The sequence below is a fragment of the Artemia sp. Qi Xiang Cuo genome, chromosome 17 (genome assembly GCF_049724085.1).
Source record: "Artemia sp. Qi Xiang Cuo chromosome 17, ASM4972408v1, whole genome shotgun sequence".
Lineage (NCBI taxonomy): Eukaryota > Metazoa > Arthropoda > Branchiopoda > Anostraca > Artemiidae > Artemia > Artemia sp. Qi Xiang Cuo.
Window position 1 is genome coordinate 11,107,052 of NC_142810.1, and position 72,089 is coordinate 11,179,140.

Below are 72,089 nucleotides of genomic sequence, written 5' to 3' on the forward strand. Positions count from 1 at the left end.
CATCTAGGAAAGTGATATTTGACCGAGCCTAACAGTTTATCTCTGAATCTAAAACGGAAAAGCTTGTGTTGAATAATACTATATCTAAGTCAATAATCCTTTTTTGCCGTATATATCCAGCAATTTATATAATTTTTTTGTGATCCTGCTGTAGCAGAGTAGATTGACTTCCGCTTGACAATATGGGACTCGGGGATCTGTACCCGCCGCGGTGGCTTCAGCAACAGGCTCATTCCTTTTTCCCATGTAAAAAAAAAAAACCTCAACTCAAATGGTTCGACGTCCTGTTTGCCAGTATTGGTTCTAGAGAATCTTTTTTTCATATGATTTTAGTAATATTCTATAATAGCCGTCCAAGATCACAGTATACTTAGTACAAAAAAAAGTTCAGAGCGATCGTAGTTTAAAGTTATTTTTACGGAAAATGCATCATCGGGTTCAAAAACAAAGAGAACAAAGAGTAGAATTTCACTTGCTTTGTTTTAATGTGTGAAGTTTTAAACCAGTAAAAAGAACAAAAACTTTTTGAGTCATAAATTTAGATTCGCACGGGTAAAGGTCATCTGTTTTTTTTATGTTTTTTGGGGGGCGGGGAGAGGTGATAACTTGAAAAATTGTGTGATTATTTTGCTTCTTTCTCATACTGCCCGAAACTGATCTTCTTGCATTGATTTTCTGTCATTTGTTTCCTTCAACCAATATACTTGAATTCACATACGCCTTAAATAGCGATAAAATAGATGCACTTACAGCCAATATTTTACTAAATCCAATTTTTTCCTCACTTGGCGGAAAATACTCGGGGGAGAATGCCCCCGATACTTGGCATGTTTGAGTAAAATCACATGGTACGGTGCTATAACTGACATTTAGAATAAATAGTTCGTCGTGTTAATTTTAATATTAAAAATGATTTTTCCTATATAGTTAATTTATGTCTATTGTTAATTTTTCTCTTGTTAAATTTTCTCTTTAAGTGACCAAAGTAATTGGAGGGCAACTTGGCTCCCTCCCAAGCTCATTTTTTTCCAGTCACCCAATCAAAATTTTGAGATTGCCATTTTGTTCAGCATAGTCGAAAGTGTAATAAACATTTCTTTGAGGAAGACTTAATCCCCCACAGTTCCCAAGGGAAGGGCTGCAAGTTAGGAACTTTGCAATTTGTTTACATATAGTTTTGGTTAATGGGAAGTATACAGACTTTTCCGGTGGTTTTTTTTTGTGGTGGGGTGCCTCTGGGGAGGGGGGTTACGGGGGAGGATCTTTTCAGAGAGGATGTTTCCTTGGGGGAAGGGACATTTCTATGAAGGGGGCACCGGATGTCCCAGCATTATTTAAAAAACGATCAGAAATTAAATAAAAAAAAACAGAAATTATTAAACTTAAAACAAACATAAATTATTACGTATATAAGGGGGTTTGCCAACTAGTCAATACCTCGCTCTTTACGCTATATTTTTTTAGTGCTTTCAAAAGAGCTATCTATTCTAATTAACCGACCTTTGGGATTCAGGGGTTTGTGATTCGAACAAAATTTGAACTTTAGCGTAAAGAGCGAGGTATTGACTTGGGGTAAAACTCCCTAATATACGTAATTGAAACATACAAATATAGAAGTTCATTACGTAAGTTAATTCGTAAATTACGTCAGAACAAAACTTCGAGAAAGCCATTTAGCCAAAACAATTAAAATTAATATGTAAATTTCAGTGTAATTATTCATGTATGGTGAGCCAAATTCAAAGCTGAATTAATTCATAAACGTTCAGAAATTAAATAAAAAAAACAGTTTTTTTTAAACTGAAAGTAAGGAGTGAAATTAAAACTTAAATCGAACAGAAATTATTTCGTATAGGAATGGGGTTGTCCCCTCCTCAATGTCTCGGTCTTTGCGCTAAAGTTTGACTCTGTTACACAACTTCATTTTTTTTTTTTTAAATGAAAAAATTATGATAAAGAGCGAGGCGTTGAGGAGGGGACAGCCCCTTTCATATACGGAATAATTTGTCATCGTTTTAAATTTTAATGTCAACCTTACTTTCAGTTAAAAAACATAATAGCGACGAAGACCACACTGCCTTTCCATCAAATGTTCTTCGTACTTTTGTTGTTTGTTAAAAAACATGTTTTTTTATTTAATTTATATACTGAAGTTGTATTTTTTTTGGCACTCGTTTGTCCACCATGCTTTGGGAATATGTCTAGGGAAGGTTTTCCTTGGTGTTGTCCTGGGGATAGCATGATTAGCTGTATTTATTAGTAAAGATGCCAAAACTTCAGCATGCGTGTCAGCTGTTGCGTTTGAAATGCATGAATTATGGGTGAAACTTGTAATTTCATCATTTAGCTTATTTTGGAACATAGGCCAATTTGCTTTGGTGTTGATATATTTGAAGGTTTGTGATAGGGTTTCAGCAGGTTCGTTTAGGGAGCAAACTGTGGCAAAGTGGTCAGTACATAGACTATCAATTTTATTTACATAAATTTTATTCAAAATACTTAAAGACACAATTTCTAGGTCAATTGTAGAGAAACTGCCACTTTTGGGGTTGAAATATGTATTCAGGTTTGGAGGGGTAGCAACAGCTAATTCATTATTATTTGAAGTCATATGCTCAATGAACTTACCGGCTTTATTTGCTGGTTTATTCCGCCACAAAAGGCTGTGGGCATTAAAATCTCCACAAATAATAAAATTTTTCGTTATTGTCATTTTGAAATTCATGGTATTATATTTGATAGGCCATTAACTTGAAAAAAGAGCTAAACAGCTGGAAAAGTGAAGTCAAGCTGGAAGAAAAATTGATGGAAGAAATTCAAGGAGCCGTAGGCCAGGTCAGTCGCGTTTATATTTAAATAGTATTTTAATGAAGTTGCTTCTCCGCTATATTAAAATAATTTTATTATAATTTAAATTTACACTATTTAAAATAATTTTCCCAAATAAATTTTATCCTATGAGTTTTATTGACTTTTAAAATAGATAGGCTATCATAATTTTGTATTTTTTTCTACCAGAAGAAAGTACACGGATGCGTGTTTTTTTTTTTCCGAAGGGTGACCGTATTGATCCTGTAGTCCTAAAGTATCGTAAGAGGGCTCATTTGAACTAAAATTAAAAGTTCTTGTGTCCTTTTTAAGTGACCAAAATAATTGGAGGGCAACTTGGCCCCCTCCCAAGCTCATTTTTTTTCCAGTCACCCAATCAAAAATTTTGAGATAGCCATTTTGTTCAACATAGTCGAAAGTCTAATAAATATTTCTTTGAGGAAGACTTAATCCCCCACAGGTCCCAAGGTAAGGGCTGAAAGTTAGTAATTTTGCACATTGTTTACATTTAGTTTTAGTTAATGGGACGTATACAAACATTTCAGGAGGTATTTTTTTCGGGGGGGGGTGCCTCCGGGGAGGGGGGTTACAGGAGAGGATCTTTTCATGGAGGATGTTTTCTTGGGGGAAGGGACATTTCTATGAAGGGAGCGCCAGATGTCCCAGCCTTATTTAAAAAACGATCAGAAATTAAATAAAAAAAACCCAGAAATTATTAAAATTAAAACAAACATAAATTATTACCGATAGACGGGTGTTCGCCAACTAGTCAATGCCTCGCTCTACTCCATATTTTTTTTTGAGCTTTAAAAATATATATATATTCTAATTAGCTGACCTTTTGGATTCTGGGCTCTGTGATTCTAAACAAATTTGAAATTTAGCGTAACGAGCGAGTTATTGACTAGGGGCAAAACTCCCTAATATACGTAACTGAAACATACAAATATAGAAGTTCATTACGTACGTTAATTCGTAAATTACGTCAGAACAAAACTTCGAGAAAGCCATTTAGCCAAAACAAGTAAAATTAATATGTAAATTTCAGTGGAATTGTTCATGTATGGTGAGCCGAATTCAAAGCTGCATCAATTCAAAATCGTTCAGAAATTAAATAAAAAAAAACAGTTTTTTTAAACTAAAAGTAAGGAGTGACATTAAAACTTAAATCGAACAGAAATTATTTCGTATATGAAAGGGGTTGTCCCCTCCTCAATCTCTCGCTCTTTGCGCTAAAGTTTGACTCTGTTACACAACTTTATTTTTTAAAACAATAAAAAAAACTATGGTAAAGAGCGAGGCGTTGAGGAGGGGACAGTCCCTTTCATATACGGAATAATTTCTCTTCGTTTTAAATTTTAATGTCGATCCTTACTTTCAGTTGAAAAACATGTTTTTTTATTTAATTTATATACAGAAGTTTAGCCAATAGCTTTTTTTTAAATGCCGAGAAATTTTTTCTCGAAGGATGAGGTGCTGAGGAGGGGACAACCATGGGCATAGGGAGGGGGAGGGGGGCAGCTGCCCCCCCCCCCTAGACCTTCAAATTTACATTAAGGAGCGACCCGACTCAATTGTAACCGAAACTCTAAAAACCGGATTTTTATACCAACAAATATATCAAAAGAATTGGCTCACTATCCTAATATTTAAGTTTCATTAAGTTCAGTTTTACCAATCCGAAGCTAAGAGCCTGAGGAAATTTGATTGATTTTCGAAAAAAGGAAGAAGGTCATAGAATTTTAATGAAAATCACACCATCGAATTCATTGTATCAAAGAACCTTACTTTAGAGGTTTCAAGCTCATATCAGCAAAAATATGGAATTTTGTAATTTTTGCCATAAGAAAGATCACGGATTCGTGTTTATTTGTTTTCTTTGTGTTTCTGTTGTTTGATTATTTTTGCATGGGTGATCGTATCGCTCCAGTTGACCTAAAACGTCGAGAGAGGGTTGATTCTAAAGGAAATGAAAAGTTTCAGTATCCTTTTTCAGTGACCAAAAAAATTAGAGGGCAACTAGGCCCCCTTCCACGCCCCTTTTTTTTACCAAAATCGTCCGATCAAAACTTTTAGATAGATTTTTTCTTCAGCATTGTTGAAAGGCCCAAGTTTGACTCTGCTACAGAACTTTATTTTTTAAAACAATAAAAAAAATTATGGTAAAGAGCGAGGCGTTGAGGAGGGGACAGCCCCTTTCATATACGGAATAATTTCTCTTCGTTTTAAATTTTAATTTCGATCCTTACTTTCAGTTAAAAAACATGTTTTTTTTTATTTAATTTATATACAGAAGTTGATGTACAGAAGATTTCTTGAAGGATGAGGTGCTGAGGAGGGGACAACCCCCCTCATATACGTAATACTTTCGGTTTGTTTTAAGTTTGAATATTGCTCCTTACCTTTAGTTTAAAAAAACTTGTTTTTTTGTTTAATTTATATGCAGAAGTTAAGCCAATATAGCAGTGCCCGTATTATAGCGAATAAAATTATGTATTCCATTTATTTTCAGCAGTTAGAGCCAAAATCCTGAGAGGACAAGTGGGAGGATTTATAGGGAGGCGATTGCGTGTTGGTGCTCTAAAACTTACTATATTCGAATTCGTTATAATACGCTATAAAAAGCATTATAATATTCTTAAAAGACTCATTCTATTCAATAGTTGCAGGGAGATAATGGTGTATGATAAAAAATTACCTTAACTTTCTTGGTAGTATATTTCAACTATAAATCAAGGTCGCCAGAAGTAAAGTCTCTAGGGGGGGGGCACAGAAACCCGAGAAATAGGTAAAGTTTATATCTTTGGATTTTGAGTTGTAATCAAATAGTTCGTGGTAACGAACTGTAGGCCTAAGTAAGGAGCGACCCGGCTCAATTGTAACCGAAACTCTAAAAACCGGATTTTTATACCAACAAATATATTAAAAGAATTGGCTCACTATCCTAATATTTAAGTTTCATTAAGTTTAGTTTTACCAATCCAAAGCTACGGCCTGAGAAAATTTGTTTGATTTTCGAAAAAAGGGAGAAAGATCCCCTTGAAGTCATAGAATTTTAATGAAAATCACACCATCGAATTCAGTATATCAAAGAACCTTACTAAAGAGGTTTAAAGCTCGTATCAGCAAAAGTGTGGAATTTTGTAATTTTTGCCAGAAGAAAGATCACGGATGCGTGTTTATTTGTTTCTTTCTGTTTTTGTTGTGTTTTTTTCGATGTGTAATCCAGTTGGCCTTAAACGTAGAGAGAGGGCTGATTCTAACGGAAATGAAAAGTTCATTAAGTTTAGTTTTACCAATCCAAAGCTACGGCCTAAGAAAATTTGTTTGATTTTCAAAAAAAGGGAGAAAGATCCCCTTGGTCATAGAATTTCAGTGAAAATCACACCATCGAATTCAGTGTATCAAAGAACCTTACTATAGAGGTTTCAAGCTCATATCAGCAAAAATATGGAATTTTGTAATTTTTGCCATAAGAAAGATCACGAATGCGTGTTTATTTGTTTCTTTGTGTTTCTGTTGTTTGTTTTTTTTTTGTTTTGTTTTTTTTTCATGGGTGATCGTATCGATCCAGTTGGCCTAAAACGTCGAGAGAGGGCTGATTCTAAAGGAAATGAAAAGTTTCAGCACCCTTTTTAAGTGACCAAAAATTGGAGGGCAACTAGGCCCCCTCCCACGCCACTTTTTTCCCAAAATCGTCCGATCAAAACTTTGAGATAGATTTTTTCTTCAGCATAGTTGAAAGACCCAATAACTATATTTTTAGAGATAAAATGACGCCCTACAGCCCCTAGGGAAATGTTTTTAAGTTATAAATCTTACCTATTTTCTTATTTGTTATTGGGAAGTATACATACAATTTTCGAGTGGGGAGGGGAGGACGAATTTTCTGCTGGAAGGATTTTGCGCAGGGAGAGTTTTCCATAGAGAGGGAAGTTTCCAGGGGGTGAAATTTTCAGGGGAAATCTTACACTGGGTGAATTTGCTACAATTCCTATACGAAATTTCTTTATATGTCTTGCTTTTTCTTTACCGATTCAATTTTAGTCATGGAGATATTAAGGGTAATTGTCCGAGGTAAATTTTCACCAAGATTGAATTGCCTAGAGAATATTTCTATGGAAAGGGGGATTGTTTTGGGGAGGAGGAGCCAGGTATCCAGGCGCTTTTTAAAAAAAAGTTCGGAAATTAAATAAAAAAAAGTTTTTTCAACTGAAAATAAGGAGCAACATTAAAACTTAAAACAAAAAGAAATTATTACGTATATAGCGTCTCGCTCTTTACGCTAAAGTTTGAATTTTGTCCCAATTCATTAAAAATAACTCCTGAAACACAAGGGTCGTTTGATTAGAACGATAAGTAGCTTTTTCTAAAGGGCCGAAAAACTGTAGCGTGAAGAGCGAGGTGTTAAGGAAAGGGGCAACACCCTTAATATACGTAATAATTTCTGTTCGTTTTAAGTTTCAATGTTGCTCCTTACTTTCAGTTGAAAAAACTTGTTTTCTTTAAATGAGGCTTAGAGACACAAATTTTTCTAAAGGTAATGGAAAAAATTATGTCAATTAAAGTAAAAGTATATTAAAATAAAAAAAGGAATTAATTACAAAAAAATACACAAAACAATTCCCTACTTACAAAAACTAAGATATAAACTCCCAGTAATCAGTTCTGCTGAGTAATGCCGAAGCGTTGGATGGACATTTCTTAACAATATAGACGGTTTTGAACTTGGTTATCAAACACCAAAATGTTAATGCCTTTAGACTCAATTACTTATAAAAAGTAACGCATTATAAAAGTAGTTTGTTCAAAGTAAAACATTAAAAGTAAAATTAAGAAATTCTAATAGAATCTTTTAATTCAATATTTTTAGAATACCAAACACAAATATATTTGACACCTTTTATGCTTCAGAAGAGTAAAAAATTAAATCTTTTTCAAAGTGGCAACTAGATAAATACAATCACTCCTGGGAAAAAAAATTATAATAAAATACAAAAAATTTATCCGCTCAGGGAGAAAATATAAAACTTCATATGTCAGCTCCTGAAATACAAGCAAAAGTGGACGGCATATTTTTTCTGAAATTGCCCTTTATTAAGTTGTTTTTCTTTCGTTTTCTATAATTAAACCTACTGTCTTGTGTACTAATAGTTTACTAATTACTAATAAACAAATACATATTTAGGATCACCATAAAAGCTGATTTTTCGATTGAATGTTACCAATATTTAGGTTCTTACACTTTCGTTACTGACAAGGATGATTGTTTACTTACCATACATTACTGTGAAGAATTGGATTTTTTTTTTGTTGCTCCAACCAAATCATATAGAAGATAGAAGAAACGCGTGTAGAAAACTAGAAACGGGTCACTCAGTCCCAAATTAGAACTTATATTTTCGTTATCAAGCGTCAAAATCTATTGGCAGGCAGCCGACAATGGGGCAACCTACATTTTCCCCATATTTATCCCGATTCTAATCTTTTTCCTTTGGTTTCCTTATAATTACTTTATAGTCCTAAATTTCCAGGGGGTATGCCCCCCTTCCCTCCTCTTGCCGGCACCCATGCTATAAATTATTTCCTTAAAATTTCTATCAAGTAGCTCAACGACTTTTTGAGGTACTAAAAATCATTCTTCCAATTTTGAACTTTATTATAAATATTTTGAATTAACTTTCCTCTTTTTTTTAAATCTGGCAAATTTTCCCAAGCTTGTAGCTTTTGATGGGCATTAGTAATCTTGTTGATATTTTTGGCACTCTGAATTAAGAAAACCCCACTTTCGTCATTAATTTACTATTCCATGTTTCACGGAAAAGTATTCAATTTGTAAAATTTGATAATATCAATCATTTGCTTTTAACCTATTAAAAACTCGGTTCCTCTTTCCTGTTATCTCGGTTCTTTTTTCCTGGAAAACTCGTCAGCTATTAAGGTAAAGAACCTTTAAATTGCCTACTAAATTGTATTTATTTTAAAACAAAGTTTTTTTCTGGGGGAAGTAAAGAGCAAAGTTTAAACTTAAAACGAACAAAATTATTACCTCACAGCCTATCTAATATATATAAAGAAAAAACCTAGTGTAAATAATCCAACGAGTGATAATTCTCTGTTTGTACTATTATAAGAAACAAGCAATTTACTGAAAACACAAAATAATGTAGGAGCTTTGGTACAGTAAAAGTATACCATTTAAGGACACTTTTAACAGCATAAGAATAAAGTATTTAAGGATTGTTGCTTTTTGTTTAATTTGGCATGACTTCTGCGCAATGAGCTCAGTTCAATGATTAACGTGTCATTTTGTATCTCAAAAAGATACCAACTTAAAACTAGATAGGAGCTTGAAAATTCTATTGTAGGGTTCTCTGATACGCTGGATCTGATGATGTTATTTACATTAAAGTTCTCTTGACTTTTTTGGGTTGTTCCCCCATTTCTTGAATATACGACATATTTTCTCAGGCAAGTAGCTTTTGATAGTTAAAATTAAACTTAATGAAACTTATATATTTGAAATCAGCATAAAAATCTGATTCTTCGGATGCATCTATTGGTGTCAAAACTCGGTTTTTTTAGTTTCGGTTACAATTGAGCCGGGTCGCTGCCTTCCGTTCACTGAAAAGCTTGCTTCTCTCAAAACCAGAATACAATATTCAGCTGTTGATTAGCACACGGTGAATTATTTATAGCATATTTTCCATTCTTTCCCAACCCCTTAACCTCCCTACCATTATTTCCATGCTTACATGGAAATCAGATTTTTCCAGGACTCGAAAATAATGCTAATCTGTTACTTAAATAGGTTCATTTTATGTAGATTTCAGGATGGAAGATCTTTACTTTACCTCATCTGAATTTTATTTTCTCAGAGGCCACTAATCAATACATATGGTGTGTATTAAAACATTGTCCAACTGTAATATAGACTTGGGTGTTATCGGGTATTGACTCCCCCCCCCATATATTACTTAAATTGTTATTCTGCTTATAAAACGATTGTTGTTAGTTAGAGTAACATTTGTACGTTTCTTTTTTTCGGAGGGGGGACTAAAAAATTGGAAACTTGTAGTGATGAATAATCCTCTTTTATCCTGTTTTATTCCATTACTTCTCCTGTCAACCATTCTGGATTGTATTCTCTATTGTTTATTCCTTATTTTGTCTGTTAGCTATTTGATCCATGTCTTATTCTTCATTATCTGTCCTTTTAGCACGCAGCTGAAGATGAACGAAAGCGAAACAAGACGAATAATAAAAAGGTTTATGGTTCAGAAGTATTTTATTGAGACACTGTTCAGGCATGCCTATTTGAATTATCTTAAAGTGTTAGTTGAAGATATAAACTATCAAAGCCTTATGCTAACTAGAATACTGAGGTGTTTGCCATCGATGAGGATCGGTTAAATAAAGATATTTGGCGCTTATAGTTTCCTTTCGTATTCGAAAAGTATGTTTTTGTTTTTTGTATTTTCATCTAAAAAACACTTTGTTTTTGACATTTTCATTGGACGAAGACGATAAAAAATCAAATCAGATGAAAAAATGTGCATTATTTATATGCTTGATTTGCAGAGTATAACCCCCCCCCCCATAGATATTACAATATGTCTTTAATGGTATTTCTTTTGAATAGATCCCCCCCCCCTCCAACTTTTCATGAATTGAAGTTCCCTAATAAGATCTCTAAAACGTTTGTTATTATTCTTGTTCTAATGTCTGTATCCAGAAATGAAATTTGGAGGTAGAAACTCTATTTTGGTATTTATGAGTTTTTGGAAATTTCCACAGTGTTTGCAATTGTCTATGAACACCTTTTATAGAGGAGAGAAGTTTTTGCTCGGTGTGGCAAAATTAACACGAGTGTCTTAGGTTAGTTCACCGAGAATGGATGATATAAAATTCATTGTGGGATTCGATATGTGGATTTTTGATATATTGAGGCTCCATATTTTTGGACGAAAATAAAATGTGAATTTTTTATATGCTTTACTTGCAGAGTATAGCCCCCCCCCCCCCTATAGATATATAAATATGTCTTTAATGGTATTTCTTTTGAAATATGTTCTTTTTTTTAATGGAAAAAAACAAAGCTGCTCCCCTAGATTTTTAAAAATAGAATTTGCCCCCCCCCCCCTCCAATTTTTTATGAATTGAAGTCACTGATCCCATCCTTATAGCGTCGGCCTATTATACCGTGTTTTTTCTCAGCTGGTCTAAACTTACCATTTATATTGTTGGTACAATGAGTGAAAACACTTTCATTTTCTTTTAATTTATGACAGTGTGGTTTACTTCTATTAGGAAAATAATATTGTTGGTGTGAAAAACTAAGTAATATTTTTGTCTAAATGAGTGAAGAAAATGATTTCTCTTTAGTTTGGGCCCCAACTCCCTCTTAAGGGAGAGATTAATGTAAAGGAAATTTCTATAAAAGACTGTTGCAAAAATATAGATATTTTTGCAACTTAAAAATATATATTATTTTTGCAAGTTGCAAAAATATAGATATTTTTGGAACTTGCAGAAATACAAGACTTAATTTTTATGCATTGCCGTTTGTTTATGCTCGTATTTTGACTTTACTTGACTAAATGATTTTATATGGAACATGGTTCTCTTGAAAACGTCAAGGAGAATATGGGAAAAATCATGTAAACTTTCACGCAAGCTAAATTGTTCTTTAAACGATTAAATAAAATTTATTTTATTTAACTATTTTAAAATAAAATTATTTTAATTATTTTATTTAATATTTTATATAAAGAACGATGTGCTTTTAAATGCAACCTTTACTGAAAAAATACAAATGAATATGCATTGTCAGGTTAATATGCATATACTGATATTTAGTAATCAAAATGTTAATATTATTCTATTTATTAACGTTATAAAAGTAAAAACATATATATTTTTTCAATAAAGTGCAAATTTTTTTCTGGCCTTGGGAAGGCATAGGGGTTTTGCACCCAACTTATGTTAATTTCTGCTCGTTCTGAGTTTGACTCGGTTAATTATTGTAATTTCTGTTCGTTTTGGGTTTCATTTATTTATCGATGCTAACGCTTGTAGATTATTTGATTTTATTTTTGTTCATTTTTTGTTTAATAGAATTCTTTACTTTTCTTTGAAAACTTATTTTGTGGAAAAAGATTTTTAAATTAATATGAAAAAAGAAAGATATCCCAAGAAGCAGGAAAACTCAGAAAACCAGTAATAAGAGAAGAAGAAAAAGGAAAAAAGAAAGAATCTTCAAAAGTAGCAAACAAAACAATTGATGAAGATAGGCTAGAGATTTATTTTATAAATGCTAAGTGCGTTTTCTTAGGGCCAATATCCACCGCCCCCCCCCACCCCACAAAATTATTACATGAACAAATTGTTCTGACTAATCTTCGGGGAATTCATCGGATCAAGGGGGCTTTACTTCTTGACCTGAATTTGAATAATAGTAAATAACGAATGATATTAATAATTTGACTAATAATAATAACTTTTGCACTTCAGTGCAAGTGCAAATGCCAGCATATTGGCCTGGCATTCAGAAGACATATCCTTATGTAATTTTCAGTTTTAACTTTATTTAATTTTTGATTTTCTATTTCGCTTTCAGCTTACCTACATGGTATCCCTATACCGTCGGGACAGGTGTGCATAGTAAAAAAAAACAATATGCTTTTGAATAGAGCATAAAACAAAAAATATATTTGTTTTGCTTTTATTAAGAAGTTTCCTTCTGTGAAGCCTTCAAACAGGAATGTAACCTACACCTTTACTGTTTAGCCAAAACAATTGATGCCATTCCTGGATCAGGGTCAAATTACTTTCTTTTGGAAAACTTTTTGTCATAAACTCTTAGTTTGTACGGGCTGCAGTTCACCCTTTGCTGGGTACAAGAATGCAGGAAGAATAATTTATGCAATAGATGGCATATGAATTCCTTACAATTGAGAAAGATATTTCCATTATATTCTTCCTATTCTTCCATCCTATTTTTCCTCAAATTAATTTCTTTTGGAAAACTTTGGTCATAAACTCTTAGTTTGTACGGGCTGCAGTTCACCCTTTGCTGGGTACAAGTATTCAGAAAGAATAATTTATGCAATAGATGGCATATGAATTCCTTACTATTGAGAAAGATTTTTCCATTATATTCTTCCTATTCTTCCTCAAATTACTTTCTTTTGGAAAACTTTTGTCATAAACTCTTAGTTTGTGCGGGCTGCAGTTCACCCTTTGCTGGGTACAAGTATGCAGGAAGAATAATTTATGCACTGGATGACATATGAATTCCTTACTTATTACAATTCCTTACTATTGAGAAATATTTTTTCATTATATTCCTTCTATTAGAAAGCGTTGAGACTCGCCTTTTCTGACAAAAAAAAAATTGAGGAATCAACTAGAAAAATATTTATGAAACTAGATTATTAAGCATTCATGTATTCTTTCTGTTTAAGAAGAAATTTTTCCCACTGTATCAGTCTTATTAGAAAGTGTTAGGTAATAGATCAGACTAAGATCTATTTCGCGAGATTGGTAAATTCCTTCCTATAAAGAAGAAATTTTCCCCTTCCTTTTGGAAAGTGTTAGAACTCATCTTGTCTGACTAAAAAATTACAAGAATTGACTAAACTATGATTATTATAGATTGATGAATTCCTTCTCTATTGTTTCCTTCGTATCCCTTCCTGTTTAAAAGCGTTTGGACTCGTCTTTTCTGAAATGAATATAAAATGAAATGGATAATATTGAAGTTTGTGACAACGGGTTAAACTTTTAATTAGAAAACTGAAATAATGAAGCAAAAGCTCGAATGTTTTCGCTTCAATTTTAAAACCATTACCTTTAAAAAAATTAGAGCAGAGAAAAAGAAGCTAAAATCTTTATATAAAAAGAGAAAGAAAAAAAACACGTGTCTCGAACACTTATAGAATTTGACCCAAAGCTCAGAAATGCGTGCAGTATTGTTTTTCAAGGGGAGGGGAAGGGGGTGGATAATATGAAAAAAAAATGAATTTCAGTTTGATAACTTGAACCAGAAGTGCCCGGAAGTTTGGTAAAATGTAAGATTTCAGAGTTCCAGGCCCCGAACTTTTTCCAGTTGTCACATAATTCTATTTTATTTACAAATTGAAAAGTAGTTTGGTCTAATAAATTATTTAAGAAAAAATTATGTATTTTAAAAACAAACATAATTTTTAAAACACATTATTAAAAATACAACTATGAGTTGCCCCCTTCTTGCCTCAAGACTGCATTCTATTATATCTTATTGTTACTATTTATTGTATTTATTATGTTATTTTATCAAATTTTATATTTGATAGAGTTGCTAAATGCCCTTTTAGTTAGAGTCAAGTATGAAGATGCAAATTACCCCTCTCTAGGTTTTATGGTGTTTCGATTGTTTTTACAAAAGTACTTGTGTGGGTTAATAATTTCACCCACACGAGACGCTAAAGCTTAAATGTTTTCACTTCAGTTTTAAAACCATTACCTATAAAAAAGTCAGAGCAGAGAAAAAGAAGCTAAAATCCTTATATAAGAATATAAAGAAAAAAAACACCTGTCTGTAACACTTACAGAATTATACGCAAAGCTCAGACAGGGGTGAAGTAGTATTTTTAAATGCGAGGTGAGGAGGGGGGGGGTAAAATTAAAAAAATTAATTAATGTTTTATATTTTTAACCAGAATTGCCCGCAAGTTTGGAAAAATGTAGGATTTCAGGGTTCCAGGCCTCGAAGTTTTTCCAGTTGTCATATAATTCTATTTTATTTACAAATTGAAAAGTAGTTTTGTCTAATAAATTATTTAAGAAAAAATTCTGTATTTTAAAAACAAACATAATTTTTAAAACAAATTATTAAAAACAAAACTATGAGTTGCCCCCCTTTTCCCCTCATGACTGCATTCTATTATATTTTATTGTTATTATGTATTATATTTATTGTGTTATTACATCAAATATTCTATTTTCGATAGAGACACTAAATGCCAGTTTTAGTCAGGATTAAGGATAAATATGCAAATTACCCCTCCCTAGGTTTCATGTACGGTGAGCCAAAATCAAAAGCTGCATTAATTCAAAGACGATCAGAAATTAAATAAAAAAACTAAGTTTTTTTTTACTGAAAGTAACAGAAATTACTCCTTATTTGAAAGGAGCCGTCCCCTCATCAACGCCACGCTCTTTACACGAAATTTTTTTTTTTTTTAAAAAAATAATTTTGTGAGCCAGTTTAAAACTTTAGCTTAAAGAGCGCGGCGTCGAGGAGGGGACAGCCCCTTTCATATACGGAATAATTTCTGTTCGTTTTAAGTTTTAATATCACTCCTTACTTTCAGTAAGAGAACTTTTTTTTATTTAATTAAAAAATGAGTGTTTTTAATTTATAGTTATATACTTGATTATTTCACTATGACACACAGTCTGCTGTGTGTCTGCACTATGACACAAAGTATCTTTCAGTTTGCTGACGACCGATAAACCACTAGCCCTAAAAAAAAAAGAAAACAAGGAGACAGATCAGTGCTACCCATGTAAAAAAGTCATTTCCTATATTGTTCAAGGTGGGGGACTGTAATTTCCCTTCAGTAGGTTTTTGACTGTTGATTCCTATGGTATACTTTTCATTTTCATCTGCCATTTTCGAGGGATGGCATGCTTGTCATTCAACAGGTTGTGTGGCCAAATTGAAAAAAATGTGGCATATTTTTTTTTAAAGACATTTTCAACCTTACTTGATGCTTGAGAATGCTTACACAAGCTACAATTACAAGCTACAATTCTTACCCCTCCCCCTCGATTAAGAAAGATATCATGGAAAATAGAATATAAATCTAAAAAAAATCTGATTATGTATTATTAGTAACCTCTTCGACAAGGAACGTTTTAGAGAACTTAAAATTTTAGGCTTTCATTTTGAAGCTGTTAAACCATTTAAAATATAGGATACCCTCCCTCACCTAAAAATGAGAAATATCCATGAACATAGAATGAAAATTTGAATAATTTGTTTCTGTGTATTTTCGTACCTTTTTCGACGATTTTTAAATCGTCGAAACAACAATGTTATGAACTCAAGAAGTTAATTAGCAATGTTATGAACTCAAGAAGGATTAATGAGCTAATCATAACTATTTTATAATTAATAAGAGGAAAGACTTCTTGAAGATGTCTGTGACTCTTCCTTTTAATTTTTATTCTTATCGCAAAATATTTTTGTCGTGACTCTCATATTACAGTGACGGTATTTTTATTCGCAGGGCCCTTCGTTGATGGAGAATTCCGCCGTGCACGAACATCCTCGATTCGTAGTAACAGTCTACCGCATAAAACTGTATATGCTGGTCAAAGCGCGTCTGTGGTTCTCGACAAGGACTTTGGCAATTTATTACGTAAAGGGATGGTGTTACTGTCCCCAGAGGCAAAACCAGAATCGACTGAATACTTCAGCGTAAGTTTCTCTCTAAAGCATTTTTAAAGTTGGCTTATCGCTTCTTGATTTTTTTGCTAAATCTATTCAATAAGATAGATTACATCTGCTAATTTTTCAATGCAACCAAAGAATATAATTAATTCACTTTCAACTTCCTCTCGGTAAGATAATATAACACCAAATTTTATTAATCCTTACTAATTGAAAGTATTTAAAGACTACGCATGCTGTACCTTTGAGTCGTTGTGAATTCCTTGTGTGTCTAGACACGTACCAATATCCTTAGAAAATACCATTTTCCCTGCAACTACCTTGTAATACATTATACCTTAAAACTCTATTTATCCTTCCTATGAGTGTGTCTACATTCCTCAAAGAAAGGGCATGAGCGTCTTCGTTTTGTATAGTTGGGGCGCGGGTAAGTGAAAAATATTCACTCTAATTACCGTAATGGCTCTGAAAATCGATGACCGTTAGATTCAAGTAATAATTTCAAAAATTAACCACATTGTTTGAAATACGAATGAAAAAAAAAAGAAAGAATTTTTTAAATCACAAACCAAGTAAAAAGAGAAGACCGTGCTTGGGCACATTTTTTTTTTTTTTTGATTAGGCTAAAAAGACAAAATATTAACGAGAAAAACGAGGAAAAAAGAGAAAACCGAGGATCATACAAGCCAGTGAAAATTGTGGACTAAAATGCAAATATTTTGGTCAAGATTAAGTTACTAGGAAGTAGAGATTAATTAAATAATGTTGGCTCATTTTCTAAAAATTTGCCGAGATGCTTTCTGTCTCAGACTAAACGTAGCCTGGAAGTGGGACGTCTTTAGTAAAATAGTATTTTATTTTTGCCTTTTTAAGAGTTGTTCTTCGCTACACGTTTTAAACCTGATAGATTACGTTAGCTAAATTAATAAAGGGAATTTTAGAGAGCTTATAATTTTAGAGAGCTTTAAGCTCTCTAAAAGAGAATTTTAGAGAGCTTATAATTTTAGGTATTATATATTCAATGTTTTATTTTCTTTGTTTCTTTTTCAGGTGCTGGGGATTAGTCTATTTGCCACTTATTTCCTATGATTTGAGTTATAGAAGGCTTTAATTAAACACAATCACAGGAAATAATAGCATAGACTACTTAGGAACTACTAAATTTCACTGAACATAATCACTACTACTGGACATAATTCGCTGCAAAATCTTCAAAATTCGCTTCACAAGAACAAGAATCAGCTCCACCTACTTTTTTAGACCTTTTTTTTAATAAATATTTAGAAAATTACATGCGTATGAACTTATTGGCTCCACAGGCAAAGCGCTTTGACTGTTAAAAAGGGCTGTGTTTTTTTACGTCACCTTTAAATCTATGCTGCAAGTTGCCAGGCATAAGTGTCGTATTTGGATGATCCTGTTCTAGAAGTTAAAATGGCCTGAAAATGGACAGACGTTTTTTTCTTATCCATTTTATACTTATATTCCTAATTCCTTGGATCTAGGGACCCCGACACACAATAGATAATTAAAAAAAAATTCTTTTCCCCCAACGAACGCCAAATTTTTCTTCTAAGCAGCTTGGAGCAATTTACCCAATTAAGTTCCTGGACAAGGGGTAAATAGTGTATAGAAAGTGAGTGAGGGACGTGGGTCATATAAAAATTTGAAATAAAACTTAGTTTTGAATTGAATTAAAATTATTGTTAAAATTTCTTTTTATAAAGATTATTTTGATAGTTCGACAACTAATATATTCATCATTTATGTTATTACAACTTTCGGCTCCTTTATTTCATCACAATTATTTAAGTAAAGGGAATTACAAGATTTTGTATAAAAATAAAACACAAACTACAATAGTAATTATATCAAAGAAAAAAAAAACTGAATCGGTGGATTACCACTAAGTAAAAAAGTGGGGACGGGATAATTCGGTTGAGTAAGACAGTTCAACTGTGACAACTCAGAAGGTTTAAATCAAACTCAGAAAACACTGAAAGCCACCTAGATAACATATTGCCTTCCTTTAAAGGGTACTTTCAACTATAGGATAGAAGGTCTACCATTGAAAAGTATATTCAACCTTGCTTAGACCAGAATCATGCATGGATTCTCAATTGTAATCTTCTGCTTTACAAAACTTGGATTTAAGTTCCTCCTCCTAAAATCCTAAAATCTGATTTACCGATTGACCTTTTTTTTCTGTCCAAGCTCACAAGTGTTTCGACTTTGGTAAGACGCTCTATACTCTCTTCACTTAAACAAACATTGGAAATCCAAGCCTTTTCTTATACAAAAATTATTTTGCCGTATCTGACTTTAAAAAATCTTCCTTTTATAAAAAAAATTACTTATTTACAAAAATAAAAAAACTTTAAAAACCTTATTTCAGTTTTGCCCTTAACCTGCAAAATGAAAGTCGTGCAACATGCCGCCTTTTGAATTAACCATAGCTGACTTCTGAATTCTAAAATCGACCTACATTGAAGTTCCTTTTCATTGCCACTGTTTGCTAGGTTGTTACATTACTACTGCTATTATTCGGACCTCTTCTTCAGAAAGTCAGACAAATTTTTCAAGGTATCTATAAGTCACCATAAATTATTTCGGTTAATATTTGGGTCAGTGTTCTTACAAATAACAACATAACCATTTTGATTTTTCAGTTCGATGATGCTATTGGGAAATGCCATAATATACTTTGTGTAAGACCAAACATGTACGCAAAAATTTATTATAAAAGGTCCTACATTTCTAAAGGGATGAGGCAAGGGGGGTGACAAGGCACTGATCCAAAGAAACATAATGATTTTATAAACTATGCCTTAGACCTTAGATCCTCCTGTGCCTCCAGAGGTGCTTAGGGCATCCAAGAACAGTCGCTAGTCATCTCTCATTACTGTGGCCGCCCAGACATCTTCTCATTTATATTGGATTGAGGTTTCCGACGACAGCCCAGTAGCTGCATCGTAGGGTATTTTGGGGCGTCCTCTTCTTCTAGTACCACGTGGCTGCCACTGAAGGACGAGTTTCGGATATGCGGATCACATGACCAAAGTATCTCCTCATCCTATATTTGATCACTTTGGTTATCAGTGGCTGAGAAGTTTTCTGTCGTATAGTAGTGTTTGTTACTTTTTTGAGCCAGTGGATATTTAGAATGCGCCTTACGCAAATGTTTTCGAACGCGAGAAGTTTCTTTTCAAGTATTTGATCTGTTTGCCAAGTTTCAGAACCATAGCAAAGCGTTGAGAGGACGTTGCTGTTGAACAGCCTCAGCTTGAGTAGGAGAAAGTATTTCTGGCTGCGCCAAATTTGAACCAGTTTCCTGGAAGATGTATTAACCTGGCCAATTCTTAACTTGACTTCTCGCTGACACGATCCTGAATAGTGGAGTATACTCCCTAAATATTTGAACTCTACGATTTCCTCTATCGTCTGGTTATTTTATCGTAGGTCAAGTAGAGATCCAGTGTTCACCATGCTTTTTGTTTTGTTGGTATTTATCTTAAGGCCAAAAGGTTCGGCAGCGTCCCTGACTTGGTTAAGGTAATGCTGGAGCTTTTATTTGTAGGACTCTAGGAGGCTGATATCGTCAGCAAAATCAATACCTCCGAGTCTCTTATTATCCAACTATACGACAACAATCGATAAACTATACGACAATAAATAACTCTCAGACTGAATCGTAAGAATGTGGAGATTTTAGGGGTCCTGTGAGTTTCCTTAAAGCTTGCCTATGTACCACAGTTAAACTTATAAGCAACTCAAAAGGCTAAAAGTTGAAGAGTTAGCCGTAGCAGATAAATTAGCCACTAGGAGTGTCAGTGATAGATTGACATTTAGTCCGAAAGACTAAGCGTCAGTCTGTAAGTTTATTTAGTTACTATAAGTTTATATAGTATATATACTTTAAATTTATGTAGTATAAATTTATTTTACTACTATACATTTATTTAGAAAAAAAGTTTAAAATGATAGCAAAATAATTCTAATTATATTGTTTATAGAACATGGGTTTTTACAGTTTCCATAAAATAACGCTTTAAAAATGATATTTACCCCCACATATTATTCAGAATGGACAATCAACTAATTGGCAGCAATTTTCTGAAAGTGAGATGTCCCTGTAATTATTTTGCTAGCAACCTAACGCGTCTTTACTTCCATACGCATTTGAAATTATCTCTACAAATATAAAAAAATTCTTACGATTTACTTTTGTTGACAATATTTACCAAAGGACTGAATAATAAAGGCACATGATTGTGGTATATTAAGCCATCTCTATTCATACCTTAATTACAGTAAGAGTCCATTTATACAATAATAAGGGATAGAAGAAACTTGTACATCTACGTGATTCAGAGATTTCAGGCTGGATTCGTTTAAAAAAGTACATTTTTGCTTCAATCCTCCCTTCATCAATCTATTCTTGAACGAAGAGTTCTAGCGCAACTCGGCCTCAGAGAGGGCAGATGGAGCGTGTTTCCGCTTCTTTGGCATTTTTTGAGGTGATTGCGTATTGCATTTTCTGAATTGGCACATTTTCTTATGGAAAAAGTTGTTCATTTGACGCATTTTCTCTAAAAAATGAAGTCTTTGTTCCATTTTTACCTATAGGTGAGAACTTTAGTACAAGCAGATGGCAACACTGCTTAACCTATAGACCAGAGCGGATCTGTATGGAGATATTGACCTATTGGTAATTACCAGTAGTGATTATCCTATTGACGCGGGACGAGATTGGGGACGAGATTGCAAAAAGCGACCAATCCCTTTATATTATAGACCTATAAAGCGATCAAACACGTTTAGGAAGTAGGGACGAGATTGTGTAATGCAATCAGACTTGTTTCTGAGGCAACATCCATTTTTAGGGGTAATCAGAGAGAGTGTAGGCTACTCCATATACGATAACTTGATTAGTAATTGGATTCAAATAGAAGGAGTGATTTTCATTGTAGATCATATTATCCGGAAAATTGAACTGATATAATAGTTTATTTGAGACGATATTTGTAAAGAAAATGACTGGAATATTTACACTATTGGAGGTTGATGGCGGAGCAGGTATCAGAAGCAATGATACAAGAGTACCAAAAGTGGCTGTTGAAATAACACGAGGATGTAGACTAAGCCTTGAATGGGATGATATTTATGGTAGATACGTGATATCATTGAGCAAATTTAAGATGGAGGAGCAATTATGTTTTGCTGCGAAACTGAACATTGTGCATATAAAAAGACTTCAGGCAGCATTAGATGCACCAGTGAAATATATTGATGAAAACAAATTGAATCAGTGATTATTATTATTGTAATTATGCTCAATAAAACTGTTTCTAAATCGAAGATATTTTTCTAACCTATAGTAGGTTAGCATATATATTTTAGAGTAGAAAAAAGAATTCTGGCTAGCCTGGAGTTGGTTGCGAGGGGTTTAGTACTTTAAAAAATGGATATATATGAGAAGGAGCAAATCGTGGTCAATTTTGTGTTTATCGAAAAATGTTGGATTCTAGATGATGATTTTCTAGAGTTATCTATTCAAAAGAAGATATTCTCTCAGGGAATGCTTGTCGATATAATGAAAACTGATTCTCGATCATTAGACTATTGCATGAAGCTTTTACGTCGTGGTCCAAAGGCATTTACACAATTTATTGATATATTAATAACGACACAGCAAAATGATATTGTTGATATGCTTTTAAACACTAGCTTAGAAATTTAGGACTTTTTTCATGAGAAAGATGGTGTTCAAGGATTATTTACTCCTCTCTCTCTCTCTTAAAGTTCATAACTTTTAGCCCTTCCTCTGGGAACTTCGGGGGATTAAGTCACCCTAAAAGACTTATTTTTCATATTTTCGACCATGCTGAACAAAATGGCTATCTTAAAATTTTGATTGGGTGACTTTTGGAAAAAAATAAGCGTGGGAGGGAGCCTAGTTGCCCTCCATTTTTTTGGTCACTTAAAAAGGACACTAGAACTTTTAATTTCCATTTCAATGAGCTCTCTCACGATATTCTAGGACTACTTGTTCGTTAAGATCACCCCTGGAAAAAAAAAACAAATAAACACGCATCCGTGATCTTTCTTCCGGCAAAAAATGCAAAATTCCACATTTTTGTAGATAGGAGCTTGAAACCTCTACAGTAGGGTTCTCTGATATGCTGAATGTGATGGTGTGATTTCAATTAAGGTTTTATAACTTTTAGGGGGGTCTTTCCCGCTTTTTTTGAAAATCAGCCAAATTTTCTTAGGCGCGTAACTTTTGATGAGTAGCACTAAACTTGATGAAAGTTATATATTTGAAATCAGCATTGAAATCTGATTCTTTTGATATATCTATTGGTATCAAAAACCCGTTTTCTAGAGTTTCGGTTACCATTGAGCCGGGTCGCTCCTTACTTACAGTTCGTTACCACGAACTGTTTGATAAATTTTGGCACTCTGAATTGACAAACACCCAATTTTCTTTTTTAAATTTACTGTTCCCTATTTCACGAAATAATGTCCAATTTGTAAAGTTTGATAATATGACCTATTATCAAACTATAATATTCCTTTTGACCTATTAAAAACTAGGGGTAATATTGAAAACTTTGATGACATACATTATTAATTCCTTTCATCAGCTTCCGTGTTGTAAGTTTATTTAACTGATTATCTCGAATCCTATTTCCTAAAAAACTCGTCAGAAATTACATTTGAATGTCAAGTTTTTTGAAGTATAAGCATATATAAGAAAGGTCTTAATCTGTATTTCATCAGTCTGATTCTTATGTGCTTGTGAAGCGAATATTTGGGTAAAGAACATTTAAATTGCTTAGCAAATTGTATTAATTTTAAAAACAAAGTTTTTCTCGGGGAAGTAAAGATTGAACTTTAAACTTAAAATGAACAAAAATTATTACATCACAGCCTATTTAAAATACATCGAAAAGTTAGTGCAAATAAACCAACTGGTGATATTTCCCTGTTTGTAGCATTATAAGAAACTAGCAATTTACTCCAAACACAAAACAATATAGGAGCTTTGATACAGTAAAGGTATTTTAGGATTGTTTCTGTTTTTGTTTAATTTGGTATTAATTCTGCGCAATGAGCTCAGTTCCATGATTGACTGTCATTTTCTATCTCAAAAGATGCTTTGTGATTATTTTGTGGTCAAGCTCAAAGTGAACCAATCTTGTTAGTATTAGGACTACAGACTCACTTCAGAATTTTTATCATAGCTATAAATTTTCCGTTGTATAGACAGGCGTGAATATAGAGCAAATCTTAGGGGAGGCGCGTTGTGACAAGGGCGCCAATGAGCAAAATCTTGGGGAGGGGCCAATGTGACAAAGGTGCCAATAATTGAGCATATTGACAAATTTATTGTAAAAAATAGAGTAAAAAAAATAAAAAAACAGTAACAAGGATGACAACCCCCCCCCCATCCCTCAGGGCGAGGGTTGTAAGTTATCCCCTGGGAGAATATAAGGTTTTTATTGAAAGTGTTGTCGTAAAAACTTCAAAAGGGCTCATTTGATTGGAACATGAAAGGGCTATTGCCTTTTTGAATAGTTGAAAGTGATTGGAGAAAGAATAACGCCCCTCTGACGCCCACCATTTTCCCAGACACATCCAATTACTCGAAACGACCAGAAATTACAATTAAAGAATGAATTAAGCCCAAAACAAACAGAAATTAAACAAGCAGATATAAAACAAGTATTAATATAATAAATAAATCTTAAAAAAAGAAAAGCTTAAATTGAGAATGCAAATCAAGCTTAAAACAAAAGCAAATATTTTGCTTTTGAAGTATAAATGAAACCCAAAACGAACAAAAATTAAATTAACAATCATAGCAAACAGAAGTATAAAAGGTACTAATGAATAATAATAATAACAATGCATAATAATGAACAATAATAATGAATAATAATAATAGGCCCCCTCCCATGCCACTTTTCTCCCAAAATTCTTCAATCAAAATTGTGATATTGCTATTTTGTTCAACAGGGTTGAAAGGCCTAACAACTATGTCTTTGGAGACAACAAGACCTTCCCCCCTAAAAAAAACCTGGGGAAAAATTCTTAAGTTATAAAATTTGCCCATTGTTTAAGTAAAGTATTTGTATAATATTAGTATGTTGGGAAATATGCATACATTGTCCGGCAGGGGAGGGGAGGACAATTTTTTTTTGGGGGGGGGGGAGGGGGATAACTGCACGGGGAGAATTTTCCATGGAGAGGAAATTTTCCAGGGGGTGAACTTTTCAGGGGAATTTGTTTACTGGGGGAATTTGCCAGAATTCCTATACCAAATTTCTTTTTATGTTTTGCTGTTTCTTTACTAATTCACTTTCACGCGTAGAGGTGTTAAGGGTAACTGTTCGGGGTAAATTTTCAACAGGATTGAATTGTTCAGAATTGTTCATAATAGATACGAATTATTCTCAACCAATTTCTGGTGGAACATACTACTGACCGTATGTTTCGTATTCGCGATTTATTTGACTATGAGAACCTTACTGACTTAATTATGGAAGAATTTTGAGACTAAGAAGGCCAAACCCAGAAGAAGAGAACGGTGAAATGGCTGAAATGCAGAAGTTAAACCCGAAACCCCATGAGAACGTCTAAGCGAAGAAAAAGGGGTGACATCAGAAAACAAGTGGGTATAGAGGTCTTCACTCATCCTTGCTGTGTCTGGTTCCCTCATTGTAAGCGTCTCTTAAGTAAAAACGTGCAGTTATGACGCTGCAACGTGCGTTTATTATACAGCACGGATATGCGTGAACAATAAAGGCTTGAACTATGTTGTAAAATGAGACCTCAAACCAAAAGATGTATAGTAACTTCTGTTTAAATAGTTATTTTAAATCTAATATAGGATTAAACAAGTGTTGAAAGAAATTAAAATAAAGTGTGTGTAAAAGCGTATACTAAGGAGCATAATAAGAGACCTTACTTAAAGTTAAAGGAATTAATCTCTTATATCGTCGTTATTCTATAACAACTTATAAGAAATTTCTACGTTTTAGAGTTCCCAATTGAGATTCTATATATTTGAACTAACGTGATAATAATGTCGTTTTATTAAAATCAATGTATGTGCAATAATATTAGTGTATTTGTTTAATTTTTCTTGTAGCAGAACATTCACCATTAAGTGTACCCAATCTTACTGCTTATTACGTATTGTGACTACTCGTTTTAAAGAATGTGTAATTACGCCCCGTTTTTTTTTTAGTACAGGAAATCGAATAACTTATTGGACTACATTCACCTCAATACGTAGTACAGCGTAGGTACAGTCCAGTAAGACCTATCTTCATCATTCTTCAGCAAACGAAAAGTACTCAACATAAATTAAAGACATCGAAACTATGATAACAATTACAATTACCTTTCTGATTGTTGTTCCTCGATCACAAACCATATTATGTATCAGGTAACACTATGTAATAAATCTCAGTATCAAGTGCATTGTCAAACTATATAAACATATCAATCCTGAGAACCCCTTCGACCAGTACAAGATATAAGTACATAAATATCACCCTTGATAATCCTTATGGAGCCATGCACCATATAACTGTATAGTTATGATATTTGATGAACCCAAATTATTTACGTGTCGCAGATTGATGCGTTGAATCCCTTTCGACCATTTCTTGGGATCCATCCTATCACATCTATCAAATGGTCGTAAAGTTCCTATATCTGTTATCCCGTAAATGTTACGAGATAATTTCTGAAAAATTGACCCGTAAACAAGCCACTGAATTAAAGAAACCGAAACTAACCCCAGTGACTAATCCCTGAGTGACAATATACTCCTCCCACAAGTTAAGACGATATGTTGAAGGAGACACTAAAATTTGATGTCGACCCATTGAAAATACAAACATCAATTCCCCTGTGATTAACCAAGGAATAACCACAAAATCCATTGATAAGAGCCATGCACGAACAATCTTATTCGAGAAATATAATCTCTAAGAGCACAAAAGAACAATTGTATACGAGAAATGCATTCTCTATGTGCTTTAAAATAACCAATGAATGAAATGCCAAGAAGAAAGTTAACACATCTAGCAACAACGCGATCTCAGTGCTCAACCCCTTAACCATAGAGCACCTCATAGACTAGCCAAAGACAGCAGGTGTGAATGAACTCTGATATCAAACTTCCGCACAGCTGTACCTGGATGTAACATTTCCCACTTGACAAATTAATGAAAACCCCTCGTCAAAGATGAACACAGCCATGCTTGAACTATTCTGTGAAGCAACTATATTGTAAGTGTTTTTAAATTTTCTGCATAAGACGAAAAGAGTGAAGAACATAATTTACAACATAAGGAGTGAGTACGCTAAGAGACACGTAAGGTGGTGAAGTAGGTGTGACATTTTAACAGTTTTGATAAATTAACAATTTCGATATCTTATCTTTAATATTACATAACGAACAGACCCAGTGAAAGCATTTCGAAATTTACCAGTGAAAGTGGTGGCATAGTTTTTTTTTTTAAATCGTTCATATATACATGTATTGCTAATTGATTAGATAGAGTTATGTTTAGTATTACAGTATTATTCCATTAATTTACCGTAGATAGAAAGTATAATAATCCAATAAATGGCATTAGATAACGACTTGCAAATTTCAATTAATATGATTATTATTACATTACACATATCTTAAAATAGTAGTAGTATAGCCCCAACCACATAAAATATTTCCCATGATAATGTTTAAAAGGTTGAAAGTGTAGAAGCTATGAGTGTTAGAAGTAGAAAAAAATCTTTAGTATAGTAGTTAGGCTATAACCATAGATAGTCTTAGTCCGGTAGAGGAACTTTAGAAAGGGATATATAAAACAATAAGAAAATTAATAAAGAAAATTTTTAAGCACTCCTGATTAAGCTTAAATAAAAGTATAAAATAATACAATGTCAATTAAAATTATGTAGGACAAATAGTAAATAAACCGCTTATATTTCAAAAACCCAAGGGCAAGCAAATCCTAATGACGAGACTTCATTAAATAATGGGAAGGGTAATATGTACCGTGAGTAATATGTGATATATTTAGAATATAAAAAATAAAATTCTTTCCTTCTAAGGATACTTCTGATATAAATATCTCGCAGCATCCCAGACATTTTGTTTTACAAATATGAAGTGTGGAAAATCTATCGGTCGCTAAAATAAAAAGAATTAGGACACAAATAAAAGCAGAGAGTTTTGAGTTTTGTAAAAACGCTCGTCAATAAAAAATCACGATAGGCAAAGTTCATTGAAATTTTCGAGTTATCTTATAAATATAAATGTTTAATAATAAGAATATTAAAAACATATTATTGGGCAAACTGTTAGCATACTGAGTTTAATTGTTAAACATAATTACAAATTGGCGGGCCTCCACAGGAGTTGGGCCATTTGTGAAATAGCTCATAGGACGTAGAATCAGGACTGCAAATGTGTAGTGATGAAAAGTGTTTTTCGCGGGATTATTATTATTATTATGATTAACTTTGCCTCTATTGTCGTCAATGTGAAGTGAAGCCTTGCTCATACAGATACATTGTTGCATACCTGAAATGTAAGTTTCAATAAATCCAATACTTTTCTATTTTGTGTTGGTTCTTATTATATGCCTGTATCTCACCGCATAGTAGATAACTAGTTCAAATGTCACCATTTGAAAAGCTCCCAGGAAATTTGATAACCCTACGAAATATGATTGCGCTCCTGGATTAACGGTTCCCCAGCCTAATTAATCACCTCAAATGAACATTCAAACGTATTACTTAATCTATTTATTTTCTCTAAACGGGAGTGCCGCGGTCATTTTTATACCCCTTCATTATACTCATTCCTTTCCCCCTATTACGAATGGCGCAATCTTTAGCGGCACAAGTTTATATCAACTCAGCGGCTTAAGGTAAAAACTAAGCGGCAGAAGTAGAGCAATTCCATAACGGCGTAGTTGGTGCAATCACCAATAATACAGATTAAATCCTTAATGACAGAAGTAACACTGTCACAAATGGTACAGGGCCAACAATCCTTGAAATTCAGAACTCATAAAATTCTCACGGTAGAAAATGCTAAGGAGAATTTTTCAGGGTGAATCATCCACCAGCAATTTTACGTAGAGGGGGGATTCTAAGCGAGGAAGGAACTGTCTTGAGGGAATTTGACGGGGAAGGGAGGGGGTGCACTTTACTTTGGATGGAATTTCCACGGAGAAGTTCCGTGAGGGGGAGGGGTATATTTTATAGAGGGTAAGCCAGATTTACCGACATAATTTGAAAAACGAACAAACATTATGCCATATATGAAGGGTTGCCCCCTCCTCAATACCTTATTCTCTACGCTAAAGTTTGACTATTTACTAAAATTGAAGCACAGGGGCTGTTTAATTAGAATAGAAAGTTTTTTTCAAAGTGCTAACAGCTTTAGCGTAAAGAGCAAGGTATTGAAGAGGGGCGACCCTTCATAGCCGGAATAAATCTGCCAAAACTAATATGCAAATTGTGTTTTGATTTTCATACACGGTGAGCCCAAATCGAACCTGCATTAGTTGAAAACGTTCAGAAATTATTTAAAAAACAAGTTTTTTTTAGCTGAAAGGAAGGAGCGACATTAAAACTTAAAAATAACAGCAACTTTTTATTTATTTTTATTATTCATTTAAAGAGGTTTACCACCCTTGGAGAGGCTCACTTTTTCGAAATATTTGGTTTATTCGTGTTTCAATTTGTGCGTATTTGTTCCTGTTTTTGTATGTGTTTTTTTTTCGTTACCTTTTTATTATACTCAATTGCCATGCCTTGTATTTTTGATGTGTTATAAAATAAATTAATTAGTTAATACTATACAGCCTAAAAATATGATTCTCCCAAAAAGAGCCAAACATTACTTGAGAGTTTAATTGACAGATTACAGTCATTATACCATTAGATATTACAAAACAGTATATTGATAATTACAAGAAATACATGCTCAAATAAGTGAAAAGCCAGATTATTAGAATAAAACGTGTAAAAGTGGCAAAACTAGTAAGATTAAATACAAAAAAAATAGTAAAATAAAAAAAGCAAAAAAAGAAAAGCAAACAGTAAAAACAGCAAAGGGTAAAAATATCAGAAAATCACGGTATATAAACAATATCAAAGATACAATATGCACGAAAAACCAACTGGAAAGCAATTAAAAGTTTGAAGAGCACGTAAACATCACACGTTCACATGAAAAAAACATTTCCAAGTGTTGATTAAACGAGCTGATGTAAAAAAGCAAATGCTGGAAATGTGACTAAACTTTTTTCTACTTTTACTCTGGCAAATGCGACAGAAAAATTTTCCAATCAAAATTAAAATTAGGATTCACAGACTTCGATAAAGTTATTTATAATAGCCCATAAAAAAAAAACGCTGTTTCAAAAGCACATAATTTTGCCAATTGGCCAAATTGCGTTTTTTGACCAAAAAAGCACAGGTATACAAACAATATCAATGATACAATATGTAAAAAAAACTGTGAAGAGCACTTAAATATCACATCCTCACATGCAAAAAAAACAAATGAAAGAAATTGCCCGACACGTGTTTCTAAATGTGGATTAAACAAGCTACTTTAAAAAAGGCAAGTGCTGGAAATGTGAATAAACTTTAATTGTTTACTTTCACTCTAGCAAATGTGACAAAACAATTCTCCTATCAAAATTTAGATTACTTTTAACATACTTACACTAATTTTTGTGTCTAACAATTGGAATAAAGTTATTTATAATCGCCCATAAGAAAACAAAAAAAACATCCCTACCCTAAATGTGGCAAATAAAGCACCGGTTTAGTAGCTGGTTCAAAAGCACGCAATTCCGCCAACTGGCCAAATTACGTTTTCTGGCCAGAAAGCACAGGTATATAAAGAGTATTAAAGACACAATATGTATAAAAACTGTGAAGAGCACTTAATATCATTAAGCTTAACTTAATATCACATGTTCATATATATATATATATATATATATATATATATATATATATATATATATATATATATATATATATATATATATATATATATATATATATATATAAAAAAAACTTGTCTAAAAACCATTCCTAAATGTGGATTAAACAAGCTAGTATAAACAAGGTAAATGATGAAAATTTGGCTAATGTCTGCTCTAGCAAATGTGACAAAAGAATCCACTGATCAAAATTTAGATTACAATTAGCAAACTTGCACGATTTTATTTAATGTCACGACTTAGTTAAAGGTATTTATAATTATAAAAGCATAGACTAAATAGCAGATACCATTATCCTGCTCTAAAGCTGCTGCCATCTCAATTGACCCACAGAAACACTCATATTTTCATTCTCTGCTAAGACAGTGCCTATCTTTAGGCCCATTAGTTTTTAATTCATATAATCGGCATCGCTCTATTTTCGATGATATTAACTAATATAAAAAACACGCGTGACCGTGGGCATTTTTCGGTTTTCAAAATATTTTTGGATCAGCAATATGATCAATTTCATAGATGATCATAAAATAACATGACAGGTTTCCCAATTGTCTTTTCTGACGAATAAATCACATTGCTGACGTAGCTTTAGCAAAATTCAGTTGTTTGTTATGAGTGTTAGCATCGTCGTCCTTATTAGAGGCATAGTTCCCTCAGTTTTGTTTGTTGGTTTAAATTTTTTTGTTTGTTTTGTAAGAAGATGTTCAAATTTTTTAAATATATTAAATTTGATGGGAAATAAAATATGAAGTAGACTTTTACGATTACTATCTCCAGTATTTAAATAGAATATACCATTAACCAAGGCTGGGCAAAAAGTTCCTGGTAGTATTATTCAGTTTCCAAAATTCAACTCCACTCTATATTGATATTTCAATTTGTCTTTTTTCCTTTTTTTCATTTATTTATTTATTTATTTATTAATCCACATAACGGTAAGCTAACAAGCTTGTCGTACTAATACAATATATAATAAAATGAAAGGCAACACAAAGGTCTAAACTGAAAAGGCACTTGTGTAAAACTGGCTATCAACCAACATATTCTTAAACGATTCAACTGATCTCCAGTATTTAAATAGAATATACCATTAACCAAGGCTGGGCAAAAAGTTCCTGGTAGTATTATTCAGTTTCCAAAATTCAACTCCACTCTATATTGATATTTCAATTTGTCAACAACTTCTGGCGGTAAATTATTCCAAGAGTCTTTTTGAATTTCTTTTGACTCTTTTGTCCATTAGTTATACCAACTAGCAATAAAGCTAGTTGATTATTACGAGCATCTGTTATAGCTAAGACCTCATTAGGTTTTACTGCTCCAAGCTTGCTGATCGATTCAGTATTACCCTTTTTATATCATTAAACAGCTCATCAATTTTATTCAACACCCTAGTAGCTTTTTTATCCTTAGAAAGATCAATAGGTAGTTTACCTTCTTTGTTCTCAATATTATAAGTTGCACCATGGTTTAATGAAGATTTTACAACTTCCAAGCAGCTATTTTTTAGCTGCAATATGAAGTGATGTAGTACCACTAAGAGTAGTTTTAGCATTAACAAAGTAATTTAATTTGTCACGACTGATATTCTCCAACAAAACATCAACAATTTATTTTTAACATTTATAAATAGCAGTGTGCAAAGGTGTATAGCCTTTATTAATAACTTGATGAACATTAGCTTCATTTTTTTAGTAAGATAATCACAATATCTATGTCTCCACAGTGAACAGCGTAAAGCAACAACATTTTTCCATCAATATCCTTATCACTATCGATATCCTTATCACTATCCTTATCACTATCACTATCAATATCCTTTTACTATCGGGAATTTTTATTTCTTTCTGCAGATACTGGAGAACTCCTAATGCTTCTTACCTTCTAGCCTCAATCTAGAATCTCAAACTTTTTCAAAATATCTAAAGTGTTAGGGTGAGTTGGTCCAAATACAGTTTTGATTTCGTCAAAACATTCTCTGTAGACTTTAAGCGCGCTGGTCCATTTGCCTTGATCAAAAAGTATATTTCCTATGCAGTACTGAGTCTTCAAAGTATCTGGATGATTTTTTGGTAAAACCTTTTTTTGTAAACTTAAGAATTCATGGTAAGTATTCAAGGCTTCACGGTATTTCATCTGTTTAGAGAGTATTTCAGCAATGTTATGTAACGCTGCCAAGATGTCAACATGATTAACACCTAGAATATTTTTTATTTTTTCAAAAAACTCTTTAAAGATTTTTAAGGCCTCTTCCCAATTAGCTTGTTTACATAGTACCCTTGCTATATTATAATTGGCCTCAAGGGTGAGAGGATCATCTGAGCCTAAGGTTTCATTCCATCTTTCAAAAACTGTCATACTAGAAATCATCGCTTCTTCATACATTCCTAGTTCATATAATACACGTGCCATGTCGAACTGAGTAGCTAAGGTGTCTGAATGATTTAAACCTAGTATCTCTTTTTGTTTCTGATAGACTTCTTGAAAAGTATCAAAGGCTTTTTTATTTTTTCCCTGTCCATGTAAAACCAAGGCGATGAGGCTTCTTGTACTTAAAGTGTCAATGTTATTCAAACCAAGCATTTCAATTTGTTTCTGAACAACATCTTCAAGAACATTTAATGCTTCTTGGTACATTTCTTGTTTATTAAGCACAATTGCAATTAATATCTGAATATCTAAAGTACCAGGATTGTCTGGTCCTAGAATCTCTTTTCTTCTTTCAAATACACTTTTAAAAATATTTAAGGCTTCTTGGAAACTACCTTGATGAAGGAGCATTGAAGCTGTTTCAATCTGAACAGATACTTCCTCTTGAAATATCTGCTTCAACTGTTGGACTTTGGGAAAGTTACTTTGTACTGCAGTAACTACTAATGTTTGGTTATCTCTATTACGAGCACTCATTACTGCCTTCACTGTATTAATATCCTTTATCCTATATAGTTTTTTGATAGCTTCAGGGTTACAATCTTGAATTTTTTTAAATGATTCACTTATTAATTTAAATAACCTAGTTATATCTCTATCAACAGAGAAGTCTGAGGGTGTTTTGCCGCTGTCACAAACAGCATTATATACTGCACCATGAGACAATAAGGCTTTTACTATTTCTAAATGTGAGAACTTGGCTGCATAATGTAAAGGAGTGGATTTCCCGCTACCAATCACATTGGGATTAGCCTTGTTCTGTAAAAGGATTTTGACAATTCCCACATAGCCTTTCCATGCAGCATAATGCAATGATGTCCAACCGTCAATATTTTTTACGTCCACGATAGCTCCAGCTTTGATGCAATTCTCAACCTTCGAACATTTGTTACGCTTTACATATTTAATTAACTCTTCAGTTGATGCTAGTAAATTGATAACATCTCTGTTCTTAGTCTCTTCTATAGGTTTTCTATAAAACTTATTAACACTGCTATAGCTTGCACCATTTTTGATTAATACTTCAATAATATCTTTATAACCGAAAAGAGCAGCTGCATGTAGAGGACTTATGTCAAAAACATCGTTCGCGTTGACGTCAGCACCTTTTGCTATCAAATACTCAACAGCTTCTAATTTATTTAATTCTACAGCACAGTACAATAATGTTTGATTACCTGCTCCAGAGACGTCAATATCTAATCCCTTGCTAAAAAAAAATTCTACGATATCTATATGGCCTTTTTTAGCAGCAATGTGTATAGGTTTTGGGCCAGGTTTAGTTTTAGCATTGATATTTGACCCTTCACCAACAAGATATCTTACAATTTCTAAGTTGTTTTTATTTGAAGCAATATGCAGTACTGTCCATTCGTCCTTGCCTTTAGCATTTATATCTATTTCATCATGCTGCAGTAGCATTTTCACCACTTCCAAATGGCCGTATAAAACTGCCAATTCTAAAGGTGTTAACCCCTCATTGTTCTTGATGGTAATTTTTGCTCCTTTGCTTAGTAAGACTCTAACAACATTCGTTTGACCAGTTGCTGCGGCTATATGAAGTGGAGTACCTCCTCCATTGTTAAGAACATTAATGTTAGCATTGTTCTCTATCAGAATTTTAGTTGCTTCTTGATGACCATATTGTGCTGCCAAATACAATGGTGTTGCACCATCAATAGTCATCGCATCAACATTGGCTCCACGTGCTATCAGAATATTTATTATCTCTGTGTAACTTCTTAGAGCAGCAAAGTGTAATGGAGTACCGGGATTATCTTCAGGATATATGATATTACTTTTATTCAACCATATCTGTGTAGCACCCATACCACCCTCTGCATTAACACTAGCTCCATTTGCTATAAGAATTTCAACAATCTCCTTGTGGTTCTTCTTAATAGCAGAGATCAATGGTGTTATGTTGTTACACATAATATTAACATTAGCCCCATTTGCGACCAGAATTTCAACTATTTCCTTATGACCTCCTTCAACAGCGAAATGCAATGGTGTGTTTTCTGTATTCTCTCCAAAAACATTCTTATTTACTTCAGCCTTATTTTTTATTAAAAGGTAAACAGTATCTTTATGGCCCTCTAAAATAGCCGCGTCTAATGGTGCAATTCCAAATGTAGCTTTAGCGTTTACTTCAGCTTTATTTTCTATTAGGAGAACAATGGCATCTAAATTGCCATTGCTAGCAGCTCCATGTAACGGTGTCAATCCAATATTATTTTTAGCATTGACTTCAGCTTTATTTTGTAAGAGAAGGTCAATGACATCTTTGGATCCGTTCTTAGCAGTCAAATGCAGTGCTGTTGTACCGTCAAGGCTTTGAGCTCTAACATCAGCTTTATTTTTTATCAAGAGTTCAATAATATCTCGTAGACCATTCCAAGCTGCTAAGGTTAATGGCGTCATATTATGAATGGATTTAGCATTCATTTCTGCTCCTCTTTCTATCAAAAGTTTGGCAATTTCCTTGTGACCAGTCCATGCTGCATAGTGTAATGGCGTTTCATTATATTTATCTTTAGCACAAATATTAACCCCAAACTCAAGGAGAGCAGCAACTAGTTTTACATGGCCACTCTGTACTGCAAAGTGTAAAGGGGTTGCACCATTTACAGTGGCAATACTAGCATCTGCATTATATTTTAGTAAGGCCTTAACAATTTCCTTATGTCCCCCTTCTGCTGCATAGTGTAAAGGAGTACTGTTATTTTTGTCAACAACATTAAAGTTAGCTCCATTCCCAAGGAGAGTATCAACTATCTGCTCATGATGATGTTTTACTGCATAATGTAATGATGTACACCTATGGATATCCACCGCATTTACATTTGCTTCCTTTTGAATTAAAGCCTTTACTACTTTTAGGTGACCCCTAAATGTTGCTAAATGTAATGGCGTCCAATCTCTGCCAGTTCTAGCATTAGTATCTGCATTATTTTCAATTAAATAATCTACTAACCCCAAATGACCCCTTCCAGCAGATACATGCAATGATGTCAAGCCTTCTATTGTCTCGTTACTGTCAACACTCGTTTCCTTTTTCAGCAAAATCTTAACAATATCAATATGATTGTTTGCTACTACATGGTGTAAAGGTGAACTACCACCATCATCTGTGATATTAGTATTAGCATTTAGTTTCAGTAGAGCTTCAACAACACCTTTGTGACCATTTTTAGCTACAATATGTAGTGCTGTTCTTCCGCTGTTATCTGGATCCTCAAAATTTACTTCTGTTTCTCTTAAAATAAATTTTACAATATTCTTCCTTCCCTGTGCAGCAGCAACATGAAGTGCACTTTGTCCATTTACATTTTTAATATTGACGCCTATTTTTTGACTAGTGATAAATTTTATAGCCTCGAGGCTGGGTCCATGAGCAGCGAAATGCAGTGCTGTCGATGAGTTAATACTTCTGCCATTAATATCTGCTCCTTTTCCAAGACAGCTCTTTAAGTCTTCCAGCTTTCCTTCTTTCAATGCAGCAAACATTTTTTCCTGATTTGTAATAATAGTAACGTTTTGATCATATTTATTTTTCAGTTTTGGAGGATTGTCTTTTACCAACTTGCCAATTCTTATATTACTTTTTCTTATATTTTCTGTAATAAGTTTTTTAGCGTTCGAAATAAGTGCTATTGAGGGATCAGATGACAATATATCAATTATATCATTATAGTGGGCTAAGTGATTCCGCAAACATTTTCCAGTTAATAAAGGAGTGTTTTCATCTAAAAAAAATAAACTGTTTTCTAGATGATTCTCTGATCTACTTAGAATAGACAGTATATCGAGAAGAAGCATTTCTACAACTGCTTGCAACTTTTTATTCCTTCTGTAGGAAGGGAGATTTTCTGTTAAGTTACCACATAATGCATTACTCCTTAAAATATCTTTCAGTTCAGACAACTTAAGTTCAAGGAAGCTATTATATTTTTCTTCTGTTATATTGTAAGCCTCCCTTCGTTTATATTTATTCACAGATAAAGCTTTGTCATTCAGCTTGTTTCTAAATTCTTCAACCCATTTAATGTCACTTGTTCCAATGTCGGTAGCATAACAAATCTGATAAACAAATTTTTCTATTTCACCTTTGTTGTCTTCTGGGGTTCTTAACAGAGCACTACGACAGATTTTTACGGATAGTAGATAAATGTCTTTAAGATTATGAGACTCTATTTGGAAAGGAATATTCTGTAGTATTTCATTAGCAAAAGACTTTAGTCCTCCAATATCATTATGATCTATCATAATTTTGTTCAAATTAACAAATAAGTTCTTCAATAGTATAATCGCCCTAGAAGAGTCAGTTCTGGTGTTTGTTGATTTGGTTTTCGCAAGTTTAATGATGCCATCAATTTCATCGAACAGTCGCTTTTCATAATTCGTCTTGTCAGTTATAGTATTTCTCAGTTCTTGGACGAGTTTTTCAAGGTTATTATCTTCCATAAACTTTAAACTCTCTCCAATCATTACATTTAACTCGACGTTACTAAACATTTCAGAAACTTCTTTCAGGTCGTCCAGGATTTCACAACTGCTAATTCTATCTAGCAATAATCTAATCATTCGCATTTTACAGTTGTGAAGAATATCAGTAATTACATCATCAATTCTTTTAAGATCATTTTGAATCCCCTCGAAATAATTGTCACTGGTATTTTCCTCAATCTCTATTCTTCTTGAAAGCGAATCAGCATGCGATAACGAATTACGTAAGTCTATGATGACTTTTCTTGTGTCCCTTGGTAATGACAGAAGAATAAGCTCGCTTGTGCTCCAAGATAACTTAGGAGATTCTAGAGTATTTTTTAAACGTTCACCAGTAACTTGTAAGGCCCTTGCAATAATTAATTTCCCTTCCCATTGCTTAAGAGAAACGGATTATGCTAATTTTATATAATCACTTATTTTGTTCAAAGAATGAATATCTAATTTGTTGATAATCACTATAAAGGTCTCCGAATTGAGGACAGTTGCTAACGATCTTAGCAACATCGTCCTCACGTGTTAAGCTTGGGAGTTTTGTAAATACTTCTTTCCCTGCACATGCTAAATGATATTTTTCTTCTCTAAGTTTATCAGCAAAATGTTCTAGGTGGTTAAGTATTTTACTTTTATTCAATGTGACATTACAGAACAGATTAATTTCTTGTCGTTTTATGTGAGAGGAAACAAAACTGATTAAACAAAATTCTATTTCTTCCCAAGGCACTCTATCGTAGGTAGATTTCAACTGCCGCTTTAATACATGTATATTTTGTGCAATAAACTTTGCTATAAATATAAACTTACCATCTATTTTTTTTTCTGTTACAGTACTCCGCCCTTAACAAACTAATATTTTGAAGTAGTAACTCAATCCGCTCTTTTGTACTTTTAGGATTCTTATCTTGTTCAAAGGAATTGGAGAAAAAACGGAGGTCTATTAACTTATTTTCAACAAAAATTTCTATCTCGTCTGACATTAAAACATTCTTAAATTTTAATTCTTCGTAAGTTCGAGAAAGAATTTCATCTAATTCTCTCAAATGAATAGCAAAGTAATTGCCAGGCCATTTATTAATGAGTGTGTCAAGAAGTTCCACATTACCAGATCGTATAGCATAATAGAAGGCATTATGGCTGGTTTCATCCTCATCACTTGGCAATATAGCAGTTTCTCTTATGCTAAGAGGAGAATTTCTGCAAATTTCATTGTTACTACTAAGTAGGTATTCTAAAATATTCACCTGATTATGTTTACAAGCTAATGTAACTAATCTGGTAAACGTAACAAGGTTGTTAGAATTGACCAACTCAATTGTTCTTTCTAGGTCTCCTTCACGAACCGCGTCAAATAAACAGTGGTTTATATCCGGATTGCCTAGCATTGTTACTCTACTCCATTTCAAGATATTCACTGGTACAAATTTGATAAGACCACTCTTATTGAATTGAATATCCTTTCCATGATTAAATTTGTCAGATATCCTCTAGAAAGAAAAAAAAAGTGTAAATAATATGTGAACACATTTAAATGTCAAAAATACTTTTAATAATTTAACACTGCACCCATTACGTGCTGCCTGAGTAAAGAGAGATGTGGACACAATATATTATTTATCTACTTTTTCACCAAGGCTCTTAGTATAAATGAGGTGTTATAGAATTTTTAAAGGGAGCTAATTTGATTCGGAATTTAAACTTCTAGTAACCCTTTTAAGAGCCAAAATGATTGGAGGGAAACCAGTCCCCCTCCAGCACCAATCCATACCCCAAACATAGCCAATCAAAATTTCGAGATAGCCATTTTGTTCAACATAGTTGAAAATTCCAGTAACTTTGTTTACGGAGGTTTCAACTCCCCCCCCCTCCAAAAATACAGCCGTCGAGCCGAGGGCCGTAAGTTATGCCATTCGCTCATTGTTCACATATAGTATGTGATTATTTAGAAAGATGGGCAGGTTTAACCTTTTGTATCCAAAAAGACAAAGTTAATTTAGGTTAAACTTTCAGAGAATGTTGAGGGCAATGTTGAACTAAATCAAAATACATTATGTGCATTTTGGTTGTCAAAAGGGTGTACCCCAAAAACTACTTAGCATATTAATTTGGAAATTTTAATAAATGATGAGGGGGGTAGTAGATACCTATATATAACTCCGAACAGTACATAATTTATGCATGTTTTTATGGTTTTCTCAGTGAGAATGAAAAAACAGGAATTTTCTCACTTGAAGAAACATGAATTTTCTCACATTTATGGATGTTTTTTTCTTGGACGGTTATGGGTGTTGGTAAATTTATTTGATGTTTTTCATGGATGTCAACAGCAATTCATGTCTGTTTTATGGTTCGTTGTCAGTGAGAATGAAAAAACAGAAACTTTCTCACATTTATGTCTGTTTTCATGGATGGTTATGTGTGTTGGTCGATTTATTTGATGTTTTTCATGGTTGTCAACATCAAATTATGGATGTTTTATGGTTTTTGTCAGTGAGAATTTGAAAAACAGGAACTTACTCACATTAATGTTTGTTTTTATGGATGGTTATGTGTGTTGTTCGATTTATTTGATGTTTTTCATGTCTGTTTTATGGATGATCCAGAAATAGTATTTGATGTTGTTGTTCAAGCCAAATGTTATGAGTTTCACGGAAACAGTTAGATCAAATGTTTCCTTCTCAGCCAATCAGAGGGCTTGTATACATAGTAGCGAAGGAGTGAATATAAAGAAAGGATTTTTGCTATAGGTTTATTAGTCTGTGAATAGAATTCAAGGAGTGAGAAGAACAGTTTGACTTTACTCATTTGGATATATATTTGTGATGGCGATGAGTGGAATGTTTAACCTCTTAGAAGTTGATAGTGGAGTTGATGATAATAATACAAGAGCATCAAGCATTGCGGTGGAAATTAAGAAAGGATCACGTCTTTGTCTGGAATGGGATGCAGTATATGCAAGATATGTGATATCCTTGAGCAAACTTAAAATGGAGGATCAATTATGTTTTCCCGCTAAAGTTGATATAGCACATGTGAATAGACTTCATTGTGCTTTAAGTGCATTGGTGAAACATATTGAAGACAATAAACAGTATCACTAATTGTACATGCTCTGTATTATTGATGTTGTTGTTGTAATTATTCAATAAAATTGTTTCGAAATCGAAAATGTTCTCTTTCTTTTCTGGTTAGGGATAACGAATCAGGGTCAGTCTAGAGTCAGCAGTCGGAGTGAAAGGACTGAAAAATGAATAAATTTGAGTAAGAGAGAATTAGATCAAATCTATTGTTTATGGAAAAAAATTTGATTTTTGATTATGATTTTATCGAGTTATATCTTCAACGCAGGATATTATCTTGTAAGGGAACTCTTGACAATATAATGAGGAGTGATTCTCCCCCATTGGACTATTGTATGAAACTTTTAAAATGTGACTCAAATGCTTAGTCAATTTATTGATATATTAATTGGAACAAAGCAGAATCATATTGTGGATATACTTTTGAAAATATTGCCAATGGATTCAATGTAGATGGCTCCCCCATCATTCGAAAGAGGTAACGTCACAGAGCTACTCCTCTCTCCCCCATTTCCCTCTCATTAAATTTATCGAACGAAGAGGATCAGTTTCTTTTTAGCTGTGAGTGAGTTGACATCGGAAACCGAAAAATGTTCTATATATGTCCATTGTGTATGTACGCTCTTGGCAGTTGGAATCAATGTGAGAATTGTACAATTATTGATGGCTATAGTGAAAAGTGTAAATTATGTAATCCTTGTAAATTACATATATGCTATGCAGTACAAATTAACGGATGTAATTCATGTCTTGAGGAGGTGTGTGACTCTCATCCTAGAGGGCACCTGTGCTCCAATTGTCACTATGATAAATGTGATCAGTGGGAGAATACTTACCCCGCTATGATTGGAAAGAATCCCAAACGTGATTTTAGTTTATTTCTACGAGATTGTTATCTTAGTTGATTTAAATTATTATGGGAAGAGGAATCTGGTATACGATTCAAATGTTGGGGTAACAAGAAAATTTTGTTTATAAGTCATCGTTGTGATTACACCACCTACTATGACTATAAACAAAGTGATTTTTATTTTGCAGTTACCGAATGTGATTCACCATTTGAAAACATTGTATGTGATATTGCTTCAAATAGACAGATTGAAACTCGTGAATTTCATAATATGAATGCAAATAGTATCATTGACTATACAAAGAGATATGACAAGAGCGAAGTTACATTGTACTGTAGAAAATGTGACCCTGACTTTGCAGTCAATCAAGATCAATATACAGTGAATCCAAATGATTTACCGGCATTAGTGGTTCACGACAGTTGCCTATACATCGAAGATGAAGAAATCTAAAGTGAAGATTTAAAGACATTGTTGTATATATATATATATGCATTTTATTAATAAACAAATTCACAAACATTTTTTAAGAACCTTACTCTTAGGGCACTGAAATAGATACCATATAGTTTAGAGGGAATTCTCTACACTAGAAAGTAGTTTATACTAGGAATGTCGGCATAAATGTGGAGATATTTTTCTTACCTATTGCTACAACATTGGACTACAAAATATAGTAGCGCGGGAAAGATGAAAAAGTTACTTTCCAGATCCTACACTTTATTTTAACTTTGAATAAATGAGTCTCCACTACTATCAATCTAGTAGCTAATGTTTGACACGTAGAATTTATATGATAGATCAAGAGGATTAAATAATTCAATTATCTTCAGTGTTTAAAAGATGACCAACCTCTTACCCGTCAGCACTGTTGACGGACTGCTATTAACAATAATCAAGGTATTGTTGACATTTTGAATTTTTCCAAGAAAGTCCGAGGGCAGACAATAGGATTTGTACTGGGACATGTAGGGGTCCATATTAAATACATTGATTATTTGACTGGTGTTCATGGCGCCAAGTCTAGTAGAACACTGCCTTCGGGAGTGATTTCCCAATAGGTTTCATTGGGGCCTTTCCCAGGCCACTCAGCGCGTCCCCAGGTGGCGGATAGGGGAACGTCCTGTAGATATGCAGGGCACCTCCCGGTAGGGAGGCGCGGACCAAGGGAGGACCCGATCTCTGGGGGTCTTGAAATATAGCTGGAGCACCCACGTCTGGGGGCCATAAGTTCAGGCGGAGGAGGTGGAAGGACCGTCTGATGTGCACTGGGCAGGGCCCACCGGCGTATGGATACGTCCCGCCAGTCACAAACCTTCTCCCAGCAATGGAAAAATTGCAGGTGATGCAGGACGCCAGAAGGGCGCATTATCGGTAGTAGATATAGCCAGCCCCTGCTAGGGATGGAGAGGAGTGGCTTACCGCCGTCCTGAAATTAGCCAAGAAACCTCTTTTCCTATAAAATATGAAGTACAAACGATCAAGAACGAGAACCAATACTACCGCGTCCGGGGCAACCGACGAAGTTACCGCGTCCGGGGCAACCGCCGAAGTTACCGCGTCCGGGGCAACCGACGAAGTTACCGCGTCCGGGACAACCGACGAACTGACGACCCAGAATCTCCCTTTAACAGTGTTGACAACTCCAAACCCAGAGGCTATGCTTTCTCCTAAATTTATTTTATCTGTTGGAACCCTGAACGTTAGGACGCTTGCTAAACAAGGCAAAATAGATCTTGTCCTAAATGAACTAAACCGATATAAATGGGATATTGTGGGACTTTCAGAAACACATCTCCCTAGCACCGGCGAAGAAAGGATCGGCAACACTAGTCTGATAGTGTCTGGGAGAACCGATGGCACCCATCACCAAGGTGTTGGCTTTTTAATGTCGACTAAGGCACGAAGATCCCTGATTTCCGTAACGCCTGTGTCAGAACGGTTGATTATGATACGAATGAAGGGATCCCCGATCAACATCACGATCATACAAGTCTACGCTCCTGACTGCAGCAAACCAGATGAAGAGTCTGACAATTTCTACCTTCAACTGCAAAGCTTAATTGACGCAGTTCCTAAGAAAGACCTTATTGTTGTCATTGGCGACTTCAATGCTATTGTTGGTAACGCTTCTACTGGAAATGAAGATATTATGGGTAAATTTGGCCTTGGACGACTTAACAAGAGGGGAGAACATCTCATTGAATTTTGCAGAGACAGTGATCTAGCCATTACCAATACTCTCTTCAAACATAGAGAACGTCGTAAGGCGACATGGACTTCGCCGGATGGAAAAACCCGTAATCTTATTGATTACGAGCTCGTCTCTAGGCAGTGGGAATCGTCTGTGCTAGATACTGTCATCCTCGCAGGTGGAGATTTCGACAGTGACCATTCCCAGGTCATGTCTGCACTAAAGATACGCCTGAAAGCTGAATAAGAGACCCGCTCGTTTCAACACACATCTTCTCAAAGACCCTTAAACCCTACATCGATGAACTGTGTACTCAAATATCGGACCTTCTTTCTGATATTCCTATAACTCTATCTAAGGAGGATATCGATATACTGGTCACAGACTCCTCTAAGATCATCAGCAAAGTAGCGATGTCCGCCCTAGGAACCAAAAGGGTGATAAAAAGCCTTGGATAACAAATGAAATTATTTTATTATATACTGAGAAACGAAAACACAATAACAGGTCAGACAGAGAGAACAGGGACAGATATAAGCAGTTGAAGCGTGCTGTAGAAAAAGCCACCCGTAGAGCCCATCGCACCTACATTAAAGACAAATGTGAACAGTGTGAGGCTAATTTTAAGAGAGGCGATTCATACTTCATGTATAAGAGAGTTCGTGAGCTAACAAGCAAGAAAAGCCTCAGTTCTTGTACACTGCTAGATAAAAATGGCTCTCAGATACAAAGTACAGAAGGTATCCGATCGAGATGGATGGAGCATTTCAAAGAAAAGCTTAATCCTGATATCTTTCCAAACTCTGCTGTCCTGGACCTCTTGCCCGTTACTGTCTCAGATCCCAGCCCAACTCCTCTCCGTTCTGAGGTCGAAGATGCCATCCAAGCGCTGAAGACTAACAAGGCCCCTGGCCCGGACGGGATATAGGCAGAACTGCTGAAAGTCCGGTCTGAACCACTTATAGATCTTTTCCACAAGATTGTATCCGGTGCCTGGCAAAAGAGTCATTTCCCAACTTCTTGGTGCGAAGCCACAATTGTTCCACTACACAAGAAGGGGTCAAAGGCAATATGTGATAATTACCGTCCTATTAGCCTAACAAGTCAAACTGCCAAGATCTTCACCCGAATTATACTCCAACAGATCAGAGCCGTGTCATCCTTAGTCATCCAAGAATACCAAGCCGGTTTTTGCCCTGGGAGATCGACCGTTGATCAAATTTTCACTGTTCGCCAAATTTTAGAGAAATATCTGGAATTCGGTCGCGGCCTGTATCAACTCTTCATCGACTTTAGGCAAGCATTTGACCTTATTTGGAGAAATGGCCTATGGCATATCCTTCTCCATTACGGAATCCCACGAAACCTAGTAGATCTTATCAAGGATATGTACTCAAAATTTGGGAGTCGTGTGATGACTAGTGAAGGTTTCACTGACAGTTTCCAGACTTCCGCAGGAGTCCTTCAAGGATGCCTTTTGTCTCCAGAGCTGTTCAACCTTTTCCTCACAGCAGTCTTATCCCTGGTGGAGACAACTTGTGGCGCACATATAGGGGGTGTTCAGATAGATAAGCTAGCCTACGCCGACGATATCAACGAAATGGCTGAAACACCCGAGGATCTACAAGCCGTTCTTAACGACGTCTTCGAAGCCACTAGTTCTTTTGGAATGATCATAAATGTATCAAAAACAAAGGCTATGTGCTGCTCACGAAAGCCAAAGGATACAGTTAAGCCAGACCTGAAAATTAATGGAGAGAGTATCCAGTGGGTTGACGAGTTCCCTTACCTCGGTAGTGTGATCACCAGCGACAACAGTCCATCAAAAGACGTCTCGCCCTCACGAGTTCCAGTTTCAAGGCCCGTATGCCCATATGGCGAAGCAAGGATTTGTCTCTGCGGCTTAAGACACGACTTTTTGATACCCTGATCATCCCCATCGCAATCTACTCATGTGAAACATGGACACTGAAGGTAAATGACAAGCGTCGATTTGCAGCATTTGAAACTAAGTGCCTCCGCCGCATCGGCGGGATCACTTACGTTGATAGAATCTCAAATTTTGAACTTCTCGAGCGCCTTAAAGTACAACAAACAATTCTCATGAAGATCCAGCTCCAGCAACTTCAATGGCTCGGTCACGTACAACGGATGAGTTGGTCCCGTCTCCCGAAAATCACCTTCGAAGGCCAAATTCACGGTTCTCGTCCTCGTGGTCATCCCCCAAAAAGGTGGAAGGAAAACTTTGCACCTCACCGCCTCTCGGACCTTCTTCGCCTAGCAAAAGACCGTGAAGCATACAGAAGGCACATCCACGCCGTTACGAAGAAAGAGGCCCCAAGACGACCTTCAAGGACGGATGGGACTTAAGGAAAAGGAGCATTTTTAAGTGCATCTGTACTATCAATAATAGTAATATATTCATATCCATTGGAGGCGCCTCTTAATTCCTTGTATGACTTGGGTGTCATCAGCATGAATTGCATATAGCTTGTATAATTTGAGAGATTATTGCTTGTGCTCACCAGCGTGCCGTTGATGTAGACACTGATTTGACGAAATAAATTATGTAGTATACAATTTTCATAGGATATCCCATCGCCCCGAATCGGCATTGTATTATCGGATTTTCGGACTTTCATTTGCAAATCTATAAATTTCGATGACAAGTCCATAAAGTAGTCTTCATTAGAATAAATTTGAAAGTGGGTATTATCGGTGAGGGATTGCTGTGGATAAAGTTCTTCATAGTATCCATGCTTGGCACTCACATCGACATTTTCTGAAATGAATAGATTCAATGAGGAGATGATTGAAGGTTGAGAATCCTTATGCGGTAGGTAGGACATTTTAGGAGAAGAAATCTAGTTTCGATCTGACAATATTCTTCCCGGTGCTTCTGTTTACATTACGTGTCGGCTTTTTCCTTCTTTTCTTTGACAAGAGGGATTATGTCTTTCTTGTCCGACCTGAGCAGAGACAGATGAGTGCTGCGTTGTTTCGTGACCTGTTTAAGCACTTACCTTTCTGTTTTAATCTCTCGCCAAGGGTTCGCGCACTGGAGCTAAGATTTTCCGTAGCACTTTTTTTAAAATCCTTGCCAGAGCCCCAATCGTATAGTAAAGAGGATGCAAAATCTGTCGCAGCCGGTACAAGATATTTTCTAGCCAGTGGTAGTGAAGAGCGAAACAGCTTAGCAAACTAACTGCCAAGACCGTAACCAGACATTGACAAGCGACCTTTGTAGTAGTCCATTCCATTTCCCTGTGGTCTTGGACCAAGAGTAGTAATATAGCAGTCAATATCAGGACAAGTGAATACCACTTTTTTATTAGGCATCTTGCTTTTGAACGATGGGTCGAAAATGGCATGTAATCACAGCCAAACCTTTTGAAATTGCTATGGAATCACCCAATTCGGTTCTTAGTGTTAACTGACAGAGTTCCAAATAGGAAGTGTTTACGGGAATATACTTAAGATGCTTTATATTGTAGTGTTGAATATGTTCTTGATTCGTTTTTCGTTCAAGAACTCGTAGGAGGGAAACATTTGAGTTAACAACCCGAGATGTTTCCACAAATGAAGCGTATAGAAATATACAAGTGTCTGTGGAGAAGGCAGGTGGGTAGTAAGCAAAAATGAAATTAGTGTTTCCGGTACTTTTACCATTGATTATATTGAGATTAAAGCCAAGAACATCCTTTAGATTATCATTGAGAATAACCTTTTCACTGGCAATAGGTGAACTAATGTAGATCTTGGCCTCCTCCTTTGAATAGTTAAAATGAAAAGCTCTTTTTTTACGGGTTGAAATTCTTTTGTTAATGGAACGACATAAATCGTTCATACAGGTGGGTTCCTCGTAGGGTAATTCAATATATGGATAATTCATCCAATTGATTTTTTAATTTTTTTCTTGATCACCTTTTGGTGGCGGCGGCCAATCATAGGGTCTAATTTTTATTTCATATTTACGATCCTTTCTCAGGATGTCATAGGTATTTTTGAGAATACAGTCGACAAGAGCCACTTCATACTTTCCGTCGAATTTGATGGTGGGGGAGAGTTTCGTCCAAAAATCACTTGTTTTATTCAAATCGTTGTAGAATGGATCCGAGACGATGGACATAAAAGTAACACAAAAATCATTAGACATTACCAATATCTTAAACACCAACCCAAAAATTAAAATCCTAGTGATATCCTAGCCAGCGAACAAGCAACTGTCTCTTATCCCTGTAGGCGCATCTCTTTAATATCTTTTCAGTTTGATAAATTTCACTAGTGTTTCTAACCTTCTGCAGTTCATATTCATAAAAACCACCGAGAATCTCATCATCTTTGGTGTCTCGCAGTCGATATGTCGTGGGTTCGGTGTCCAGGATGTTGGACTCTTTAAAAAGTTCCATGCTCCATAAATAATTCCCCTTTTCAAAAATATTGCTGGTTCTATTAATTCGAACGGTATCAACAGCATTGAATTTCTTCTTCACATTTTTTTTTCTCTTTTTCACCATTGGAGTATTACTTTATAAAAGTATCAAATTTATTTTCGTTGGAGTGAACATCCCGAGGACATGAGTTGGACAGAGATTGATGGGATCGATGATTATAAATCAACATGATTTTATCTAAATAATGAATAAAAGCCGAAGTTTTTTTCAGTGTACAATATCTTGAAATTAATAGACAAATCGTTCTTATTCATCGTTCGGCCAATGCAGCCTTTATCGGACTGTGACTATGATGAAGTGTTGAATTATATTTCAAAAGAACGTTTTGCACATGGGGATTAACAAATTCACTGCCACGATCCGATTGAATTTTTCTATATGAATCCTGTTCAAGAATACTTTCAATGCCTCGAGAAACTTCAACACCTCTCTTTGATCGCAATTGAATGGCATAGGCATAGCGACTAAAGATACTGATTGCCACCAGAATATATTTGTAGGGTGCATTGTGACGTTGTTGAAGTGCATCTAAAGTTAAAAGATCCATTTGCATTATATGCAGAGGGAAAAAGGCTTTAGTTTGTCGATATTGTTTACTGCGAAGTCTGTGATTTCGATGCAGTGTGTAACTCGGTTCATTTTCTAGATACTCTTTTGCATTTTTCAATGTGATTCCGGAGACTTTGGAAAGCGTTTTGGGAGAACTTAAACTCCCCGCCTCACCAACATTTTCATAGACACCTTTCAGAACTTCATCCATTTTGTGCGCAGGCCTGTAGCGTAATGACCACTCCCCTTTTGCAAACTGGTGGGCGAATCAAGTCGTCTTCGCTTTTGACTAGCAGCCAAAGATGTTTGAAAATCAGTGGTGCCGATAATAGTTTCAAATGTCGACTCTTCTTCTTCTTTTTTAAATGATGGTGTTGTTGGTGTTGGAGGAGGAGGGCTATATTCTCTTAGTTTCTTTAGAATTTGCTTATTGCCAATAAGACTTTTGGGAAAGTTTGATACATACAGAAAGGTGTATAGATTATTGTCAAAGGATAAGAGTCCTTTACGATTCGTTACCATATCACAAATTAAATCAACTAGATTATAACTTTTTCCTCGAATTATAACTTGTTTCCCTGTGCTCTCGACTTGAACTTGATCGCCAGTTTCCAGCACGAGATCAGATAATACTCTTTTACTCTGTTCACGATAGGTGAGTGGCAATAGGTTTCCAATTTTCAATACAATTGAATTCAATTCCTTCTCCTTTGATTGCAGTGCTGCTGAATCTTGAGATGTTTCCTGTTTAGAGGGATCAGTGGCGGGTCTCTCACGATAAGGTTTATGTTTGTCCACACGTCGCAATGCATCTTGAAGTAAAATCAGTTTTTTGTCATCGGCAATATTCTCATCGTTAATGAATTTGCTTAGATTGTCTTCAAAAAGTTCGACGGGTGAGAGGACAAGTTCAAATGGTGTCAATTTATAGGGTTTAGCCATTCTCACTAGAGAAAACTGTTTACAAGTCCTGCAATTATTGGCAGTAAAAGTGTGAAAAAGCTACCGCCTGCTTGAAGGAGCCGTTTTCTTTAAAAATTTTTCCCCTTGTTTTTACAAGCCAAGGCGCGTACCGTGGAACGATGTTGCGGTGTCTGTTGTCTAAAACCTTCTGGCAGTTGAACATTGCACTCAGTTAAATTTAAAAAAATTTCGGATATTAGGTTAGTGAAATCGTTGTCAACACCCTCTTTGCGTATAGCCTTCCTATGCAAGGGTTTTGAAGTGCTTAAAACGGAAAATAAATGCCGTTGTTCGTGTAGTTTCTTCAGTGTCATAATGGCAACTAATAGCCTTTTCTACTGTTCACCGGAAGATATGCTGTAATTTCATTGTTGAAAAGGTCGGTGACTACACGAAGATCCTCGGGCGTGCTCTGATTAAGATCCAGCAAAATGAAGCCGTAGGGCTTGCTAGTCACCTGAGTGTTTGCTGACAACAGAAATTTAGGGGCGCCGGGGTATATCTGCTTATTGAGAGTTATGAGTGAGCTAGAATCACGAACAACTCGATAGATAATATAGACGGTACAATTCAAAGCAAGGGTTCGCATACATTTGCTCTGATGAAACAGATTGTGTAAAACTAGGGTAACGGAAATGTGTTCATGGTGGGAGCGAACGGTGAACAGTTGTAGCATTTCCTATGAGAACTGTTCAAAATATTCAATACTATTGAAAACATCAAGTCCCCGTATGAATTGTATTGGTATGGTTGTGGCAATCGCTTTTATTTTATCATAGGACACCTGCCAAATACTATAGCAATAGTAGATTTTTTTCGGTTTCTCCAAAAACATTTTATCGCAATTTTGAATTATTTTAGCTAAAAGTGTTGTTTTCCCCGACATTGAGGGACCACACAGAAACGATCTGAAGGGTGTTTTAAATTGATACATGCTGCTGTTGGGGACAACAGTCGGACTACAACTAACTGTAAATCATATGTGCTCAATGAATAAGTAGTAATTTTTCCCATAGATCTATCTATTCAAGAACAACAAAAAAAAACAATATTTCATGGCAGCATTTATTTCGGCACTGCATGAAAACAAATATTTGTTCAACATGAACTGCAACGATAATAATAACACTTGTTCAACAAGAGCAGTTGACAAAATTTCTCCGGTGGTCAACATAAAAACTCTATTTGTTCAACATGAACTGCTCGGCAATGATAACACTCTATAAAAAAACACTTTTCTGTCCATCATCAGCACTTTTCTGTCAATATTTTAAAGCACTTATTTTCAAATTAAAAATTTTTATTTACAAAAAAAAACACTTTTCTATACAACACTTTTTTTACAACAAAATATACACACGGGAACTAGTAGCACAGTTGAACTTGATTACAGTGAATTTAAAGGTGTGGGATCCCCCCCCCCCAGGGCCACGGGGCCGAAGGCCGGCCGGCCGCGGGCGGGACCCCCCCCCTGGGCGGCCGCGGGAAGGGACCTCCCCCCCGGGAACCGCGGGGCGAAAAAAAAAACCTACAATAGTTGTCCGGTCACGGCTACAGGGTAGTGGTTGGGTTAGTGGTGGTTAGATTGTCAGATTAGAGGCGGTTGAGGTGGACGGTGGTTAGAGTAAGTCAGGTTAGTTAATTTATGTACAGGTTGGAGCATTTAATTTATGAACGGGTTGGGGGTGGTTAGTTGGTTAGTTCAGGTTAGGTTAATTTATCCAGACCAAGTTGATTGCGATAGTCTATGCATTCAACTCGGTCTGAAATACGGTAGTGGCCGTGGGGTAGGACAGTCACACCATTCTCGAGCACATAGACTTTGTCGGATATACACGACATTGCATTCTTTTCCACTCTCACAGTATAATTTCTATACTGTAGAGAGCGAATTGCAAGCACTTGTGCTCTCGGCACTAGGCTACTTTCTACAGAGTCTCTGTACATACTCATGTTGGAATTGGTCTTTAAAAAATGTGTAGGCACCACTTTACACGCCTTCTTTTCTTCCCCACTATGAGTTTCAATGCACTAGACTATTGTGCCTGGGAACACCCCCCTGGATATCAAATCTCTCCCCGTCTCTGGTTTTAACATTAATAGTTGGTTGGGGGCTTGACGTTTCACCAGCTCGGGGTAGAGAGATGGATTCCAGTTGGTGAAATCCATCCGCGAGCTGATGTGTTCCCCTTTTTGCAAATCACCCAATAAATCTTCAGTCTCATTTACCTTTAACAGCAGAGAATCTCTATCACCATAGTAAACTTGAACCTCCCCCTCCAGTGGCCATTGAACCTTGCACACATTTTAAAAGAACGACAACATGAGCTTTTTTGAAATTTCAAGTACTGAACTGCAGCCTGCTATATTCTTGTTCAGTACCACATTTCACTTTGGCCTGTGTAGAAGAACCATGCCAGTCTTAGTGCCCGTGAACGATGTAAAATTGGGGTCGGCAATAATTCGTGCACACTCTAGAGGGTCAGTCACGACGTCGCAGCGAGATCTATTACGAACGCTTTCACACATTTTGCCAAACGCTGAATTTAGAATGAGCTTATACATTTCCTTCTCCACCTTTGAGTTTGCCCTAGAGCGTTTATCGACAAAGGTGTCGATAAACGTTTTCAAATATGGTCGCTGATTGAACTGCAGGACCCTGTGTATTTTGGTAATCTTGAAACCATTACTCCCCATCCAGTGCAAAAGAACATGGTGAACAACGATATTCTCCTTAGGGTCCAAATCAGCAATCAGATTCTGTTTGGAGGGAGTCCAGTGCATCCCCATATCCTCAAACAATGAACGATTGTAGGGGCTCAGAGAGTCCCTGCTCACGGGCCGATTGATACAGGGAAAAACAAAATCTTTGACAGAGTCGTGAAGCGCCAGTGGAATGTGATCGTCAATTTCAAAGAACCATCCTTGTGGCCCATTGTCCTCGACGTTGTTAATATCGGGGAAATCGCAAGGATTCTCAAGCTATCGATAGTTCCCACACGGCAAAGAGTAGTGTGACATTGCCGAGGGGTACAATGAGTTCATGTCCAAGAACACTGCATTTGACTTTGCACCGGTGCTGTTTTGTCCGCTCGGATCTGTTGATAAGATGCGGTTCCCATGAAAAACATACCCACCCCTCATTGAACGCTCTACAAAAAGGTGCTGATCTACGTCCGTGATTAGGCCTATTTCCTCGCTGCTAATTTTTAAAATTAAATCCATTACTAAATGGGGTGTGGAAAAATAATAGCCTATATCTAACCCGAACTCTGAATAGATCTGGTCTGTGTTCTTACAGACTATATCCAACAGAGTTAGAACGTCACTGGCCAAGTACAGTCTACAATAATCCCACCCATTTTTACAATCCCCCTTGGACCACACCTTCTTGGCAAACTCATATTCCTCGGCTGTGCATTCACTGTTGGTCAGTGAATTGTGAAAAGCTTCAATTGGAGGTAGTTTCTCCTCGCTTAAGCGAGCGTCCGAGCAGTTATAGTCGTCTGCGTATATACCTTTGCAGGTCAACAGGTCATACATTTCACTGTCTGGAAAGTGCTGTTTAAGCAAGGGAAAGCTATCAAAATTGTCGCTTTTTTGCACTTGAATCAATTGACTCAATGCCTTGGGAAAAAAACTAAAGGAATCTAAAAACCTGATTTTATTCCAACACGTATGCCCATTATCAACTGCCTGCCATTTCAGTTCGAGAATCAATAACTTCTCTGCAGATTTGGGAATTATGTTATAGGTAAATGAACTATTTACCCATGGACAATCTACTCCCCCTTCCTCCCTATGCATCCATGCCAGGGCCGGTAAAATAAATTTTATGTCATAATTAGAGCTGTGAATAAAAACAGGGATAAAAAACTGCTGGCTAACATTTAAATTACACGATTGATGCGCAACCCCCCTAAAATTACTACCCCCCGAGGATATTTCCTGCCACAAATGATTATGATCACTGACTTTCCCCCTCTCCCCTCTTTTCCCTTTAGCCCCCTTATCCCCCTCCTCTGCAAACTCTCCCTTACATACCCAACATATTTTTTGATTTTTAATCGCGAGACGATCCTCTGCAGACAACACCATTTGATAATGCGTATTTCTAAAGCGAGAAATAGCGCCATTAGCCGTGCAAATTAGTTTAGTCAGTGTATTGACCCTGCACTTGGGCGCCTCATCCAATGTTTCAACTATTTCTAACAACTGCATGGTGTTAGAACTGTCTCTTTGTGCGTGGGCATAGGAAACTGCAATAGCCTGATGTTCTTTGACTCGATTTGGAAATTGAGGATCATTCACCTCCACCAGCTTAGCTTCACAGTCCAAAGATATTTTGTCGCACTGGAGAAGGGTGTTCTGGAAATTTTTAAAACGTAGAATTGCCCTATCCCCTGAAACCGTTTCCACTGTCTGGTAGCCGTGGCGGCTACAATGCCTCATATGATTTTGCACCTTTAGTTCAGTCCAAAATCGAGAGAGAGATGTTGAACTGTAGAAACGTACCCCTCGTCCTTTTTTACCCTCCCCTAGAACCCTACTAATGTCAGTGATTGGGTTAAAATGGCCAATTGCATTCGGTTGACTAGGTGGTGTGTAAAACAACCAAACCCAGTGTTTAACCAACTCAACTGACGGGCCCCTGACAGGAAATACTACCCCCTTCTTTTTAAAGCGAGTCCCATCTTTAAATTCTGTTTCGTATTGTACCACAGTAACGCCGATATTTAAATGGGTATTAGCCATTTCAAAAATGTCAATGGATCTAAGCGTTATTGGGTATTTTCCTTCTAAGCAAGAGAAATCTACAATGGGAAAATCGGACCCGTCCTTCCCATGTATAGCCCAATTGTCTAAATTTGTCTTAGTAGCGTCCCGAGCAAGAGGCTCGTATGCTGATATGAGGAAAGCATATCTGAAACACTTTTGATCTGTTTCAAAACAAATCCGCTGGACACCTTTACAACCCTCTAGACCTGGATTATATTTTAATTCTACTGCCCTTGGTCCACTCCCACCTCTTAAAATAAAATCTTTCTTAAATTTACAAATATTAACACTTAAATTTTCAACAAAAAGAACTAGAGAGCCACTCCCATTTTCATTAAAGTTCTCAAGATGCGTTATAATTTGATCCACCCAATCCATGAAAGCACCCCCAAAATTTTCTAAATTCGAATAAACCAAACGCATCTCGGAATGTACATAATGATAATAAACTTCACTTTTCCCCTCATTTAAATAGAACACTTTTAGAACAATGGAGACCTTATTTGATTCCCTCCCCCACAACTGAATTTGATTCTCCAGAAGTGCACGAATTTTATCTACATAGTTGTGTACAATTTCTACGGGGTCAAAAACAAATTTCCCCCCATAAGTGTATTAAAAGGGTCTCCAAACGTCGCAGTGTAAACAACTATTGCATTTAAAATTCTGTTGGTCAATTGAAAATCTGGGAATGGTGTACCCCCCTCACCCTCGTGTATAGTATCCCCTCCTCCCCGCTGTTCAGTAAAAATGGGCAAATGCACCACTTCCGTTGGTCGAAGTGGAGTCGCGAGAGGAACGGAGGTTGGAGGAGTCCCTGGTAATTCCTGTGGAGAAAACAACCAAAGCTTCCATGGAATATGAATAATACAAGGGAAGCAACCCAGGTAAAAAGTGCTATAATATAAATTAAAAAAATTAGTTAAAAAATCATCGAAATTTTCAGGTATTTCATTAACGATACCTTGCCTAGACATTTCATTTTCACGATACTCCAAAGATACATCTTCTTTTCCTTCTCCAACTGACAAGCAGGGGGGAAATGGCGAGTATGGAACCAGGACAACCTATAAATGAAAAAATAGCTTATTTTCAAAGTGTTCAAATCATCTCTACTGTTAAAATTTGGATTATTATTGCTTAATAACATATGTTTAATTCAACTGAAAGTTCCAACTTAACGACAATCTAAGATATGACATAGAAGGCGACAATTTGTTCGTTTATTTTCAAAGTGTTAAAAAAAATTTTTTTTTTTTCGCGGCACGCAATGCTTCTCGCAGCGCTTCCCGCGGCGCTTCTCGGGAACCGCCTCGCGTCCCGCGATGCTTTTCGGGCCCGCATCGCATCCTGTGGCGCTTCCCTGACCCGTGGCGCTTCTTGGACCCGCGGCGCTTCCCCCCGCGCTTCCCACAGCGCTTCCCGGACCCACCGGCGCATTCCGGGCTCCGCGGCTCCCAGCCATTTACATAATGTCCCAAAAAACCGTATTGTTAAATCATAAGTCGTTTCGCCTACTTCCCGTACAGATTGTCTAGGACTCCAAATGAGCCTAGATTATTTTTAATCTCGTGTCTGTTCTGTTTCCAAGCGTATTCTCTGGGAAACAGTACAATTAAATTCGAGAACTGTTAATTCGCTTTCCCCTCACTTCTTAGGCATTATACCGCTATGTTTTGACATAAAGCTCTCCGCGCGAGGTTATAAATAATTTTGGGATCTCCTTTTCATCCTTTTTTTTACATTAGTGGTTTTAGTCAATCAATGTTTCATTGGCCTTTGCGTAATTATCTGTTTTCTTAAATAGCGGATAACACATTGTCAGTAAAATTAACATTTACGAAATTGGAGTTCTACATTCTATGTAGGAGCAAAACATGACACGATAGAAATATTCAGTGTAAATTGGAATGACAATATGTGACAGATGGGATAATCTCTCTCAAAATTAGGTGAAAAAGAGCAGTCGGTGTTTCAAAGGTATCTAAAAATATATGTGTTAGCAATAGAGAAAATAGTAAAGATTAGAAAAAATAGCATTTTGAGTTTCAAAGGCGGTGATTATTAATAGAAATTACCTAAAAATATTCGCTTATGAGATATCGAAGCGATAGCAAAGATTAGAAAAGAGCAGTTTCTTTGACATGCAAAAAATTACATTATATTTAGATATCTCTGAGGGAGAGAAATTTAAAACAATGGTTGGGGGGTGAGGGGTTAATATCTCGCTGAGATAAGTTTATATTGGGATTGAAAAAGAAAAAAACATTGGAAGAAATAGATAGGCAGGAAAAATGCTTACATTCGCATAATCTGTCTGGGCTTGGGCATCCGAAGGACCAGGCATTGTATCTTGTCCTGAAAGCCCTGCTGTATGACTGGGGTTCAAATGGATAATATTATGTCCATCACTATCTTTCGCAGCTGGGCTAGTGATATACTGGGCTCGTGCAGCCGAGGCTGCAACTTGACGAGGCAGCATTGAGACTTGATTAAGAGGGGCTTGCATGGATGGCTGCACTTGGGCAGGCAATACTTGTTTGGGGGGCTTCGGCCAGCGACCATATTGCATAACTGTCGCCTTTACTGGGGTCGCATTATTACACCGTGCTCTCTTAGGTGGAGGGGCCGCAATACATTCTTCATAATTTGCCTTACAGAAGAGAAGAAAAAAGTTAGCATTGAATTAATTTTCCCATTTTCCCAGAAGGAAAGTTATTAAACATAATTTTGTTTAGAAAAGTATTTATCGCAAAGAAAGCACAACGTAAAAAAATTTCATGAAATATACTAATTGCATCCTTTTTTTGAATCTGAGAAAGAAGAATTACGGCTCACTGAGCCGTTCCCCTCCCCCCACCAAAAGATATCTCATCTTTTTGAATCTGATAAGTACGGCTCACTGAGCCATTCAAAAGTCGGCATAGTTTGTTTGAAGAAAATCCCCCCGCATACTAAACATTAAAAATGTAAATATTTAGTAAAACATCGAAGCATTGATCTAAGCTATGGTTCTTTTTCAGTTATCCAATAAATAAAAACATGTTTTTAGTCGCGTCCTTTTGAATCTGTGAAATCTATGGAAACTAAACTGCTAATGAGCAGGAAATGCTTTAAAAAGGGTCAGAGCTAATTATAGGCCTCACATTGGAGTCTTGTGTCAAATCAGAGCGAGCTAATAACAACAGAGCGATGGATGTCTCAGTTAGAGAAAAGATTACAATTGAGAAAAGCCAAAATTTAACGAATGGATAATTATTTCTTTTTGCGAGAATTTGGGATTGTAAAACAATGGTGGGAGGGGGTTAGGGTAAAAAGAATATATTTTATGTTTTCCATTGATTATAATGATGTTTTTATGGTTTGGGGGGGGGGTTTGGGGTAAAGGAATATATTAACGTTTTAGCTGAATATACTGGAGGATGTCCAAGGAAAATAATTTTATTTGAAAATGTACTAAAACGGAACTTACATGGTAAATTGTAGTTGCCAAGGCTTCTAATTCATCAATATTATCCATTTTAGTTGTTTACACTGTGTCAAAATACTTTCTGATAATTTAATCACATTGCATGTCCGTTATATACGAAATCTCACGGGCGAATTGTTTTGTATTGGGGAAAACTATATGTACGCAGGCCCCTGATTGGTTGAGAAGTAGGATGTAACCGACTCCCTGATTGGCTGAGAAGGAAACACGTGATCTAACTGTTTCCGGGAAACTCATAACATTGAACAATTTTATCCACAACAACAAATACTATTTCTGGATCATCCATAAAACAGACATGAAAAACATCAAATAAATCGAACAACACACATAACCATCCATAAAAACATACATAAATGTGAGAAAGTTCCTGTTTTTCAAATTCTCACTGACAAAACCCATAAAACATCCATAATTTGATTTTGACAAACATGAAAAACATCAAATAAATCGAACAACACACATAAACATCCATGGAAACATACATAAATGTGAGAAAATTCCTGTTTTTCCAAGTGAGAAAATTCCTGTTTTTTCATTCTCACTGAGAAAACCATAAAAACATGCATAAATTATGTACTGTTCGGAGTTATATATAGGTATCTACTGGGGGTGATTGGTTGATAAAAAAAAGCAATATTTGCACGCTGCTACTACTACTATTACTATTGCTACTACTCCTACTACGACTAATGCTAGTACTACTACAACTAGCACTACTACTAGTACTGCTACTACTACTATAAATAATACTACTATTTCTACTACTATCACCAATACTACTATATCTACTACTGCTAGTACCACTACTACTTAGAGTTTTTCAACATGGGGGGACGGGGCCGCTCCAAGGGTGCCGGCAGAAAATTTTCCAGGGGGGCAGACGCCAAAATAGCAGTGGTGGTTGGGTAACAGTCTAGGTGGTTTACGGCACCAAACTACGACTTTACCCCAAAGAGGACGAGTTTTCAATCAATATAAAATCCTGAGAAGCTAATTGATTTAAAATTATCAATATTGCACAAAGCCCCCATTCATGGGTGTCCCAGGGACTTCTTGCTGTCCGGCTCTAAGCCGGCTTAAGCACTTCGGTGTAGACTTGAGAAGACATCTGATCCCCGTCCTCCACTGGTATCCGGGATCATTGCTTTTCCTGAGGCAAAAATAATTGCAATATTGCAAAATTATCAATATTGCACAAAGCCCCCATTCATGGGTGTCCCAGGGACTTCTTGCTGTCCGGTTCTAAGCCGGCTTAAGCACATCGGTGTAGACTTGAGAAGATATGTGATCCCCGTCCTGCACTGGTATCTGGGGTCATTGCTTTTCCTGAGGCGAAAATAATTTCAATCATTTAAAGAACATGAAAATTGGAACTTGTTTTACGACGTTAAACAATGACTATCATATCGACATTTTGACTGACGAATTCAGAAGCTTCGAACTGGATTTATTAGGAGTTTCAGAAACTCATATCCCAGGGGTAGGAAGTATGAAATTAGGTAATATAGAATTTGTTTACTCAGGTAGGAAGGATGGGGTACATAGTCAGGGAGTAGGGCTCATGATGAATAAGGAAGCTGCTAAGTCTTGTTTAGGCTGGGAAGGCAATAATAGAATACTAATTGCTCATTTTATGACTAAAAAGTTCAGAGTATCAGTCATAGTAGTATATGCCCCTGTAGGAACGACTGACGGAGATACTAGTGACTAAGATGAATTTTACTTACAGTTACAGAAGCAAATAGGGAGGGTTCCAGGTAGAAATATAGTGTTTTTACTGGGAGATTTTAACGCCCAGGTTGGTAGAAATAGGGATAGATGGTACCCTAGCCTAGGTAAGTTTTGGTGTAGGAAAAGAAAACAGTAATGGATACAGACTTTTGCAATTTTGTAGGTATAACAATCTAGTTATAACCTATACGGTGTTTGGTGATAAAATGGCTAATAAGTTAACATGGTATTCACGTGATGGTAAGACAGCAAACCTTATTGATTATGTTATTGTAAACTGAAGACTAACAGGATCAATACAAGAAACTAGGGTATATAGGAGTGCCATTATTGATGTTAAGAGTAAAGATCACCATCTAGTAGTGTTAAGGGTTAATTTAAAGCTGAAATATCGGAAGGGTAAGTACCTTCTGGGAAGTTATGATGTTGGTAGACTCTAGGACAAAAATTTGAGAGAAACTTTCCAGGAACAGTTGAATACTAAACTTGCGAGTTTAAAATTTAATAATGTAGAAGATGGTTGGAATAATTTTAGAAAAATATTTTGTGAAGTTGCTGAAGGTGTCTTAGGGAAGAAAGCTAGAACTGCAGCTAAGAATATTAGTGAAAAAGCTTTATATTTGATAGAAAGGAGAAAGGACTTGTACAAGAATTACCTTATTGATAGATCATATGAAAATAAAAGGAATGTAAAGAAAGTGGAGAAAACATTAAAATATGAACTAAGGAAGTGGGGAGTAAAGGCCATGGATAAAATTGCCGAAGATCTGGAAGATGCAGCCAGACGGCATTATAGTAAAATATCGTACAGGCATGTTAACAAATTGGGAGGAGTAGTCAATGCGGACTTGGCCCAGTTAAAGATAGGAATGGGGCCGCAATTAGCGATTAGGAAAAAACTAAAGAGAGATGGGCCGAAAATTTTGAGAATTTGCTTAACCGAGCTAGAGATGAAGGAAGAGATATAGAGGAAATTGAAAAGGTTTGTGATACCTTGGATGTGAAGGAAGATTTGTTTTGCGAGGAGGAATTAGCAACAGTACTAAAAGGACTAAAAAATAATAAGAATCCAGGTGCTGAAAGGGTGGTAAATGAGTTTCTTAAATATGGTGGCTCTGAGGAAAGATTATGAATATGATTTCTGAAAAAGGGGAAGTACCTAACGATTTTAGGAAAACTTTAATTAAGCCACTTTATAAGAAAGGTGATAAAAGTGAGTGTGGTAATTATCGAGGGATTAGTCTGGTCACTGTAGGTACCGTAGTAAATTACTTAGTAATATGATACTTTTTAGACTGAGAGATGCCGTAGACAAAGTTTTAGGAGAAGAACAGTGCGGTTTTAGAAAAGGTAGAGTATGTGTCGACCTAATTTTCAATCTTAGGTTAATAATTGAGAATTGCCTGAGTTTTCAAACACCTTTGGTCCTCAGTTTTATAGATTATGAGCCAGCGATCGATTCTGTTGATAGAAGAGCTTTAGTAAATGTTTTATCCTTGTGTGGTATACCAGACAAATAAATAAAAGTGATTAGTGCTATATACGAGAATAACACTGCTGCGGTTAAGGTAGGAAATTAGGTAAGCAGCTGGTTTTGTATTGAATCAGAAGTTAAGCAGGGTTGTGTTCTACCCCTTTATATGAATTATTTTGATGGTCTTTGTCTTAAGGAGTACAGGAAAGGCAATGGAGACCACGAAATCAAATGGGAAGGAAAAAGTCTCCTGGACTTAGATTATGCTGATGATTTAAGCATCCTAGATGAAAGTGTGAGCAAAATGAATGAACTTTTAGAGGTTTTGCGAGTTCAAGGTTCCAGAATAGGTCTGAAAATTAATGTTAAAAAGACTATATCAGTAAGGCTAGGAATAAGTGAAGATGAAAAGGTGAAGTTGGGCAATGAAAAGATTGATCAGGTGGACAGCTTCACTTACCTTAGTAGTATTATTAGTAAAGATGGTTGGAGCAGTGAAGATGTCAAAAGTAGAATAGCCAAGGCTCAGGGTGTTTTTTTCACAGTTAAAAAAGTTTGGAAAAATAGGAAGATAAGTCTGCAAACCAAGATTAGAATATTAGAAGCTACAGTGATGACAGTGGTCAAATATGGCGAGAGTCCTGCATTTTCCTGCATAAATTTCACAGAACAGTGTCTCAAAGAGACTGGAATAAAATTTATAGCAGTCTATCTCAGTCCTGGCCAATAGCTTTAACATGAGTTCTCTGGAATGGAAGTTTTTTTTTCTGAAACATCTTTGTGACTTTGGAAAGGACTTCATAGCTGATATCCATTTTACCCAATAAACTTTGGTAAGCTGGCTCCAGAACAGAGGGGCTATCATTAATTGCATTGCCCAAGCCATTCACTAGGGCTCCAAGGACGTCACAGAATTTCTTTGCATAGAACAATTTCCACTTATCCAGTGGACTGGCTCCAGGATTAGGAATTGCCTCTGAATAACGAGCTAGTGAATGCCTAAGAAGTTTTTTAAGTTGGAACTTGTCTTTGGCCAGTAACTCCCAGCTCAGCTCATATGTGGTCCTGGACACCCTGTCAAATACCAGACATATTCCTTGCATAATCCTATCTTTAAAACATAAGAGCCTCTTTGTATGTGTTTTCTTTCCTTACGTCATGTCTGTATTTTCCTGTTCTTTACTTAACCAATTGAAAAATTTTGGCACCATACATAAAGTCACAACACAAGCAAAAATTGACAAAACTGATGCATTTACCAACCTAGATTAAATTTTGGTAGAAAACTGGTGTGCCACCCATAAAATAACTACATCTGTCTGTAAAAAAGCAGCATTTACTGACCCAGATTGAGATTTTGGTAGGTTTCATGTCATTATTTTCAGGTTCTTTATTTAATCAAATCAAAAATTATGGTGTCATCTGTAAAATCATTGCATGAGTCATTAAAACCACTACATTTACTGACTGAGATTTAGATTAAAGTAAACCTCACATCAGTAATCTCATTTACTTTATTTAACCAAATGAAAATTTTTGGCACCATCTGTAAACTCTTGACACAAGTTGGTAGAACCAGTGCATATCCTGATCTAGATTAAAATTGCATTAGATATCATGTCAGTAGTTTCATGTTGTTTATTTTAATCAAATGGCAAAATTGTTGCAACATCCGTAAAATTATAGCTTGGGTTAATACAAACGCTACATCAAACTGTAAGTAAGGAGCAACCTGGCTCAATAGTAACCGAAACTCTAAAAAACGGAATTTTTATACCAGTAGATACATAAAAAGAATTGAATTTTTATGCTGATTTCAAATATATAAATCTCATCAAATTTAGTGTAACCCATCAAAAGTTACAAGCCTGAAAAATTTGCCATAGGGAAACACCCCCTAAAAGTGATAGAATTTGAATGAAAATTAAACCATCAGATTCAGCATATCAGAAAACCCTACTGTAGAGGTTTCAAGCTCCTATCTGCAAAAATGTGGAATTTTGTATTTTTTTACCTGAAGAACGATCAGGGATGCATGTTTTTTTTTTCTTTTTCAGAGGTCATTGTATCAATCCAGTGGTCCTTAAATATCGTGAGAGGGCTCATTCGAACGGAAATTAAAAGTTCTAGTTCCCTTTTTAAGTCACCAGAAAAGTTGGAGGGCAACTTGGCCCCCTCCCATGCTCATTTTTTTTTAGTGATGAAGTCACCCAATCAAAATTTTGAGATTTTGAGCTATTTTGTTCAGTATAGTCGAAAATCAAATAAATATGTCTTTGAGGATGACTTAGTCCCCCACAGTTTCCGGGGGAAGGGCTACAAGTTATGAACTTTGCCCATTGTTTACATATAGTAATGGTTATTGGGAAGTAAAACAGCCGTATTTACCGACTGAGATTGAGATTTCGGTATATGTCCTGTCAGTATTTTCATTCACTTTATTTAACCAAATGAAAATTTGTGGCACAATCTGCAAAATCAAGGAATGAGTCAGTAAAACTGCTGCGTCTACTGACCAAGATCAAGACTTCGGTAGATGATATGTCAGTATTTTTATGGTCTTTATATAACGGTCTTTAGCGGCGTCGAAAAAATCGTGACGCTTCGTGTCAATTTTACCTGCTTATTATTTTTATCGAGTGGCCAAAAACATTGGGGGGGCATTTCCCCCTCCCCCCGTGGGTAAAAAAAATCTGGGTAGTAGGGGTACTAGCAATAATAGATGTAGTAGGAGGGGTAGTAGTAGTAATAGTATTAGTTATTGCTGTAATAGTAGTAGTAATAGTATTAGTTATTGCTGTAATAGTAGTAGTAATAGCATTAGTTATTGCTGTAATAGTAGTAGTACTAGTAGTAATAATAGCAGTAGTAGTAGTAGCAGCATGCATATATTGTTTTTTATCAACCAATCATCCCCTCATCATTTGCTGAAAATTCTAAATTAATACACTCAGTCATTCATGGGATACGCCCTTTTGAAAACCAATATCCACTTAAGATATTTTGATTTAGTTTAAAATTGCCCTCAACATTCTCTGAAAGTTTGACCTAAATACACATTGTCTTTTTGAATGCTAAAGATCAAACATGCAAACCTTTCTAAATAACAAGCACTAGGCCGTATGTTAACAATGGGTGAATTGCATAACTTACACTCTTTGCCCCAAGGGCTGTGTTTGTGGAGGGGTAGGGCTGATATCTCCAAAAAATAGCTATGGAACTTCTCAACCATGTTGAACAAGATGGATATCTTGTAATTTTGATTGGCTATATTTTGGGAATGGACAGGCTCTAGAGGGGGACTGCTTTCCTTCTAATTACTTTTGGCTCTTAAAAAGGGTATTAGAAACATCAATTCCAAATCAAATTAGCTCCCTTCGAAAATTTTACATCTCTTCTACACAAAGGACCTTGTTGAAAAAATTTATAAATAATACATTGTGTCCCTACCGCTCTTTACTTAGGAAGCACATAATGGGTGCAATGTTGAAATATTAAAAATATTCGTGACATTTAAATGTGTTCTCATATTACTAATTCGTTATTTTTCTTTCTAGTGGATATCAGACGAAGTTAATCATGGAAAGAATATTCAATTCAAAGAAAGTGATCTTATCAAATTAGTATAAGTGAATATCTTCAAAGCTGAAGAAACGGACTAGAGTAGCTATTGTTTAATTGATGCTGTTTGTGAAGGACACCTAGCAAGAACATGGGAGTTAATCAATTATAACAATTCTGTTGAGATTACCAATTTAGTTATCTTAGCTTGTGAACATAATAAGGTGAATATTTTAGAATACCTACTTAGCACTAACAATAATATTTATAGTAATACCACTGTTGGCATGCAAGAAACTGCTATATTGCCAAGTGATGAGGATGAAACCTGCCATAAAGCGTTCTATTATGCTATACAATCTGGAAATGTGGAACTTCTTAAAATACTCATTAATAAATAGCCTGGTAATTACTTTGCCGTTCATTTGAGTGAACTAGATGAAATACTTTCAGGAGTTTACAAGGAATTAAAACTTAAAAATGTTTAATATTCAGAAGAGATACAAACTTTTGTTGAAAATAAGTTAAAACACCTCTGTTTTTTTCCACCTCTTTTGAATAAGATAAGAATGTGAAGAGTAATCTTAATAGCACAACAGTGCGGATTGATTTAATCCTTGAAAATATTAATATGTTAAGGGCAGAGGACTCCAATAGAGAAACAATTGATGAAAATTTTATGTTCATAGCTAAATTTATTGCAAAAAATTATTCATAAATTGAATGACAAGAAATTAAGCTGGTCTGTAATGTGACATTGAATAAAACTAAAATACTTGACTACCTAGAAAATTTTGCTGCGAAACTTAAAGAGGAAAAATATCATTTAGCTTTTGCGGACACAGAAATATTTACTAAACTCCCAAACATAACAAATGAGAAACTTGCTGCAGAGATCAGTAGCAATTGTCTTCAATTCGGAGACCTTTATACCAATTATCAACAAACTAGAAATATTCGTTCTCTGAAGAAAATAAATGATTATATAAAATTATTATTATCTGCTGATTTTAAACAGCAAGAAGGAAAATTGATTAATGCAAGGGCCTTACAAGTTACTGGAGAACATTTGAAAAAACATTCTAGAATCTAAGTTATCTAGGACTACAAGCAAGCTTCTTCTATCATTGCCAAGGGACAAAAGAAAGGTCATCATAGATTTACGTAATTCCTTATAACATGCCCACTCACTTTCAAAGAGGATACAGATTGCATTACTGATATTTTTGTTTCGTTGTTTTGATATTAAAGTTTCAACTTAATACTTTAAGATGTTCTTAATATTTAGCTGTTACAGGCTTTTAAAAACCTGCATCCACATAGCTAGTTTCAATTTAGAATTTTCACTGTAGAAGCCTTAACCAATGTAGTACTTGCAGTAGCCGTCATAGTATTAGTTGTAGCAGTACAAATTGTTACAGTAGTTTTAGTTGTTGTAGCAGAAGAAGTAGTAGTTGTAATATACTCAATTTCCATTTCGCCTACTACAACATCCCCCTTAATATGTCCTGAAAGTTCAATGTGACCATAGACAATTCCTGGGATAATCCTGATGCGGTTTTTTGACAGCCTGCTTGTACAGAGTATATTTTTATTTAGTTTACCACCCTTCTAAACATTCTTTGAATTGTCAACTTCCTACCATTTGCCTCATTAATTACAGTAATCGTTGCAGTAGCAATAGTAGTATACAGATACTGCCTTTTGGTTAGAAAAAATCCGTCATAACAACCCTGAAAGTTCCAACTAAATCATGTAGGCCGTTCCTGAGATATTGCTGATATACCATTTTGACAATCTATAATCTATATGCTCAAAGTTTGGTTTTATTTTGTTCAACATCTGCTTAAACATTTTTTGGAAGCTTCTTCATTTTGATTTAGTTCAACACTGTTTCAACACTCTAGCTTCAGTAGCAGCAGTAGCAGCAGTATTAGTAGTGATGGTATTAATAGTAGTAGCAGTAGAATGTAAATATTGCTTCTGTGCTAGTTAAACATCCTCCACAACAACCACTGTAAGTTTCAATGTTGCACGACAAGCCATTCCTAAGATATTCCTGATACGACATTTTGACACCCTGAATGACGACAGCTTGTTTTGACTCAGTTTAACTCCCCCCTTCCAAACTACTGGAAAATTTCAGCTTCATATCCTTAGACTTTGCTGCATTAGTAGTCACAGTAAAAGTAGTAGGAGTACTTATAGTATTAGTAGTAGTATTAAAGTCAATGGCAGTTTTACTAGTAGCTGCAGTAGCATTACAAAATTGCCTTTTGTTCAGTTGAACATCCCTCTGAACAAACCCCGGATGTTTTAACTTATCAAAATTAGCTGTTACTATGATATTGTTGATACGCCATTTTGATAGCTTGTACGGTCATAGCGTGTTTTAATTTAGTTCAACTTCTCCCTCAAGAGTAGAAGTAGGAGTAGTAGTAACAACAGTAATATTAGTAATAATAGCAATAGTAAAAAGGGCACTGGAACTTTTCATTTCCCTTAGAATGAGCCCTCTCCCAACGTTCTAGGCCAACTGGGTCGAAACGGACACCCCTTGGAAAAAAACAAACAAACAAATAAACACGCATCCATGATTTTTCTTCTGGTAAAAATTACAAAATTCCACGTTTTTGCAGATATGAGCTGGAAACCTCTATAGTAAGGTTTTTTGATACGCTGAATCTGATGGTGCGATTTTCCTTAAAATCCTATGACTTCAAGGGGTCTTCCCCTCTCCCTATTTTGAAAATTAAACAAATTTTCTCAGGTTCTTAGCTTTTGATGGGTAAGATTAAACTTAATGAAACTTATATATTTGGCATCAGCATAATAAGCCAATTCTTTTGATATATCTTTTGGTATCAAAATTCTACTTTTTAGAAATTTGGTTACTACTGAGCTGGGCCGCTCCTTACTTACAGTTAGTTACACAAACTGTTTGATTACCCATCAAAATTCAAACAGAGATCATTGAAATACTGATCGTATTTTCTGCGTTACCAAAATTATTGTATTAATAAATCTTTACAGTTTAATGAAATGAAGTTAAACAAATAGAAAACGTTTTTCAACTAAAGTAAGGAGCAAGTTTAAAATTTAAAACAAATATATATTACTCTATATAATGGGGACTGCCCCCTTCTCAACACCTTGCTCATTAAACGAGCTCAAAAGTTTTTTAATGCTTTGAAAAATCTTTTTTTTCAATTGCAAATTTTCTTTAAAAAATTTAAAAAAAAACCAAACTTCACAGTGAGGAGTAAGGAGCTAAGGAAGAGACACCCCCCTTCACACAAAGAACAATCTGTTCAAATAGGTTTCAAATCTGTTCCTTGTTTTCAGTTGCAAAGCTCTTTTTTTTTATTTAATTTATGATTGTTTTCCAAATCATACCCAAGCCTAACCAATTTATAATTTGAGGTACTGATCCCTTAAATCCCTGGTCAACTGCTTTTAAAATGTGTAAATCAATAATTGTACGTTAATTAGTACCGTCCTACGTTTAAATTTGCAATTTTAATTTTGGATAAAATTTGAATATACCTAAAAATTGGCGAGGAATAGTAATTTTGGTAAAAAGTCCTTGTTAATATTACTACTAAAGAATTGTGGTTGGATGAAAAGGAGTATTATTGTTTGTATGAATGAAAATTCTGTGAGACTTTTCATCTTCTACATAACTGAAGCCATCACAACCTCTACAATAGGATTTTCTTATCGATAAATACATTACATACAATTTTTTAAATACATTGAAGTACTTCATATAAATAGAAAAAGAAAATATTAGGATTTAAAATTGCTGAAAACAAAGTTCCTAGCAGTATTTGCCACCCCAAAGAAATTTCATGGTGGGGCTGATGATAACCTGCCTTGCCCTTTCCACCTCTGTGCTGGTAGATATGGGAATGCAACATATTAGCTGTATGGAGAAACATTTTAATTAATTCCTACTCCCCCTTAGCTCTTTCAACATTTATCTGAAACCTCTTGAAGAGTAAGCAGTTTGTCCATTAAAATGAACTTTTATAGGAATACACCCTATCCCCAACAAAACATTGACTCACCCCCCCCCCCCCCCCGTCGCTATAGCTGATACACAATTACAGATCACCAAACGTAGCCTTATTTTTATTACAAATAAAGCGAATCGACTTGGTTGAATCCAGTACTGTCACCATGTGGCATTACTTCTTATGCTACTGGGAAGCCTAAAATATAGTTATTACTACTACTACTAACAACTAACTGCAGCACCAAGCCGCCTGAGGCCAACACAGCTGCGCAAGCTCCTCCTCTATCCCAATCTATTCAAATCCTCCCTTTTTAGGCTCACCCATGAAGTTCCCTTTTCCTTTAAATCTTTGTTTATCCTCCCACCCCAGACGAGGACGACCTGCTTTCCGCTTAGGCCTAGCGGTTGGCCGAAAAGGACAATCTTCGGCAAACTGTCATCGTTCATGCGCACAACGGGCCCTAGCCACCTCTACCTTTCTTTCACTATAGCCCTAGAATGCGGTATTGAACCACATTTTCGTATAGCCAATTGTTTGGTTTGCAGACTTATCTTAGCCAATCTTGCCAATCTTGGTTTGCAGACTAGCCAATCTTGGTTTGCAGACTTATCTTCCTATTTTTCCAAACTTTTTTTAACTGTGAAAAAAACACCCTGAGCCTTGGCTATTCTACTTTTGACATCTTCACTGCTCCAACCATCTTTACTAATAATACTATCAAGGTAAGTGAAGCTGTCCACCTGATCAATCTTTTCATTACCCAACTTCACCTTTTCATCTTCACTTATTCCTAGCCTTACTGATATAGTCTTCTTAACCTTAGTTTTCAAACCTGTTCTAGCACCCTGAACCCGCAAAACCTCTGATAGTTTATTCATTTTGCTCAAAATTTCCCTCTAGGATGATCAAGTCATCAGCATAATCTAAGTCCTGGAAAGTTTTTCCTCCCCATTCGAGTCCGTGTTCACTGCCTTTCCTGTACTCCTTAAGAAAAAGTCCATCAAAATAATCCATACAAAGGGGGATAGTACACACCCCTCCTTAACTTCTGATTCAATACAAAACCAGCTGCTTACCTAATTTCCTACCTTATCCGCAGCAGTGTTATTCTCGTACATAGCACTAATCACTTTAATGTATTTGTCTGTTATACCATACAAGGATAAAACCTTTACTAAAGTCCTTCTATCAACAGAATCGAACGCTTGCTCATAATCTATAAAACTAAGGACCAAAGGTGTTTGAAAACTCAGGCAATTCTCAATTATTAACCTAAGATTGAAAATTAGGTCGACACATACTCTACCTTTTCTAAAACCGCACTGTTCTTCTCCTAAAACTTTGTCTACGGCATCTCTCAGTCTAAAAAGTATCATATTACTAAGTAATTTACTACGGTACCTACAGTGACCAGACTAATCCCTCGATAATTACCACACTCACTTTTATCACCTTTCTTATAAAGTGGCTTAATTAAAGTTTTCCTAAAATCGTTAGGTACTTCCCTTTTTCAGAAATCATATTCATAATCTTTCCTCAGAGCCACCATATTTAAGAAACTCATTTACCACCCTTTCAGCACCTGGATTCTTATTATTTTTTAGTCCTTTTAGTACTGTTGCTAATTCCTCCTCGCAAAACAAATCTTCCTTCACATCCAAGGTATCACAAACCTTTTCTATTTCCTCTATATCTCTTCCTTCATCTCTAGCTCGGTTAAGCAAATTCTCAAAATTTTCGGCCCATCTCTCTTTAGTTTTTTCCTAATCGCTAATTGCGGCCCCATTCCTATCTTTAACTGGGCCAAGTCCGCATTGACTACTCCCTCCCAATTTGTTAACATGCCAGTACAATATTTTACTATAATGCCGTCTAGCTGCATCTTCCAGAACTTCGGCAATTTTATCCATGACCTTTATTCCCCACCTCCTTAGTTCATATTTTAATGTTTTTTCCACTCTCTTTACATTTCTTTTGTTTTCATATGATCTATCATTAAGGTAATTCTTGTAAAAGTCCTTTCTCCTTTCTATTAAACACAAAGCTCTTCCGCTAATATTCTTAGCTGCAGTTCTTGCTTTTTTCCCTAAGACAGCTTCAGCAACTTCACAAAATATTTTTCTAAAATTATTCCAACCATCTTCTACATTATCAAATTTTGAACTCGCAAGTTTAGTATTCAACTGTTCCTGGAAAGTTTCTCTCAAATTTTTGTCCTAGAGTCTACCAACATCATAACTTCCCAGAAGGTACTTACCCTTCCGATATTTCAGCTTTAAATTAACCCTTGACACTACTAGATGGCGATCTTTACTCTTAACATCAATAATGGCACTCCTATATACCCTAGTTTCTTGTATTGATCCTGTTAGTCTTCAGTTTACAATAACATAATCAATAAGGTTTGCTGTCTTACCATCACGTGAATACCATGTTAACTTATTAGCCATTTTATCACCAAACACCGTATAGGTTATAACTAGATTGTTATACCTACAAAATTGCAAAAGTCTGTATCCATTACTGTTTTCTTTTCCTACACCAAAACTTACCTAGGCTAGGGTACCATCTATCCCTATTTCTACCAACCTGGGCGTTAAAATCTCCCAGTAAAAACACTATATTTCTACCTGGAACCCTCCCTATTTGCTTCTGTAACTGTAAGTAAAATTCATCTTAGTCACTAGTATCTCCATCAGTCGGTTCTACAGGGGCATATACTACTATAACTGATACTCTGAACTTTTTAGTCATAAAATGAGCAATTAGTATTCTATTATTGCCTTCCCAGCCTAAACAAGACTTAGCAGCTTCCTTATTCATCATGAGCCCTACTCCCTGACTATGTACCCCATCCTTCCTACCTGAGTAAACAGATTCTATATTACCTAATTTCATACTTCCTACCCCTGGGATATGAGTTTCTGAAACTCCTAATAAATCCAGTTCGAAGCTTCTGAATTCGTCAGTCAAAATGTCGATATGATAGTCATTGTTTAACGTCGTAAAACAAGTTCCAATTTTCATGTTCTTTAAATGATTGAAATTATTTTCGCCTCAGGAAAAGCAATGACCCCAGATACCAGTGCAGGACGGGGATCACATATCTTCTCAAGTCTACACCGATGTGCTTAAGCCGGCTTAGAACCGGACAGCAAGAAGTCCCTGGGACACCCATGAATGGGGGCTTTGTGCAATATTGATAATTTTGCAATATTGCAATTATTTTTGCCTCAGGAAAAGCAATTATCCCGGATACCAGTGGAGGACGGGGATCACATGTCTTCTCAAGTCTACACCGAAGTGCTTAAGCCGGCTTAGAACCGGACAGCAAGAAGTCCCTGGGACACCCATGAATGGGGGCTTTGTGCAATATTGATAATTTTAAATCAATTAGCTTCTCAGGATTTTAATTGATTGAAAACTCGTCCTCTTTGGGGTAAAGTCGTAGTTTGGTGCCGTAAACCACCTAGACTGTTACCCAACCACCACTGCTATTTTGGCGTCGGCCCCCCACTGGAAAATTTTCTGCCGGCACCCTTGGAGCGGCCCCGTCCCCCCATGTTGAAAAACTCTAAGTAGTAGTGGTACTAGCAGTAGTAGATATAGTAGTATTGGTGATAGTAGTAGAAATAGTAGTATTATTTATAGTAGTAGTAGCAGTACTAGTAGTAGTGCTAG

The 72,089-nt window shown here is 35.5% G+C and overlaps 1 protein-coding gene, 1 long non-coding RNA gene and 1 pseudogene across 3 annotated transcripts in view; 2 read left to right on the forward strand and 1 right to left on the reverse strand.

Moving 5' to 3' along the window:
- Window positions 1-10,047: 10,047 nt before the first annotated feature.
- Window positions 10,048-17,553, forward strand: LOC148941883 (uncharacterized). 2 transcript variants are annotated; one of them, XR_016143189.1, is made up of 3 exons: window positions 10,048-10,136; window positions 16,107-16,297; window positions 17,321-17,553. It is a non-coding gene; the product is annotated as an uncharacterized LOC148941883 (long non-coding RNA). The 2 variants fall into 2 exon arrangements; XR_016143190.1 differs by lacking the exon at window positions 10,048-10,136 and adding an exon at window positions 10,165-10,285.
- Window positions 17,554-25,745: 8,192 nt separating this feature from the next.
- LOC148941884 (uncharacterized) lies at window positions 25,746-38,718 on the reverse strand (annotated as a pseudogene).
- A 25,670-nt stretch (window positions 38,719-64,388) lies between these two features.
- The window catches only part of LOC148941885 (uncharacterized), a 16,768-nt gene continuing 9,067 nt past the window's right edge, over window positions 64,389-72,089 (forward strand). The window contains 1 exon segment of the mRNA XM_089103035.1: window positions 64,389-64,613. The gene's annotated coding sequence lies outside the window, so the exon portion shown is untranslated.